Below are 58,347 nucleotides of genomic sequence, written 5' to 3' on the forward strand. Positions count from 1 at the left end.
TCTGGAAGCACCATGCTTTCCAATTACTATATGTGGAAGCAACACGATCTGACAGGTTCTTGTTTGCAGAAATCTTAACAGGTGACATCCAACCCAGTGATGGGAAGGATCTGGACTAGATCACAGAAAGTCAAAATATTTTATATTTTTACTGTACACTAGCAAATCCAGGCACTTAACGCTATCAGTATTTTTATTCTCAACTGTTCTAGAACTATGGATGAACGCTTATCTTTATTAAAATCAAAAACAAACTTTCCATAGACCTCAGTAGAATAGGACATCATCTTACATTCTAACGGTACTGTATTTTAATGAATCCAGGAGTTTTAAATGTTTGGCAAAGTGCATACTTTAAGAGAACCATTCAGATATTTATAATAGCTTGACTGAACTTCAGAATCAACATATGATAAATTCTCTACAAGATAAAGGCACAATATTTACAGGTGCTCTTACCACTGCAGCTTTAAATAGGATAAACTAAGTAACCACTATCATATTTTAAATTAAACTGTTGAGAATTATAGTAATAATCTTTCATAAAAAAGTAGATATGCTTGTGCATTTAGTACTCTTGATTCTGGAACCATCTGAACGTGGGCATCACTAACATACACCCATTGTCCTCCTGATGCTCCCATGGCTTCTTTTAAACCTGAAATGCAAAAGCAAAAGAAGTTGTTTCTTCTCTTTCACATCATCATCAAATACAGTGATATTTCAAAAAGCAAGAGAAGCTTCTAACCCACAAGGATAACTCACAACTTATACTGGACTGCATCTCTGTAGTTTGAAATTTACATGTCAAAGAGTACCATAAGAGAAACTGGTGGAAGACAGTGCTTACAGATGTACACTGCCATCACTTTTTTCATATTTTTTCCATAAGACATGTCAAGTACAGCTTGTGGAGTTCTAACAGTAAGTTATACTAGCACACAACCAGTTCTGACACAGAAAAAAAAATCATTTTTCAAACGCTGACCAGTGTGAAATTAAGAACACAAAAAGATCTAATCTGTTCTAATAATCATTGCAAGGGAAGTGTAAAACTGACGGTTCCATTTCAAGAATGATACAAAAAACTGTCCTTCTGGGAAATGAGCTTCAAATGCACAGTGGTACTACACAGGATGGACAGGATACTGCTTGATTCTCACTCCCCCAATGAAGGGAAATGGTAAATATATTTACCTTGGTCTAACAGCTCAACATTCTTGCCTCCACATATCATTCACTAACAGATTCTATCCTAGAATTTTATTTCATTCTGCATATCCAAAACATATTAATAAGAACAAGTGTGCTGTTCTAAAAATACCAGCAGAAACCCTACAGCAAACCCTGTACCCTCCATGAAAAAGTTCCTTGCTGTTCCCATTAAACCAGAGTATTCCAGATTTTTAAGCATTAAAAAATTTCCTGTCCTGAGGTATGTAAAATGTTCAAATACACAGAAAATTCAATTTAAATTGCCATGGGTTCAGCCTGTTGTACTAGAACATTTTCAAATACCAACTATGCCAAATAATTATATTTTAGCAGGCACAATTATTCATCTGGACATATTATTTTGACTAGGAAAGGGAAGAGACTTTTCCATCAATTCTCTGTTTAACAACTGAACCAAAATTCCATTATCACTCAGGTCTGTGTGGGGTTAATACAGAAGTAAGTCATGTACTGTGTGTAACAGGAAAAAAAGAGAACTTATTTATGTGGCCCTAAAAATAACAGAATATTCTGAGGTAAAACAATTATTTGCCATAAAGCCCCTTCCAGATAAGGAGCTGTAGGCAGTGGTTGTTTTTGGTTTTACTCACAAAGAAAGGAGCCTCTGTTTGTACATACCTAGAACATTTTTAGCCGTAGAAATATGCTCTAGTAGTTTCTTGGAGGGTGTCCTGACTTTCACATACGCTGCATAATGACCACCTCTCATTGACCCACTGTGCTCCACTATTCCGTAAAGACTATATAGCACTCTTGTACCATCCGTAACATTCTGCATTCCCAGAAACACAGAAAACAAAGAATAATTATTTCATGATTAATTTTCCAGATAACTAGCTATCAACAGTATCACTTTAAAAGAAGCAGACAGACATCTACAGCATTTCCAGTGGTGAAATACATCTATTAAAAATACTCAATAGTCTGTTAATTGAATTTAGTTACCATGGAAGCAGCAATATTTGTCCTTAATGCTGTTAGATACACTTAACAACGTGAGGGCACCATAGCCTAACTAATACTAGTTAACATCCGTGATATTCTTGATATGAATGGCATTTCAGTTAGTTACAATTCTTATCTTGGGATACTCCTTGAAAACATTCACATTCATTCTAGTAAAGGAAGGAATCATCATCGTCATCATCACCAATCCAGTTTAACTTGTGCTCAGGACAACAACTGCTGAAGTACAATAAAGATTTGAAATGTATACCTTGCAAGATGCAGCACAAAATGGTGCTAAGTCTAAAATCAGTGGGAAATCCACATGCCTATTTACTTTCCGTAGACTCAAACCAGCCTTCAAAAGAAAAGAAAAGACTGTAAAATAAATATTTTTACTAGGAAGCTAAGGTATTACTATACTATTAAAATAAACCAAAACCAAGAATAAGATTGTAACCGATTTAAACATTCTTTGTTGTGTTTTCAATACAGTGCCTGCTATGCATAAGCATGATGGACATGTAAGAGGTTTCCCTGGATACATGTGAATGGCTAAATGCACTCTGAAGGTATTAGACAGTCAAAAAACCATAATCATGTTTCAAATAGTGGTTCTACCAGTTCTCGATTAAAAAAAAGCAAATTTCAGTATGCACGATGACACTTAAAGAACTGCTCATAGACCAGTGAGGCAGAGGAATATACAAGAGTTTTGGCCTTTTACCTGGTGGAATCTTTTCAAGTGGAGAATAAGAATAGCAGGAACTGAAGAAATCAGCAGCTGTTTCCGAGCATTTGTGTAGACACCTTCCATTTTCTTTTCTGTATTTATGAATATCAAAATAATTTGTAAAGTGAAGGCAGTCATACAGAATTTAAGTATTTTTAAACATCTGACAGAGTAGATCTATGTTGCAATTATTTTTTACATGTTATATAAAATGCAAGGGAAATTTTGTGGGGTAACAGAAGAATATTTTCTTATTTTTCTAGTTTTTAATAAACATAATCTGCCAAATCTGAGCGTTATTTTAGCTCGTCCTGTGTAAATCAGATCAAAAGTTGGAAGCAGGAACACTATCTAGGTCAGCTTGCACACTGAGATACCTACATTGTCTGTTACTATAGCACCCAACTTTCCTGTTAAAACCATTTCACCTGAAATAAATGGATGATCACTGGAACAAGAAATGGAAGGCACAGGTCCAGGTCTCTTTATGCTCATGTCCTAACCACTAAGACAGAGATTCATTTTCCATTCCTCAGTTCTTTCTGAATGACTACATACTTTGTGCTTATTTAAAATAAAGATCTGAGGGGAGGTGTCTACTTCAGGATGCCTTATAACCTGCTGGTTTGAGCACACAGGAGTGGGATATGTAGACTACAGTCCCCCTTACAGTGCAGAGGGAATTGAACCCAGAGCTCTTACCAAAAGTAGCTCAGTGGTTAGCTATACAGTAAAAGGAAACATGCCACCAGCATTTTTTTTTCACTGAAAAAATTAATTTACTAGTTTATGCATGTCCAAAGGAAAATATTTCATTTGAGGTAGAAAGGAACATTTAATGTAAAAGTAGGTGACTACTTTGATCTTTTGTTTTAGAAGAAAAAAAATATTGATTAGTTGTGAACTGATTTTCCTTTTCCATTTTTCACTGTCCCCATGAAACCAAAATATTATTTATATAGCACTTACCCTCAGTCCAATAGTGATAAATTAACGATGATAAAATTCTATTTGAAATTTTCTGAATTTACTCATGCTTAAATTGTTATGTCTCTAGATATCTAGAAGTGGACAGCAAATGGGCAACTTTTTGTTACTGAGACCTCTCTTTATATTTTATTTACAAATAATCAGAAGAGCTTAACTTTTTTACCCTTCTGAACTACTACACATCAAAAAATTTACAGTTCTTTTTAAAGGTTTATTTTTCATTATATTTAAATTGGTTTTCTTACGCAGTGAACACTAATGGTCTGCTTGGGCTATTACAAACATCAAGGAAAACACTGTCACAAGAAGGTAGTTCTCTCATCTCCATTCTTACAAATATTTGTAAGGTTTTTTTCCCCTCTTCATTTCAAGTGACTTTTTTTGCCCCTCTTACATACTTAATTACAGTACTTCCTTGAGTATGTAAGTTGTTCGAGCTGAATATTACAGCATTTCTTTCAAAGCTGCTAGGATTGTAAAGAACAGGAACAGCCGCAAAGATCAATATCGAGTGATGTGCCTATTCAGTTTATGATCATCTTTATATTACTTATCTTGGATAAAATAAAAGAAAATATGCAAAGTAAATTCTCAGTTACATCTACGATTATGTCCTAATATAAAATTTAGTCTCGTTGCCCTCACAGGATGAAGTTTTAAGGTTGTTACAAGCCAAGTTCTGCTTGGGGAGACATTTTCCGTTTAGCCACAAGGGGGAGGCCCATGCTGGCGCAAGGAAACGGCAGCGAGCACACAGGTTTGGAGGGACAATTCTGTAAAGGGTCCAGACACATACAAGCGTTTTACCTGTGGAGTTGGTTTTCTTCTGATACTTTTGTTTCCTTTCTGTGCAGCTCTCACATAAAAGCTTGTTGTTCCCCATTAGGAGCTCTACAGAGGTGAACTGGTAAAGGCAGGACTGAACAGAACATTCCTTTGAGCTTGTTGTGTAGCTTTGGGAAAGTGTCTGGAAAGCATTTTGAGGGTTTTGGGACAGCAAGGATTTGTCTACTGAGAACATGGAATTATTTGATAAACCTATCGCTGGATCTCCACGGCTCGATTTTTTATCTTCATTTAGAGTATCACAGAAGCTGAGTTTGGATATGGCACTGGAAATCATCTCTTCATTACTGTCACTTGGTTTGTTGTGTGGCATTTTAACATTTATGTGGTTGACATGCAAACCAGACATGTTGCTGGACGGGCTGAAAGCTGTTTGCTTGGAAGCACTTTCACTTTCTGAGGCTTCACTGTCTGCATCAAAGCTGCTTTCAGAGCGGCTGGCTTCCTTCTCACTGCCATCCGTCTGACTTCCATTTACAGCCGAGTCAGCAGTTGCGTCTTTGGGGTACAGGACGCCAGAGCTACCTTCCAGCTCAGGCTTTTTGGTTTTTTTCTGCATGATAACAGGACTTCTTTCTTCTTCATTCAGGGAAGCTTTTCTGGCAAGCCGTCTCTCGTGGTTCAGTTGATTCTGTAAATTACGGCATTATTATTTCAGTGATATACGGGAGAAACAGAAAACAGATCTGTGATCTAATGTAGCTTTTGGAACATGACAAATTCAAAGCAAATTAAACCTATTATTTTATATTTGCCCATCTCTCACATGTTTAATCTAGTTGATTTCCTTAAGATCTTTTTAAACCAATTTAGGATTACAAACCTATACCCCAGTCAGCTAAGAGCATTATACTTACTGTGAGAGCAGTACTTCCCCCAACTAATTACATTCACTTTGTGACAGCTGTGGATGGCACATGTGAAGTGGTATTCACTTAATCTAGCTTAAGCTTCTAAAAGGCTCTCATGTTTAAGCTAGTCCCCTAGCCTCCCATCAGAGGCCTTAGCTGATGTGCAGCTCCAGAAGAAAATTCAACTCGCCTTGTAGGCACTTGTCTTAGAATTAAATAAAGCATCCCTAATAGTATCTTTACTAATTTGTATATTATCTGAAGTTGATTTTTTTTTAAATCAAGACTCCAAAAAGAAAAAAAAAAAAACAACTTTGCTGCCACAAAAAACTAGTGCTGTAGATTAAAAAACCCCACAAAGCTCCATAATTTTAGGTAATTTATAAACATTCATGATTATTTTCTTTCTTTCATCTGTTTCTCTTTCCAGAGAAGTATCTCTTTCCAAAAGAAATAACCAACCTTCCTTCCCCTTTGCTTTTTTCTTTATTTGAGTTGGATCAAAATTCCAGTGATGCCAGTAGGAATCCTTCCATTCACCTCAACCATTTGAGTCTTAGTCTCCTATAAAAATCAGTGTCTGCACCTTCTTTTCACCCTTTCCTTTGTTTCTACAACAGATCCTTTTCCTACTTCTATCTCATTCTCTTCCTTTATCAGTCTTTTATATGATTATGCTTCACAAGTATTTAAGTGTGTTAAGACCTAATTCAGGAGAGTTTTTATGATCCCCAACTGGGCACAGACCCTTTCAGTAGGACTTCAGTAGGACCAGGTAGAAGAATCTAAAATTGACATGACCTCATAACCTGTAGTCTAGGCCCATTCCTAAACTAAGGTTCATAATTCCCTGTGAGCATCAGGAGCCCTGCACTTGCATCTTCTGATTTCTGGCATTAATAAAGTAACTTTAAACAAAGTGACACATAGCACGAGTTAAGCTCACATCAGTGTTTTTACAGAACAAACTACAGAAACTATCTTTCACAGGTTGCTTCTATAACAGGGAATCTAAGTGGAGGGAAATACCCTTCTGCACACCTGATCATGTGCCTAAGCTGCAGCAAGTATAACTTTAGACAGGGCTTTGGTTTAGTATTTCTTCCAGACTAACTTTAGGTAGCTTCTCATTTGGTAGAGAGGGTTTCTGAACTGGTTTTCTTTTGGATCCCACTCCAGGTTATGGGTACCAAAACGCTAGGCACTACAGGTAACTGCCTAACTTCCATGTACTGAACTTTGTTCAAGTTTATCCCTTAAATATATACCATAGACTCAATTCATGGGGAATCCTCAAGCACATACTCAGTTTTAAACTTTAAGCAAGAACTTAAGTCCAAATGAAGTCCATGTGAAAGACAAAAAGTACTACTGAATATTTTCTTCAACAGGGTTTAAACTTACACTAAATATATGACTTCATAATTCAAGTCCTTAAACTTTTAAGCAAGTGAACAATTTGGCAAAGAAAGAATAAAATCCCAATAAAAATTAGAAACCCCAAATGCTATTTTCCATTAGGACCATTTCTTGTCTCAGTTAAGCTTGTTTGCCTTATAAATAAAGAAGAGGGAGAAGAACTTGCCTGAAATTACTGCTAGTGTTATTATGTAAACAGCACTCAAAAAATTCTTAAAATTGTGAAGCTCCCCATTTCAGGAGAAAAGCCTAACAAGGAGTGTTCAGGTACTCTGTTACCTACAGAACCACCCACAGGACGCCCCCCATTTACACAAGCAAACTCACAAACTGATGAACTGAAGTCACAGAACATTGACAAACACTGACTGAATTCAACAATTACTTGTCTTGGATTATAAGTTTTACTGCAGAACAGATGTATTACACTGAAAATAGTTCTTTTTAAAAAAGACTAAAATAATGATAAATACATGACTGAAAAGATGGAGGGGGAGTGGAGAATCAAAACCTCACCAATAAGACAGACATACTTGACAGATCACTTTATCCTTATTGAAAGCAGAGTTGTTGCTTCCTTTGTATTAGTCTGGCTAGTCTAGTTTATTGAATTGATACTATATTTTATTTTCTTAAATTTTGAAAACATTTCAGTAATTATGTTTGCATGTATCAACACTATTATTCACACTGTTTTGGATTTTTCCATGTCTCTTCTAGTATAGATTCTAACTGGCCGCATAACCCTGTATGGACAATAAAGATTATTTTTAAAAATAAATTAATGACAGTAAGAGCCTTTGTCATGTTTCACTGACAGCAATATATGTGCACAAAAGTTACTACATATTTCTTTTAATCTGTAAACACTAATACGTAATCAGTTCTGTTAGGCTGGCGTATATGCAGAACCCTTTTGCTACCACCAGAAAGAACTGTATTAGGAGATGGGCTGAACCCCCAGCCCTCGGGCTGCTGAAGGCCAAGTGGGTCACAGAAACCACCGTCTCAGTCTCCAAGAGTCTCTGCTGGCTGCCCTGTTTTTGTTGTACCCAATGCCAACTAATCCCTTGGACGGCACTAATGCAGACTTGCCTGCTCTCTTGGCCAGCATTACAGTTCCTTGTGATTGCAACCAGAAACAAAACTAGGAGGACAACAAAAGAAAAGCAGTCAACAAAACCAAAAGCAACATGAATTGAAACTAAGTTGCAGATTTTTTTTTGTCTTGCAAACGAAACTCTGTAACTGAAACTAAATGGTTCCAAATGACTATCATTTATCACACTTCTAATAATGACCTAAATATTTTAAAACAAGCCTATGTCAGCTACATGTATACAAAAAACCCCATTGATAGGTGTCAGAATTCCACCCCTGTAGCCCTAGAAACCTCAAAATAAACTCAAGATAATTGGTCAGTGCAGGTATTTAAGTTCTTACCTTATCTTTTGTTAAAGGATGTTTCTTGACAATTTTGGGTTGATTATTCAGTGTAGTCATAGAAGAACAGTTATATTGACCAAGATCTGCCTCTTGTACACTTTTACCTTTACCTGTTCTTCCCAAAGGCACAGGTTTTGCAACCTAAGAAATTAAGACAGGCAATTAGGAAAGGAAATATGCCAATTTTGTATACCTTTGCAACCTCCAGAAAAGATGAACATAGGTGGGTTTCTTCCTTTACTTTAGAAAATAGTAACCTACATGAATGCAATTAACCCCTGAATCATGGTTTAAAGCTACTTTGTAGTTTTACTTGTCATAAACACACTGTCAACATCTTTGAAGGATCAACTGAGAGCCACAAGAAACAGGAATGATACAAAATTCCTGCACAGAATACATACCAAATAACCTATTCTAGTATTGCATAAGCACACACTTAGCTGTGCGAGATGTGAATTTATCAAAGGGGACATAGCTTCCCGTAAGTCAGTCTCTGGTGCACCTCGTGACATGATGAAGGAGCTGCTGCACATCCACCATCACATTAATGGCAGCAGCATATCTAGACTATAAAGCAAAGCAACAACCATAAAGTAATACACATCCTCAAGCAAGTGCAGCAACTGCTAAAAGCCAGCAGCGCTCTCTCTCAAACAGAACCCATGAAGTTCCCATGTTACACGTGAGCCAGGAAGCACAGGTGCTCAGATACTCAAAATGCTTTTAAAGCTTTAACTCCCACAGACATCTGCACTCAATGCACCAAGAAAGACAAAGAATTTATTATGAGCAAAACTGATGTTTGGGGACAAGTACATTTTAGACAGGACTAAATATTACATTAAATACTCTCCCTTAAATATACATGAATATATGCAGGATGGGGGAAGAACCACTCGCAACTCTACTCTCAAATGAAAACCCCAAGTCCCACAAAACCAGAGTATATGCCTTCAAAGGGACGCAGTTCCTCTGCAGCTAACAGTGGCATTCTGTGAAATGCCAAAAACACCAGAACAAATATATTCCAAGTCTGTCCATTTTCACATCATCTCATCCCATAGGTACACTTCAGCCCAAGGGACTCAGGTTCTCTAGATACAAACCAACAGGCTACAATCTGTCTGGACATTCAAAAACCAAAGTTTATAAATCATTATTTTCATATAAGTCTATAATAAATCTACTACTAAATTAAGCCAATCTCACACCTACATATACTGTAAATTACTATGGTCATTTGTTCCAAGTTTGGACTAATTTAAAAATATAAGCACTTATGGCATTGTATGTCTATATATATAAATAAAATCATATAATGAACAGACATATGACAGTACCTGTATTTATGGACAAGCATACATTTTTAGGCTTGAAATGAAAACTGTGTATATATACATTAACATGTTCATAAAGGTATGTAAAAACAATCTACCAGAAGCAATAGTTATTTATCACATATTCTGTTTCTTACCCTCTCCTCTATTATAGGAAGTGAAAGATCAATGAAAGGTTCTTTTACTGTTGAAATCTTGAAGAAAAAGAGAAAATGCATATTAAATGCAAAGAACATTATATGCGTTTAGCATACAGCTTCCTTTTTTAAATCAGTTATCAGAAACTAGACAAAAAGCTAATTAGTTGCAATATGTATCAAACTACAATGAAGAACTTCCCACAAACTTTTTTTAAAAAATTTATTTTAAGTTAGCTCTGACTTTCTTTCTAACACTGCACAAAATTTCAGCATACAGACATAAAGGGCAAGGCCATTGATCTGGGCACAAACTGGACCTAGAAGCAGTGTGGTGCTGAGTTTCTCTGAGCTCCAGAGTCATGTGGACCTTCTAGACAGTACAATTTTGCAGAAAGCTAACTTTCAGAGTTTCCTGATCCTGGACACTTCTGTGCAGGCGTTTGACCTCATACACTGTTAAGCAGCAAGGACTAGTTAATGACAGTTAGATGACAGATTCTAACCTGATGCTCTCAGAAAAGATTAAGTCAGGCTTACTGGTTGTAGCCAAAAGCTTTATTAGAATTTTTCACACCATAACATACACTAGTAATTGTTAAAATAAATTCAATTACTGGGGAAAAGGGGACTGAAAAAACTCGAACCTTCTTTTCTGTACCAGTTTTATTTTGCCATCTATAAGCCATGTAAAATCTAAGATGAAACTGGAAATATCTGGCAAAGTATACCTAAAAACATTCTCTCTCAACACTCTCCATCTGCCTTTATGACTACAACATCTCATTCAAGCCTGTTCCTGAAGCTCTCTCCCCTGCCATTCTCAAATTGCTTCCAAAACTGACTTATCTTACCTCTGGATAGACTGTGAAAAACAAATAAAAAATAAATACGTTAAAAAAAAGAAATCATGTTGTACATGTGAGTTACTGAACACAGTCATGCCCTCCATTACTGTCATCGTTGCCCTTCTCATATTTGTGACCCTACCTTCCACCTCCAACATTTGATATGGACTGTAGGGTTATTTTTACCTGTTGTGCAAGGGACTCAGCACGGTTTAGGTTCCAGTAAAGCACGAAATGACATTAAAACTATTGTAACTATGATGACTGACGGCCCAATGAGCGATGTTCAAACAGAGGTTCCTCTTAAAGAGTGAGTTTGAATGAACAAACATTAGTCAAGAAATCTTTGCCAATGCAGGCAAAGGAAAGCGACTACTAAAGTTTTCCTCAAAGGGCTACAGCTATCAAATTGATGAGTCTTGTGTGAGCAGAATATAATAATCCAGCAAAAATAAATGAGACATGCAAAATACATACAACCTCTCTTTTTTATATAGGCAAAGTTCTTCACTGATACTAGTAGCACATGGAAGTGTAATCTGCACATCACACACAGGGAAGTTTACCTGGCACTGGAGGACTGTGCTTAATTATTCAGACTGATTGACTTACTTAATCTCTATAATATGAAATATAATGTTTAGTCTAAAACACAAATGTAACATTCAGTTAGAGACGTCATGCAAATAAGATTTTTCTCTTCCAAAGTTAAAGAAAATTACAAGGATCATGGAAAGCATTTATGATGAAATGTCAGTAATATTAATTATGAAAGGAATATGCTGTTCATTAGAGTTATTACATTAATTATCAAAAATAAGGAAAAAAAGTAATTTTAGCATTTCCCCACTCATACTAATTCATGGTAAATAATTCCCAGTTTTCAGGTATATCCCAGAATATCAGGCAGGAGGATTTACATTTTAAGATAGTAGGTGTTTTAAAAATATCAAATAAAATTGGGATGTAACACAGATGGTTACAGAATTTGGAACCTCCAGCCTTCAGTTAGACCTAAAATCAGGCCCAGTACTTGAATCCTTTTTAAATCTTCTTAGGTTTGAGAGGATAATGCTTTAAAGGAATAAATCATTTTAAATGAGAAACTTTCAATAAAGTCTTGTTTTTACAAACAAACAAACAAGTATAAAATTGGCAATACAATTTTATACTTTCAAGACAATGTAATCAAACCAGTATGTGATCTATTCCACATCAAACCAAATTCCAGAATACCTACATTTTCACATTCCTCACACATGACAGTGCTAGTCAATTCACCAACAAAGATCCTATCTATGAAGTTCATCTTCACACCCTCTCTTCCATATGCTGAAAAAACATTGCCTTTTTTAAATGTGAAAAGTAACAGATCCAATACCACACTATTACAATAAAATTCTTTCTAAGATATATTATGAAAGCACAGTTTTAAAATATATTCAAAATGCTTTGAACACAATACAATAATACATCATATACTGTATTAACATTTAAAAATATTTTAGGGAGACGGTTCCCTTTCATCCTTCCCTTCCCCACCTACTGTAAAAGAATAATACTGTCTCTCAAGAAACAGCCTTTTAAATAAAGTCTCAGTTTTCTTCTGAACACATAATATTGCGTTGTCTTGACACAGACACTAGGGTAGTAGACAGGTCGTCACCCTTTCTAAATGGTGACAAACTCTAAAAAATAAGACAAAAGCCTGTTCTAATACATCTCTACGTCTTAACTGTTGCAGATTTGGGAAGGGTGACTTTCAAAACAGCTTAATCATTATTAAGACTTTAATGAAAACAAAATCCCCCAAATTAGAACTCTTGTATAAACATGCACATAAAAAAATTAATTAAACTCTCATCCTGAAAAAACATGCCTTCTTTTGAAACAGCTTCCTATCTTGGCTTTGTAATCATATTTAAAGTGCTGGCAGTATCAGTCAATTGACAGAAATCAGTTTCATTTATGAAAAGCAGCCTCTCTGAATGATACAGTAACTGTGGCTATACAACAAACCTGAAGATGCATCAAGCTATTTCAGAAAATAAAACTGAGTTATATCTATCATTAAAAGAGGCATTATTAATACAGTGGGAGCCTTTTTCCTTGGATACAAAGATGCATGTCCGCAGATACTAAATTCTCTATACTTTAGATACACACTAGGTGGCACTAGAATACAACATAATAAAAGTCTTGTAACTAGAGTACTTCGGGTCTGTTGTTTGCAATAGTTTTGAAGAAAATGATACTTAAAAACTCGTGCATTTTTAAAAGTTTTCAATAAAACGTTGCATACCTTTGACTCTTCTTCTGGTTTCTTCGTCTGCTGTCTTAGTGGTTGGATTATTAAATGCTTTTAAGATACCAGTTTGTATACGCTATAATTTGGAAAAAAAAAAAAAGGGCAAGTATTTAAGTGTAAACATGCTAAAAACTATTAATATATGATTAGATTTTATTACTCTTATTTCGATAAAATAAGCATAATTTAATATTTTAAAACTACTGTTGTTATTCACTAACAGTGTCAAAACTACATGAGCTTAACTTGATAAAAAAATTTCCTCCCCTTAAAAAAGGAGCCATTGTAGAGCACTCAATAGGTTATTGAAAAACTACGAGACTTTCAGTGAACAAATACTATCCATTTCTTCCACTGTTAGGGGAAAAAAAATATACTGAAGAATGGACTATTACTGATTGACTAGGACACAAAATACTTGAAGGCAGCTAAGTATCTTTTAATAGCCAGACTTCAATGAGTGTGTTTGGACAATATTTTTATTACTTCTGTTCATTTTCTAACACTCACTGCACATTTCAGAGTTATCATAGAAAACCTCACAGAAAGCTTTGTATCTCTCCTGAACACAAAGATGTCATCAACATTTGCTCAAAAATCCTAAAGACTTCAATTTTGAAAGAAGAATCAGAAAGAAGCAAATTCATACAGGGGAGCTGTAGCTGCACCTCAAGACAGAGGGTGCTCCCTCTGCTATTTCTCAGCTGCCCTGGGATAAGGAGATGCTGTAATTCCTGAGAGGTGCACCCCAGCCACAGAACTGCACAGGCTGGTACAAAAGGCAGCTCAGCCCCACCTCCAACACAATGCGGAGGGGGAAGCAGGAGGGTGACTCGGGTCCCCTGACAGAGAACACTGCAGCGTGCATGACCCGTGCTTCCCTTTTTCCTGGAAAATGGACTTGCTCTCTAATCCATAAACTCTAATGACATGTACAAGACTCCCGTGTCAGTGCACAAATGACATTTATAATTAAATGTGTCACTGAAGTCACACTTAGAGCAAGGTACCACTCTAGAGACAAATGGTGATACCAAACGTTGTGCAAGTAACTCAAGCCCTATGTCCTAACAGGAAAAGAATAATAAATAGCTCTTTTTTGCGGGCAGCAAAGTACACTTTCAAGCCATATATTACAAAAGCACAGGATGACAGACAGCATGGGAGGCTTGGCTTCTAGTTCAGGCACCCATCAGACCAAGTCATACTCCTACCTTACGAGTATGTGACCTGGCTTGTGAATTAACTCCCGCTGCCCTGAGCTCCGCTTTGTTCATCTTAAAGCCAACAATATACTAAAAGGGCTAATCAATAGGTAATTCATGAAGTTGAGAACCATAAATGGGTTTAGGGCCATAAGCAACCCTTTTGTTGAGATTAGCTCGTTGAACCATTTATTTAGGTCAAAGAAAGACATAGTGTTTGAATGGGCAGGGTGCTTTGGACAATGGCAGCAGACATTAATCAATTAGCAGCAGGGTTCAGCCACTTCAGACCTGGTGTGAAACCATCTCCAGCCTACATTACTAGAAACAGCAGCCGCTATATCATCTTTATTGTAGAATCAACAAGCTTTTATCTTAAAAATCCACTTGTGTACATATGTGCTTTCTGACTTTTTTTTAACAGGGACAGGTGTCACTGGTGTCAGATACGAGATACGCAATCACAGAGAAGAGGCAGAAATGTAATGTGACTTTTTGTTAGTTCCTATAACTAGTTCCATGTTATGTATCATACATATTTCTCATCAAAACTCTTAGGGTTTAAAAACAATTAATCCCAGCAGGGATAGGGAAGCAGGGTCAGCACGACCAGCTCTCTCACAGGTGGATGGCAAAGCAGCAGCCTGCTCTTTCAGAGAGCTGTTCCTTCTTCCAAGAGTAAAGTTTAAAGCAGTGTGAAAAAGAAAGGTTAGTGGCTGTAACCCCTGCTACAGGGTTCTGGTGGCAGACACACTGCTGCAGGCTGTCCCCAGCCGGAGCCTGGGAGCGTGGTGGGGAAGCTGTGGGGGCACCTGCTGGGCTCCCGTGGCAGGTAGAGCTGCTCTAGCCTGCGGCTGGACAGCGCTCGGCACCAGCCTGAAGGTTGCTGTTTATCACACTATCTACAGACCCGAAACAAGGGATCATTTAAAAAAAAAAAAAAAAAAAAAAAAAAAAAAAGAGAGAGAAAGCTTTTACTAGTACTGTCCGTGGCGGAGCAGCCTGAGGTGATAAAGACGTGCTTGCAGAGAGACACCATTAGGGCAGCAGAGGGATGTAATTGCAGGGCAGGGTGGGAGCAACCTCTCCCTGCCTGGCGATGGGGCAGCAGAAATACTCTACTGCCCAAAAGGTCGTTTAAAATTCTTACCATCTTCCATTACTCTTTTGTGGTAGCTGCTGTAGCTGTCACTGCTCTCTAATAATAAACGACTCAAAAGGCAAATACAAATGCAGGTTATCATAATGGCAGCACATTCACTGGCGAAACAGGAGACTGACTTGAGGGGAAAGCACAATCACCTACTGGAGAAGCCTAGTCACTGTAATATCCTGGTTTTGGTGAATCCTCATTTGTGAAGCAAATACAGCTTCCATCTTTTATTACATGAAAATCAACAACGAAAAAGTTTCCCTCTACTGCAAAAACATGACAACTCTTTTCTAACTGAAGTCAGCTGCTTCTGTCGTGTGACATGTTTGACACATAATTTTGTAAGTGTGACAATGTCAAGGTTTAGCTGTTTCGCCCTGTAGTTCAGTTCTGTTTATGATGAAGCATACTGCTGACAAGACCAATATATATTAATATTGTGGTAGGATGAGGATTTGTTCAGCTCTACTCTAGTGCCAGGAACTGGGCTCAGACACAACTTCATAGCTTATCTGCAAGATAATTCAGCTTAGGATCATGACATTTGTCATATCACTAAACAAGAGGGAAGAGGAAGTATAGTGGTCAGTAGGAGATTTAAGGCCCTCCTATTGAGAAGACTTAGAAAAGGCTATTTACCAAAATATCATCTGAAAAGAAGGGTCAAAGACTAAGTCAGGCAGATGAAATCTGGTATGGTCAAAACAGCTGAAGCAAGCGAACACATGCTTTCTTGCATTCCACAATGCAGGAGGCAGAAATAACAAAGGAAAAGAAACCAAACAAAACCACACTGGGTTAATTTAATAAATTGCTTATATATTTAGCATACTTAGATGCAGATTTTAAATAATGAAAAAGAGCACCTTATTTATAAAACAAACAGTTCTTCACACTTACTTCACTCTCACTCTTCTTCATTAAGTACTACACTCATTAAGTTCATCTTTAAAACATTGGGAACACAAAGAACATTGAAGCAATGACTTGTAGTTCACCATACAGTCCTTTAAAAACATGCACAAAGATGTTACCTTTGTTTCTTCAATTCTCATCGCATCCAACAGATAGTGCAGGAGCTCCTGGCTGTCCTGCTGCTGGAAACCCTTAAATCGAGGAGCCCTACCAAAGAAGCAGTAAGGAATTTAAATCTACTTTGGGAGGTTCTTATGGAGACAATGTCTGTATCAGACTCTTTCTGGATGCCAGGGGTACAAATCAATACAATCCCCACTGGACCTCCCAGGGCTTTAGGAAGCTCCCGGTGTGGCAGCAATTACACCAACAAGGCTGCACTTTAACCTGGGTAGTATTTTGACCTTATTGGGTATGGCTTGACTAAAATACAGCTTTGCCAGTAGAGTGTCATCCATCCTAGCAGCACTTTGCTGACAGACTACACCAGTATTTCTGTATCACCAAATAGTCCCAGTGTCATAGAGGAGAGGGAAAGAAGATTTTCAAAGTGTTTAACCTCCACTCTGCTACCCCACCCTCCTCTCTACCAAAAAGAAATATTAAATGTGCATAAACCACATTTGTATACAGGAAACATATATAGGTTTATATAGAAGAAACCAGAAACAGCACTATAATCTGAACTGAAAAAAAGATGATCTTGAAAGGGGAGGGAAGTCCCAAAGTGGTGCAAACAAACAAGAACTGCAGGTTAGAATCCAAATGAGAATTTCTTAACTTCTTAAACAGAAGTATATATAAGCATCAATTCCAAACGGCTCTACAGTCAATCAGTCCAGTGATCTGCAGCTTACTGAGTGAACAATCGAGTAAGACAGTAAACATGCTAAAAATAACTAATATCACATAGTATATGAATTTCAAATGCTATTCAAAAATAGAAAACTGTAATAATATGATATACGTCATTTACACTGTATTCAATCAGATTCTATTAATGTGAAATTTCTTCAATTAATATTACAGATATTGGAAATAAATGCTCTAGACATAGGATATTCATTCTAAGAGTATCACTAATGGGAAAAGCCAGAGTTTGGGGCAGGTTTTCTTGGTAGAAGAGTTAATCACTCTTCCATTATCAGAGAAGAGTTACTCTTATACTTGCTTCACAAAAGCGTTAAAAGGACCTTTTAGCATCATGAATTATCAACTCACACCATATCCACATAAACTTCTGTCCTACAGTCTAACAAACTACAGTATTTCATGTCTGAAATTCATACTAAAACAGCAAACAAAACACAGCTGAGACACAGAGACAATATATTCGATTCCAGATTTCAAAACCTACCAGGTTTGAAAAGGCAGGTAATAAATTAGCTACATGTCGTCTGTTCCATGCCCCCCCACACCCCCCCCCAAGCTGCTTACAGGAATTGTGTACCCAACTGGTTTTGCAAGCAAAAAAATCTTAAGATGACAGAGACTTGACATTTCACAAGTCTTCTGCACTAGTTCAAAGGAACCTTCCTGATCCACCCATCATATCAGCCAAGTATATCAAGTATTTTGCTCCCGCTACATGTTGCATACAAAAACTTTAAAAATTCCAGCTTTTTTTCAATTTCTGAGTGCACCCAAACATGTTATCTGGACAACGCATGGAAGAACATAAAGTATCCACACAGCTGCTGTGATTTAATGTTGCCACATTTCTTATCACCATTTTTTTACTAATCTGGATAGCCATCATTACAAAGAAAATCCTGATACACTTATCTTTTCTCATGCTTTCCAAGTTTAGAAAATGAGGGATTGTGTGGTCTGTCTCAGAACTTTATAACCCTTGGTGAAATCTTTTAAAATCTCATTTCCATGCAGCATCCGCAAGCACAGGTGCCAGATACACCAGCCCCAAGCCCACCAGAATCGTTCTTGTACAGCAGCCCCCCACAAGAAGCAGCCTCCCTGGCCATCCCCCAATGGCAGCGAGCAGCATCTCGGGCTGAGCACATGAAGCAGCCTGTAGGAGAAAGCCACAAGCAGGAGAAAGCCTGCAACTCTCCAGCTGTTTGTGAAGTGAGTGATAAGCCCTTCTTGTATAACTGTGTGCCACAGCCCTCCTTTTTACACTAAAGTGTAATGAAGAAGCATTTTTTGTTTTGTTTTTGAGATGCACATGAGCTAAAAAGCATTAGAGCTGCAACTGAAAAAGATACTGCTCCTGCATAAATGTCACTACCTTTTGGATGTCTGATATTGGATGACTGAAATTCCCAGACTATAAGCCCACTTTCTAGAATAATATATACTGACTACTCAAGTTAAACAGAGATCTAAATCACCACAGACCGCAACAGCTTCTTTAAAAAAAAAATTCAGGGTACTTCCAAACTTTTAATCTCTAGAAATTAAAAGTCTCAAAGGAAATGGTCTACATGCCTTAGGAAATATGTATCTGCTGACACCCTTGTCCTCTCAGGCTACACCGCCCTTCGAGCTGTCCTCCTCCGTGGCATCTGGCCACCTCACCAGCAGAGACAAGCCAGTTTGTGGGTCAGCCTACAAGCATAGAAGGGACACTGGCACAGGCTGAGTTGTACCATTGTGCTTTGCTATGCAGGACAAACAAAATCCGAAGGCTCCACAGGAAAGGTGATTCTTTTTTAACCTTTCTAGACCACCAGCAGCATCTGTGTGACCCTCATAAGCCAAAAGAGGAAAAACATCTGTTTCAAACTACACTACTATTTACACCAGTGATGTCTGAGCCAACTGCACAGGGGTAACATCGCATCTGCTCAGATGCCATTCAGTAGTCTCACCCACAGCTATTCAAAAACTGTAGATTCCTTTTTTTACTACTCACAGCATCTTAATACACTCAGAATACCATATTTTACAGGCATAGATTACACAGAAATTACAAAATACACTTATGAATATGAGGATAGAGCCTTAAGGTGTTATTCTTACTAAGATAACCAGAGCTAGAAGGCTTCTTATAAACAATTTGGATCTCCAACCCCAAATGAGACTGTGAATTCACTATTAATATATTCTTATTCACATTAACTAACTGGCCAAACCACACCTGTCTTTCCAGGCAAGATACCCTTTAGATCTTTGATGACAGTCTTGGATCAATTAATCTAAAATGGGATTTGAAAGGGTGGTCTTTTTTGCATTTCCAGTAATGCCACCAAATATCAGCTGTGACTCTCACTGCACATTGAGGAGAGCACGTGCAGGCATGCACTCCTTCCAAAGTCTAGCCCAGGAGACAACTGGCTGAGCAAAGCTCAAACAAGAATTTTATCAAACTGGCAGAGTAGCCAGGAAAAACAACCAATTACTTGGTTACTCAATTTTATTAAATGCACGTTAAGCCAGTTTTCATTTTCAGTCTCAGATTTCATGCTCTGGCTAATCAGTACATCGAGCTGTAAATACATCAGTATTTTCTCTAGGCACAACGATCTTACTTGCCCAGCCACACTCTTCAACTGTTCTAGGGTTCCTGAACGTAAAGTTTCTTTTCCTCTCATACACTAAAGCTGCTCAGGTTTGCCTTAGAATTTTGTGCTTGTGGACAGCAGAAACTAAAGGCAATCAGAAAAATACATCACGCATGCAATGTCCCTCAACAGTAAAACAAAATTGCGCAAGATGCCAAGTTAGGGCACAGCAGCTCTGGGCTACAGGCAGGACAGTGACACAAGGGTCTCAGTTTTGAACCGCTCGCTGGAGGCACTTTGGGATGTAACTGGAGAAGGATCTAAGGTGATGAGGCATCTAAGGTCAGTGCCTAAAATTAAGTGGAATATATCTGGACCTGCATATGCAAAACAACATGTTGACATTTACAAATATGACACTTTCACATTTGTACTTCATATCTACTTTTTGACACAAAATTGAAAATATCCCCAGTTAAAAATGATTTCATGATGCTGCTGTACTAAGAGGCTTACTATAAAATCTGGAATCAGCAGAATGGGTGATTTTTTTAAGCATTCCTTTTAAAGACAAAATTTTTTTTGCATGTGCAGTTCAACTTAACATATTAATTTCAAATTTTAAAAAATAATCAATTAATTCAAACCTGAAATAATCCTCTTCAAAATTAAACATTCTGGTTTAATATTATTAAAATGCCATTTTTTTCTTCTCTTAAAATCAGATGGTTTATTTCCAATTAGTTTTATTATAAAAGCCAAATACACTCTGAAAAGCACTGAACCTTTATTTTGGATCCAATAAAAAACTCAATATATATTAAAAAAATAAACAACATGTGTTCCTGCATGCACATATTTATATACATGCACAGTTTCACTTTTCAGTTTGTTAAAACAGTTCTCATTTCTTTCATTGACTGGAGAAGAATCTGAAAGAATCTTTCTTTTTTTTAATCCAGATACCAAAATCAGTTCAATTCTGAGAAACCTAGTAAGTCAGCCACAGTACTTTCATTAGTTTTATTTATTATAAATTTCTTGTTTTCCTGAGATGGTGAGAATCAACGAGTATATTCAGACTATCTCCTCCAATATATGCACATTAATAGTTCCAGTGTATAGCAAGAAAACAAAATATTTCATTTACACAACCTGGATTCTGGTACTAATAGTGATTTTTTTAATTTTTTTTTTTTTTTGCCACAGAAGCGGGGCCACTGCAAGAGACATTATAGTAAAAAGGAAGAAAAATTAATAGTTACTCGACAAAGAGGCAAGCAAAAACTCCATCTTAGTCTTTCAATCTACTAGCACATAGTGCATCCACAAGGACAAGATTATGTAAGCTTCTCTGTGCTTGTACTAAATCCTCTTCTAACCTCACATAAATCTACATGCTTAAATTTTAATGGCAACAAGGATGATGGGAATGTAACAGCTACCACTTTAAAAGTGAAGTGGCAGGGAAAGTGACTTGTAAAGATGGTACATAAAGTCTGAGTCATTTACTTGGATTGATGATGTCATTGTTAACACTGCTTAATTTATAATCTGTCATTCATGTACACAGCATGCTATGTAACATTGTATCTAATTCTAAATATCTGATGTTCTGTGGAAACAGATTTGAGATTACTGCATTTGTTTTCAGGGGGAAAGCATAAAGGAAAACCAAAAAACAACAATAAAGAAAAAGGAGGGAGGAGAGGAATTTCACACCACACAATGCCTTTACTGGAAACTTACTACACTTATAAACTAGAATTAGGGAAAAAAAAAAAAAAAGGAATTAATCCATGCTGATACACAGAAATCTGACAACTAAAAGATGTGTGCTCTTGTCTCCTTGAAAATATGCTTCAAGCAAGATCCTTGGCAAAAGTGGGGGACTTGAAGATGGTTGGTTGAGTTGACCGCTCACAGATGTGCTGACATATGGAAGCCAGTGCCAATGCGATACAACCTGTTGTACAGTGTCAGCAGGATAATGACAGAACAGGTTGAATTCCTGCTAATGGCCATAAGTGGTGAAGGACAACTGTGACATCTACATGCACAGTACTTGTCTAGCCTCTCGTTACTCATCTGGAGAACAGTTATAATTGCTTGACTGTCAGTTAAAGAAATACTTCTCATGATAATCTACTTCCTAGAATGTTTTATTAACAAAAACTACATAACAATTTATAAAAGAAAAAAAAGCATTAATACTTTTAATTCATATCTTATATTCAAGGGAAATTAGGCAAAACTGGGATACAATTACAGTCATTCAATCATATCACACAGAACTGCCATACCTTTACTGTCTCTAATAAAAATTGTCTCCAAAATCATCCTTTCAGCAATTACTGCCTTTGAGCAGAAGATAGGCTAATACCTTGGAACACTTTAGAAACAGTAATAAGTGCTTGGAAACAGAAAACAGAACATACTATTTGATTTTTTCCAGTAGAGCAAAATGCAGAGGAACCCCTTTGACCCTGCAGTACACTACAGTGAACCAAAGCAAAATGTTTACTTAGTGTTAGCCTGAGAAAGGAAATTTTGCTTATCTGCAGAAAAAAGTATGCAAAGTGACAGTTTATAAAAGTTACCACAATTGATAGGACTTACCTTTCCCAGTGACAGTATCAAATACCTATTCTCTGTCATTACAGAATAGCTAGGATGAAAAGTTTTGTTCTTCTTAAAGCAATCGTTCTCATTAGTGATCCCAAGCTATATGCAGCAATATGACAGAAAAGAGAGCAAAATCCTACAGCGTGATTAATCCCCATGATTAATCTCATCTTAAACTTGCCCAACAGACATAAGAGTTCTGCTACCAGAATGTTCTTGACAGAAAAAAACCCAACCAAACATGGGCTTGCCCTAACATATAACTAACACCACCAGCTGTGCCTGTCCTATATTGATGACATGGATAGACAGCACTTAGTTCTCCTTTGGATGTGCTGGCCAATTTCTTTCATCTTTTTCTGTCTCACCCTCCCCTAGTAGAGAAAATGAGGCACCATCACTTTCTTGTGATGCAGCAGATCTCTGGTACCTTGAGCAAAAAGCACTTTTTAGAAATAGCTCTGAATGGACATAATAGCTGACATGCTACAACAGAGCCATTACCCACTGGACCATCAGATGGACAATATGGCTCTTTTTACCAAGTAATGGAAATACCAGTCTGGGGAAATTTCTTCCTACCAGCTGGTAGCCAAGTGAAGGCCTTCCTTTATGCATGAGATCTTGTATCCCTACAAAAAAACTCTTCTCTTTACATGGACATCTAATTCTTCTTTCTTCTTTCAAGTCCTGCTAAGATTTTCAACAGCACTCTGTGACAGCAAGTTCCACAGATTAGCTCTATAAAATATTGAAAAAAAAACTTTCCCCCCCTCAGCTTTAAATCTGTTGCCTTTCAGTTTCACAGACAGCTCCTTGAACTCTTATGAGTGCAATTAAATAAGCATAGCTAATTTATCTTCTATAGATAAACTGTATTTATAGATAAATTGTCTTCTCTTGCTGCCATACCTCCTTTTCATGTCCTCTCCTGCCTAAACTCCCAATATTCAAGCTCCTCTTGATGTGAAGGCTTCATATTTCTGTTACCTCTCTAAAGCTCCAAACCAGCTTTATCTTGTAACGCTCTATTCTGGTTAACATGAACACTGCTACTGAGGATACAGCTCCAATATACCCAATGAAATTATAAATTTTCTCCTTCATTGTATCTACAAGTAATGCTTACATAGCTCACCAGTACCACACACATTGCAAATACTTGTGTTGTCCAAAATGCTGCACAGGTTGTCCTCCCGAGTGAAAGAAGTGAACACAAAACTCAGGAACAAGTGCAGATGAATCCTGCCAATGCACACTACTTACATATGCAATTAATCTACTTAGTACTCCTAAACCTCATCCATCCAGCTTCATTAACTTGTTCCAAAAATCAAGGAAACTGAAATAAAGACATGCAACCTCCTGCTGCTGCACAGAGAAAATTCAGTCTCCTCTGTCAGAGAGCTCCTGAACATGATGCAGCACCATAAGCAAGGCCTGTGGAGGCACAACAGGGACCCAAAATAATTCTTCACAATTGGTCAAGGAAACATCGACCGTGTGTTCTGCTGCTATTATCTTTAAATGGTAAGAGTCAAATGGGAAAAATAAGCAAGTTGGAAATCTTTTCTAAGAGATTTTTCTCTACAGCAGTATTATTTTAAAAGAAAAGGCTCAAAAAGACTTCTAATTAATGAGAAAAACGCTGTTTCTTTCACCCCTTAAATCTTTTACATTACCTCAGTTTTACTTAGCTTTTCTTCTCACAAGTGATAAATGCAGAATGCTCCAAGCATTGTTTAGGTTTCCCTCCAAAACTAATCAATATTCCTAACTGTGCATGACCTCAATTCTCTCAGTCCCACCCCTGTTTGAGTTCTGCTTTCTGCACCTCAGAAGAAAGGATGAATACTCCTTGAGGAGGGAAGACTTATGTATGTTTTGTGACCACCACTAATATCTTTGTTAGGCAAGTCTTTTTTCCTACATGTTAACATGGCAATATAATACCCCTATAAATAAATATTTGGTGGAGGTTTGAAGCAGCTAAATACTGCAACTGCTTTCTGGACTCATCACTTGTGTGCTGCAACATTTAGTTGTTACACAAATCTAAGCTTTCTTCCACCAATAAAATTATTCAATCATAACAAATAGAGGAAATAAAATTTATGTCATCTTAATACATCACTGTTGCATTAGTCACTAAGTCTCCAGATAAGTCAGAAGTCTGCAGTCCTGATATTCAGCATAGTGGAAAACCAACAGAAGGGCCCCGTAGCTATGCTCACAATCTGTCCTTGCAAAACATCTGACAGCTGCAACACTAACAAAATTAACAGTGGATGAATTAGTACCAGACGCTAAACAGTTGCTATAGAAAGATTCATCCATTTCTTTTCTTCTTCTCCCCTTCTTCAACCTGGCTACCCCACCACTTGATAAAATTAACACTCTATCATTTTTTTATTTTGTTATTTAATTTTAAAAAAGCACCACAAACACCCAAGACAATGAACTTCACGCCGTGAACTCCCTAGACTCCTAAAGAAGCAATCTGCAGTTGAAGGACTGTTTCAGTTCTCTTACTGATTTGAGCAGCAAACGTGCATCCACTTGCAGTTTCTCGCTTGGAGGTTTTGGGATCCCACCCGGTGCCATGACAGAGCTGCAGCTGAACAAGGCAGTGCCTGCTCCCTTTCTTTATGAGCTCAGCCCACACCTATCCACATTCTTATGTGCCTTTGCCATCCTTTTCAGCTCTTCCTTCTGTGAATAGGTCTTATTTCACTGAGCATTTTTAATTTTTGAGTAAGGATGCCCAGTTCAAATGTGAACGTTCAAACTCTTGCATACTGCAACACCTGAAGCAGGTGGAGTCCTGAAGTCCTACAATGACATCAAAAAAAGCAACTCTGGACATCAAATCAGAAGTGTTATTTATTCCAGCATTGAACTGGAAATGAGGGCAAGTGTCAGGTGTTAAATTATACAGCTACCTTTACTATAACTTGCATCAACTGATCCAACATTAAAACATGTCACCATTCAGCTAGGAGATTAAAAAACAAGACACCCAAACTCATTAATACTAATTTAATTAAATTTTTTATATATTTTTAGATATACAATCCAATTGCATCATCAGGAAAAAGTAACCATTTTTTAAAGGATTAGCCTTCTGCTACACATGAGAAAAATGTTATTAGGAAATTGCTGTGTTATTTGTGGGCTAGGCAGTCCTGACAATAGATAGATCTAGGTATATAAAGAACAGCAGCATACTGTCACCTGCTGACAGCTTCAGCATTTCAACCATTTGTGTTTCTAAGAAGCCTAGTAAGATCTGGAAGTGACTATTCTATTACGTAAAAAGTCTATATTCTGCATGACCACTCAGTGTGCATGTCCCTATTTTGCAAGCTACAAGCAACTATTCAAAACAATGTTATGGTGAAGACAATTCCTGGGTCACTGAGTCCAACTCTTGGTATCACAGACAAGTACATCCTATACTATCTGTACAATCTGCTTCATAAATTCTTTACTGAAGAAAGGTATTGTCATATACTGTAGACCAGGACTGACACAGCAATGTCTGTGATGGGGAAAGAGAAATAATAAATTAAAAAAACAAAAACAAGGAAACAAGGTTGCAACTGGAGTCAGCAGACTGTTATTTAAAATATATAAAACCAAAACTTATTATTAGAAGTCCTTCCTCATGTCCTTCTCCCCAGTAGTTAACTGTCTCTGACATACAACTCTGAAATAGGAACATTTATTTTAGTGTAGTTCTTCCTTTTACACGTTCATCCTATCATCTCTTTAGGAAAGATGCTGTTTGCACTTTACCCGTTAAGTAAAACCAGTTTGTGCTAATGCACGTGAAGGCCCCAAGTAGTGCATGCCTCTAAGAGTACTTTATTATGACTTCTTGGCAGGATTCAAAAAACACTTTATGGAGAATGTTGCAGCAACACAGACTTCTTCCTACCTGGGACTCCTGCAATCTTGCCATGTTCTCTCTTTCATTTCAGCTTTGCTAAAGAGTAGAAAGCTGACTTGAAAAGATGAAAAAAGGCTTTGTAGAAACAGTGTGTCAGAACACTACATTCATACTGTTTAAGTCAATATACAGTAAATGCATCCAGTTTGCAAAGATGAAGATTTTCAGTTCTCCTACTTCCAGGACTGCAGACTGCTGAATTTGCTGAAATTCTCCCTTTCTTCTGTCTTGATTATGTCACCATCAATAACAAAGTAATGAAAAGACCAAAACCTTTTGTCATACCTGTGCAGTCAGTTACTGCCCTTTAACACCTAATTTCTTGCTAACAGGATGTGGCTATGTGGCTGACACTTACGGTTTTGATATGAGAGTTAGTAAACGATTTCTATCTAAGTTGTGTTCTACAAGTTAAGTAAGTAAGGAGTTAGAAAAAGAAGTAGGGATGAAGGCAAGAGATTGCTGAAGCTGACAGATCCACGGCTAAATAGCAAAAGTCTGCTGCCCACATTAAAATATGTTTCAATTTTAGCTGGTAGTTAAAGTCTGTGCCCATCTTAAAAGATCAAAAAGCAACAACAAAAATATCTGAGATTTAATACTGATGTTTTGTGTAGCCATCACTTGATGACTACACAAACACACACACACAGAGAGGATACAAAGTAGCTATCACCACAAAAATAAAATGCCATCTGAAGTGCACTACATCAGGACTATTTTACAATGAGTTTGCTAAGGTGGGCTTCAAAACATGTTTTACATCATCTTTTCCTTTCTATCCTTAATACTTACAGAGAAAAAACTACTGTTCTTATTTAATCATTTGCTTTCCATTTCTTGGTCAAATTTTGTTCTTATAATCACATTTTTGAGTCAGCCCTGAAACAGGAGGAAGAGTGACAAAACAATATATTTTTCTTCCAGGTCAATAATGCTAAACAGAGGACACTGCTGTTTGACTCAAAATCACTGTAAGGAAACTTTACACATCTTTTACAGCTCAAAAAGAATCAAAAGGAAGTCAAGTACAACAGAAAAAAATTAACATTGTTTCTAAAGTTTAATTTTGAGGATAAAGAAAAAGCAATAATGAATTTCTTTATCAGAATTGTCTCTGCTCCAGTCTAAAAGCTTTTGTTTTCATATCTTAAACCCATGCTTGCACAGTGAGGTTGCCCTGGAATACCATGGTAGGAGGCTGCAACTTTCCCCCTAACTCTCTTGCTGCAGAATGCTTAAAATGCCTTAAAATAATACTGTAGCAAACAAATTAACATGCATTACTAATCTTTTTTAATGTGAGATTCAGCTATATCATCCTCCAGTTACCCTGCCTCTACAGCTTCTTTTACTTGCAAAGTCAATATTTAAATATTTGTATCAGCGTTTAAATAGGTCTTCCACAGGTGTTTTAAAAAGCAAGATTGTTTGCATCATAATTGAAGGCACCTACAAAGCACCACTGTAAACATTTTCCACACCAAGAAACAGGAGTTTCTTTAGGGCTTGTAAGCTCTTTGCAATCTGGAGCCATATGCCATTTCAGTACTGCTTCAAGTCCTTACTTGTTAGGCCCTTTTTAATTTTGAATTGATGCCAAGGTCAGACATCATAGCAGAGGTTTCCCATTTAAAAGCTTGCCCCTTTTTTCAAAATAGCTACATAAACTCTGCAGTATTAGCACAGCTTTATGCTAATATACAACAAAACCTGAAAGGTAATTCTATTTTCTTCCGTTTTACCATGCCCTCTTCTGCCCCTTCAAAGCCCGTTGAAAGTTAGTGGTTATAGACTGGGCTATACACTTCATGAAGAGCCGGTACATCCCCACAGTGCAACAAGGAGCCCTGCAACTTGAAAGCATGAAAAAGACATTTTCTGGACTACCTGGTAAAAATCTAATGGCACCTTAGAAAGAACAACAGACATGGTACATTTAGAAACAGATCACTGGAAAATAAAAATAAATAAAAGATACTGACAGTACATACTTTTGACAAAGCTGGCTGAACAGCACTTTGGGGGAAAGTGGACCTTTTCCAGCCTCCCTCATGCTGTGAAGGAACAAGAACATCGCTGAAGTCAAAGGTCCTGGGCTGGAGAGGTTTACCACCAAAGGATCCTTCAAAGCAAAGGTAAATTGCACATCACATTTCAAAGTTAACGACACCTAAGACTTATTTCAAGTTAATAATATTTAGGACAAACAACAATGTCACTTTCAGTCTTAGAGTGGTTTGGGTTTTTTTAAATGTTGATGTCACCTCCATAACTGAAATAGTTTAAGAGAAAGCTTATTATTTAAGCAGTAATAGTTGCAAACCCAAACAATTCTTGTTGAGCAAATTGATTGGCAGGCAACTGTTTTGGAAACAGGCATGTCAGTGACCCAGCCTGATTTTCACAAAAACAGACTACCTCCTGCATTACCTGCTCTACTCTTACTCCCATGTGCATTGAAATTTAGTTGGAGACACAACGTGGGTGACCTCCTCCATGGGCCAGCATAAGACAGAGCTCAGTGGCACTCAGTCTGCTCAACGTCAGGAAGGGGGAGGCCAGCTTCTCTGACCTGTGAGCCGCACACTGAAATTTCCACACATCCAACAGCCACAGAAACACACCCCTGTTTCTCCAGGAACCAGGCACTGGGAAGGCACCAGCAGTGGTTCACAGCAGAAGCCACCAGCAGATGCCACAGGTCCACAGTGGCAGCAGAGACAGCCCCTCCTGGTGTCAGATTCATCCCTGCCAGCAGGTCCTGTGGCTGGAAGGAGCCAGCCAGCAGCCACTCAAGCCAGCATTAAGAGCAGGAGGCACTCCTGCATTGTTTATGTGTCACAGACCGCCAGCTCTCCCTAACATGCTCTCAGGTTCACACATGACCACAGTGCTTCCTACTAGCTGGCCTGACTCACAAAACCAGATTACGACTTCCAGACAAACACAGAGACTGCCTTGTCCAGAAAGCAGATCCACACAAAACATAGGCACTATGGATACAAACAAATACAAAGTATTTGCACTAGATACACTATCAAAAGGTGGAAAAATACCCTTTACCAAGCCTGAAGCTGGGAGCTTCTACATTACTATTAGACTAGTGCAGCCCTCTAATTCTGTGCTGACATACAAAGACCAGAAAAGAGAGCCTTTGCTCCAAAGATCTAATTTACATCGTAAGCACTGTCATTAAACAAAAAATAAATCTTTCAACGTTATGGCTGTGCAAGTTTTCCATCAAGAATAAGCTAACATACCACTTGCTTTCTAAGCCTCTGGGCACAAACAAGCTCCAGACCTCCACTGTGGCTCATGATAACTTAGCGAAACACATTGCTGCTCAGAACTGCCACCGGAGGAAATACAGACAGCAATGCAGTGAATTTCACACTGTTCTTGCCTGGAGAAGCTATGAACATCACTGACAGCAACATACAAAAATCTCTGTAATTTCAGAGGTATCTGAAACAGAATCCCACCCCTCAATCCTCACTGCCACCAGAAAGCTCCCAGCTAACAGCAGAAAAAGTAAAAAAGAAAAAAACCAAACAACCAAATCCTCTCTAAACTGCTTTCTTTAGCTAGCAGAGAGAAAAGGGTATTATCTTTACTGCCAATAACATATTATGAAAACCTAAGTCTCTTAAGACATGACCAGGAACAGCAACATATTCTTTTGGTAATAACCACAGGAGTCTCTCTCCCATATGCCTGCAATAAGCTTGAGGACAAGAAAATTGGTGCTCGCTGAAATTTTGCTTCTCTCAGTTTAATCCTCTGGCCTGTGAAGCATGTAATAAATTTTACAAGCCTTACTAATGAAGGGCTGGAATAGACTGGAATAAAATATTTCATGAACACTTTCTAAGACAAATACACTATTTCCTGTATCATACATTCATACTGAAGAAATGAAAAGGGAAACAAGTCAGTCACTCTTTCTTAAGGTCAGGCATTGTTTGCTACTTCAGTGTCACAAAATATGAAAGAGATTATTCCTCCTCCTCTAGGGCTGAATAATTAGTTTTGTGAAAGGAGTGAGTTCACAGATATCATAAACTGGCTCAACAATTAAAAAGCAGAAGAAAGGAGAGAGTAAGACCATGTCTTTAACAGAGATGCGATGTCCCATCCTCCAGCTTCTTCCCACATTTCCCCAAATTTGTATTTCTCACTGCATACTTACCAGTTGGGAGTCTGAAGTATGACAGATTTTTAACTTTGTTCCTTTCTCCTTCATCTCACACATCATTTCGTTTAGTACATGAGTCTGTGCCAAGTTCTTAAAGAAAAAAAAAAAATCCAAGACACACACACACTGATCTTTCAACTCTACGTTTTTCTTTAGTCATAAATTCTAGCTTCAAGGATAGACAAAACCAGATACTATAATAACATACAACTGAGGTTTAAATTGGACCACTAGAAGAAACAGGTATCACACTTGTAAGTGCCAAGATCATTGATCTTAGACTGTCTCTAAAATACTATTTAATTCCATTCCTGTAATTCCAAAATAGTTTTCTAGTAATAACTTTGTTATTTTTGTTGAACAACAAGATTTATTAGGTTGTTTTATTTTATGGCAAGACATTAATATCAGAAATCATTTGTTTGTTTTAAACTCTGCAGTCCCTCTCATTGTGCCTCAAGAAGCACAAAGGCTTTGGCACACTGAAAAGCATTACCTCTCTGAATTTGAGAGAGAAACCAACTTCACATATCTCAGCTTTGTTGCTTTATTTTTGGTTAACTTTGACTGCAAATCACTTTTTCTACAATGACTGCAAATCACAATTTCTACAATGCCCTAAGTATGGACAGAGAACAATTTGCAGTAACTCCTTACATATTTACTATTTGTTTGCTGCATTTTGTAACCACCACCATAAACACAAGGTAAAGAATGCCAGTTCAGAACACCTTTGTCGCAGTTTTCTCTCATTTGTTGACTCCTGTCTGCAGACATACAGATGTCTGATCAACTGACAAGCAAGAGGATGGTCCAATATAAAACCTGCTAAACCTGCTGCTTTTTTTGAGGATGTTGGATTAGTTGTACGCTCAACATCAATAAAAGTGTATTAGTATAGCTCATCCTCCTATTCTGGTCAGAAAAAAAACCATAACCAATAAAAGTACTTTTAAAACCTCTACAATAGATGCAGTTACAAATCATCACAAAGCACTAGGCAGACATTTACATTATACATAAAGTACCACTTTTCACACCCACCAATATGGTAAATACTGTGCATTACTCATGGCTGCTTAATGCTGAACTACAAATAAAACCATATGCTAGAGTACAACCCACACACATATGCAGTGTGTAAAACACTTGACATTTTCATTTGTCGCATTACTGTGAAAAATGCTACTGATCCAGGAATTCTTTTCTGTTATTAGAGGAAATACTGCTTGGATAGCAAGGAATAAAAAGAATTTGAAAAGGACCTTCAGAAAGCAGAATGAAGACTGGTAACAGTCAGAACCTTTTCTGCAGCCCACAGTTTATACAGATTAAGTATTTCTGAAATCTATTAAGAGAAGGCTGTATGATCTTTCCATCTTACCTGCATGACAGCATTAAAAAAGCACGTATTTCCTAAATTATTTATTCCTTTAACTGGAACTGATGCACCATTACCAGAACTTTTTCCTTTCAGTATTTCACTTGTTTCACTGTTTTCTTCACGGAGTCGTATGATTTTTGATGAACCTATAATTAAACTACAGATTAACATTACTATATAACTGCATAGTTTAATCATTTCAGTCCTTCCATGGGTTACATTTATAATTTTTAACATACGTGGAAAGATACCTTGATGGTACTCTAAACTGCTTCACATAATCTTTTTTTAAAAAAAAAAGATACATCAGCAGTTACACTGCTGAGGAAAAAAAAAAATCCCCCAACACCCCCAACAACAACATATATTTAACAATAACCATACTGTAAGACTGTAACTTCTTCAATTATCCATGCAATAAATAAAGTAAAATGGGCTCTTAGTTTATTAACAAGAGGACAAGAGGCAGTTAGGATGTATGTTCATTAGACACACCAGAAACACCACACAAAGACTGTTTTTTGGTGCATTTGAAGAGAGGTAACCAAAAATTACCACCTGAATGCTGCAAGTCTTTATCAGTTATTGTGCTCTGTTTGAATTACCTCATATAACTCAGTCAGTGGCTGAATAGGAGCTGTTATCAGTTCCCCTAAACACTGTATTTGCTCCTCAACTCACCTCTCTTTGTCACAGCCTGAGGAATTGCTAAAACAACCCAAATACATACAGTGCGAGTGTTATAATTTCAAACAACAAAAATTTTATAAAACTGCACTGGAATATGCTACCAGTATAACGTCCACATATTTCCCTGGTTTCCTTATTATTTAAATAGATGAGGGACAGCAAAGTTAGTCATTAACTTGTAGCCTAGAGGTAATGGAAAGACTTGAGATAACAATATTTAGCCTCAAATTCTACTAGCAACTTTCATATTGTCATGGTTGCAGGACTAAATATGAGCATTACTGACATCTGCAGTGTCTTAAATATTGATTAACAATGCATGTCAATGTAAGCGAGTTATGGACTTAATAGATGCCAAGAACTGTGATGCTGCAATCTCTGTCTTGACATATGAATTCATATATTTGTTCTAATGAGTTTCACATTGAAGTCTCATTAAAGTGTTCTTGAGAAATAACTAACAGACCTATTTACGTTAATGAAATGCTCATGTCAAAAGGTTCTTTTATGTACACTCCTAGGTAGCTTCTTGTTTAGAAGATGAAAAAATATAATTAAACACAGAAGAAGTCATTAAAACATCTATTGTATCTGGAAACAAGCTTCTGATGCAGTCTGCCATCAAGGCATAATTATTTTTCAAAATTGTATCTGAATTTGTCAAAATGAAGTTAGAGGTGTTTTGCTGTTTAAAAACATTTTAAAATGTTCTTGGTAATACTGCTTACACAGCTTCAAAATACTCTCCACTCGTGTGGAAAATCGACAGTACAAGGGCAAAGCAAGAGAACAAGTTCTCCTTGAAAAAGTGTTTTTGAATGCAATGAATGCAGCTTGGGAGCTGCTCACACCCTGAAACAGTCACTGTTTTATGGGCTACACACAGCAACACCTCATAACTGACATGCTTACAAGGAGCATACTACAGTGTCTGAGACTAATTCACCCACACAGAGCTCCAAAAGCATCACAGGAGGAGGATGGGAGCTTCAAGTGTCTGCAACTCAAAGGCACTGCTCACTCTCAGAAAATTAGTAATCTAAGTGGAGGCTTCTTCCCCTCAGAAGAGTGTGCCATTCAGAGTAGTGCTGGGGAGAAGAGAGGGTTAAAAAAAAAAAAAAAAAAAAGCAGAAAAAAAAGAGCCAAAATTGTGTAAATAATTTGCGTATTAGTATACCACAGTTGTTGCATTTATCCATCGGCATTCAAAAACATCTGGGACAGCATCTTAAAGTAAACAATGTTCACAAGGCCATCTGGACAAAACTGCAGGCAAAAATTAAAGCATAAGCATATGGAAAAGCAGATTTTTCTCTTCCCTTTAGCAGTACAGGATGACAAATGTCAAACCTAGATCTGTCCACGCTTCACTGTGCTATGCTTTGCAGCACCACCTGGCTCTCCTTGCACAGCCACCAAATATGGACAGCACTGCCACAGCGGACCATATCTGCAGGGCAAACTCGATAAAAGCATTTCACTTCATGGTTAAATGGCAGCTTCACACAAGTAACAAGGTTCCATTTACTGAACCTTACATATAAATTATTTAAGGGAGGGAAAACAAAAGGCAAAGCATCCAGCTTTGTGATAAGAGCTGGATGAACATACAATTATAAAACACAATAAATGAGTACCAGACATCCGACTGCCACAAAGCTGGATAATTAGCATAGGGATAAGGAGAAGTAGTAGTAAATTAAGAAAAGGCCTGTATGTTGTTACTGAAGTCTAGGAAACTCCTTTCATTCAGAAGGTTTTAATTACTGCCACTTGATTTTTTAATAATTTTACAAAGACAATCCATGTGACATTTTACCAGGTTTTTTTGTAGCTGTGAAGAAGTTTTGACAGAAAAACGTTGCTTTGCCATTGCAAGCATTATCTGCTGCCTCATTTATTCCATGCAGATATTTTTAAGGACATACACAGACCCAGAGGAGGGACGGCAGTTTTTAATTTAACTCTGCTCAGTGTCCCCAGCTCAGTGATAAATGACAGACAGGCCTGAAGCTGAATGTTTAGTTGACATGTGAAGAGTTGGTCAGTCTTAACAGAAGATGCTGGTAATGACTGTGATAGCTAATACTTCTACAGATTGGAGCTGGAGGGTCCTTCTGCAAGATTAACCCAAGGCTACAAACAGTTATTAATCAAAAGGCTAATATGTAATTTTTTTAAAGTGAATTTGCACTGAACTGTTTCACGGACTCTTGCCGACTCAATCTTGCAACACTGTAATGTTTTAACAGGCGTGCTTTTGGATATGAAAAGTGACTTTTAAGTCAGTATAGACACAACAAGGACCCCAGCAGAAGGGTTCCATTGAAATGGCTGTCATCTGCTACTGCCCACAAGGGTCTATGGCTCCTGGCCAAACATGATAAAAGAAGTAGTCTAAGCCATCCTTGCACATGCAGTAACACCTGTTATAAAGGACCTTGTAAATGTTAATGAAAGGTGAAAAGCACAAAAGTAAGTAAATTCATAGATTGATTTCTGTCCGTAATTCACTACTACGTCTTTTAGAGAGTTGACATAGTGACCCTCAACCTCTCTGCCCTTCTCAGGCACTGTGGACATCAGCCTCAGCCAGGCCTGTCCCTCCACAGCAGGGACAGCGTATCTGACTGACTGTTTTGAGGCTCACACATTCAGACTATGCCTCTGTCAGACTCCTTCTGCCGTTCTGTTCTAGAGCTGGCCTTTCTAACCCAGACACACAGGGAAAATTCTCACCCAGGTTGTGCCTTGACCACAACAACCTCCTTTTCCCTTGACAAAGCCTATATGGCTGCAGAGACACCCTACCAGAGCACTCTGCCAAGACCCACTGCCCAGCTCTCCATCTAACTCGTCACACCCACTGACCATCTCTTCCTAGGCACCAGGTCAGCTTCTGCCTCTGGTCTCACCATGACACCCACCTCCAGTGCTCACTCCTTCAGCTCTCAGACAGCTGCATTTGTGCGAAGGCACAGCCTTCGTGCCCGACAAAGCTTCCCAACATCACCCTGTTCTCCCCCACGCTAGCAAACCCCCTTCCCACCAGACCCACAGGAAAGAGGACAGCAGTCTGAAATTGCTCCTCTGCTATACCTCTTGCAGCAATGCATCCTTTTCTTGACACTCTGTTCTTCAGCTTTTTTTTTTTTTTTTTACCTACTTTTGCTCACCTGTAGTCTTGTCTCATAAGCTCTCTGGAGGCAGGGAACATTGTTTTATCCCACAGCTGCACAGCACTGGCCTCATGGGTATGTGACTGAGATTCATAAACTCAACGTTAACACACAGAGTCATTCGGTCCATGAATCATGACAAGTCCACGGGCCAGGTGTACAAACACACACAGTGCTGACATATCCACTTGCAAAAGACATTCAGAAAACTTATTGCAGGTTCTCTATCAATTTGTTTGGCCAGTATTTCAAACATTGGCAGTGCACATGGACTTCTGTACTGCCCTTGCTGAAACTGAGCTGTGCCTGGGGGTGCAGATGGTATGCAAGCAAAAAGCTAAATGACATCCAATTTTTCTTTCAGCCAGGGGAGTAAGCATTTTTGCTCATCTTTTCAATGCAACTTTTTTTTTAATTAAAAATGAGGGTTCCAGGAATATGGTCTTTTATTCCAAGGTCAAGCCTTTTCTATTGAATACAACTCTGGTACTTCAGCTGAAGGTCTTCACAGTAAAAGCAAGGTTAATAGATTGCCTTTCTTTTACCAAGTTCTCATCATGCTGTATTATGAAATGCTACTAAATTGTCTGGCACTCCTTTTTTATTTAAAAAATTTAAATTTTTTTTCAACACTGTACAACAATGAGAATTAGAAAAACAGCATGGTTCTCTTCTGAAATGGTCACTAGCTTTACATTTTAAAAGCCCAGTTTCCCTTGCAGTGTTATAATCCTACCAAATTAAAGATTATAAACTGCAATTTTATTTCTCTGATTCTGCCAGAATGTTATAAACTAAAAAACCTGTCTGCACAGTGTGAAAGCAAGCTATTCAAACACCAGGTTTGATTCTCTACACTCAGATGACTTGTGCTACACCTCGCAAGCAAGTATGTGGACAGGAAAGGGAAGAATCCATTGATAAAAATGACAGAATGTCTATTTTTTTTGCCAATGATTCAGTTTTCATTTCTTTGCAATGTTTATCATTAACAGCAGCTCCTAGGAAGTAAGTAAACTTGAAAGAAAATTTATGACCAAGAACAGAAATGTCTTTTTGCCGAAGTGTACCTTAGATTTGGCGAATCAACATATTCTGTTTTATTTGGCTAGTTAATTTTCTTTATAAGTATATGGAATGGATTTATATCACTTCAAAACTGCATGGAGTGAAAATCAGTTATGAAAGAAGAGTTATTGTTTTCATTATGATCCTTTATCAACTGCTAATATCCACAGACAAATGCAAATCTGAAAAGGTATTCATCATATCATTTGTTTTTCCATAAAAGTTAACACCTATTTGTACTGTAAAACTATAGATTTTTAATCTTTGTTTTATATGAGTTATATCCATTAAAATAGAAATCAAGTTTCTAACTTTCACCTATTGGCAAATCTGGACAGCTGAACTTACTAGCAAAATCTCATTCCTCTGATTGACCTTCCCAACAATAAATTTAACTACAAAAGTTGAGAATAAACATTCTTCCTTCCCATTCTATTGCCACACAAACCAATTTATTTAACTGCTCTATAGAAAAACCTGAGTATGCAGTCTTATGTCTCCACCGACATCTAATTTGGCTTTTGTAAAGGAAAATACACATAATATTCATTTTTAAGACTGCAAACCCATTTATTTTCTCCAGCAAATGAGCAGATACACAGAGCGCAATGTCTCAGCATGGTTTCTGTGTACTACATGTGCATTATGTCCATGTGAAGCTCACAAGTGTGCCACATGGACAATACTGCACCTGCCTTTCTGTGAAAATCATCATGGCCTGCTAACCTTTTCCACAAAACAAATTTCTGGGTGGCACACCCTAGAAAGCAATCTTGCTTTATTCTTCCATCTTGTGCTCAACATGACCTCTTAACCAAACAGACTCCTCTAAAAAAAAAAAAAAAGGGAGGGGGAAGAAAAAAAAAAAAAAAGGCAGGCATTGCTGGGTACAACAAACCATAGGATCAGATGCGAAAATCACACAGCTGCAAGCATTCTTTTGGGAACCCAGCACTGGGATTTATCTCAATCGCTTAATGTAATTACAAAAGTCAGTCATGTAGTAGTAATGTAATTTGCACATTTTTACAGCTGAAGTGAAGTTGAATCTTTATGAGAGGCCAAGTGAAAAGCAGGGATCCTGCTGCCACACTATTCCACCACATTAGTACCAAATGACAAGCATTTTGCTTTTGTTTATTTTCCAAGATGCATTAATTAGGAAACCTATGTAACCCTCCCTTACATGTTTAAGCTGATTATTTTATCTTCAAATGACTCCTGCACTTTCAAGAAAAAAACCTAGCAGCCCTCATCTAAGGATATAAGCAGCCCATGAATTACATATATCCATGTTCATACAGCATTTCTGCAAAAATTTCCACACAATGCTATTTGAATTTTAATTATGCACCATGCCAACCAGTTGTTACAACAGAAAGAAATCCAGACCTAAGATGAATTGTTGTTACAGTGCCACATTCTGATATGAAAATTAGGTGTCTTCACTTTATCTGCTTTTTTAGGAAGAAACAGAAAAGCAATGGGAAAAAAGCACAAGATTGATTTTTAAGTGAGAAATATGAATTGTTAAGTATTGTCAGTTTTACACTACTTGTTCCTCACAAGTCATTTTTCATTTATTTAAAATTAGTTTATGTTTTTAATGGCTGAAAATATAAAAAATTAAGCCAACTAATATTTTAAAGGGTGACAGTTACACTGAAAATATCACTATCACTGTAACTTGAAATAAAATGCTACACTTAAAAGAACCCAAGAGATAAGTTATCAATAGTAGAGTTAATTTTCACTGTTATACTTTATATCCTTTGTGATCTGGACAACAGCATGAATTACATTTCGATTTCAGATTTTGTTTTCGAAAAAATCCTTAAAGGCAGTCTCATTTAAAGAAAATTTTTAAATCTTACTTAAGTTACTTTTCTTCAGGGGAAGTACCAAGTGTGTCAGCCCAAGTATCTGACATGAAACAGAAAAGGCATTGCTGTTATATTCATCCAAGTGAAACAAGAATGCCAACTCTGCCTGGGAATTCCCTCTCATACATACCACTTACTTATCAACACACAGCTGTATCCCAGCCTCTTCCAGCAAGGAGCCTGGCCCAAGGCAACATACCATGCCAGGCAAACAGCTTTTTCCTCTTTTTCTTGCCACTTAAGAAAACACAACAAATCATCTTTAGGCCCAGAACGGGATCCAAACTGCTCAGCCCAGCCATACTCCACCACCTGGAGAGCGTCGCAGACTTCCACCTTTAAAACGTTACTGGAAGCACACACACGTGCTTTTTGTGTGAATACTTGGGCCTCAGCCCTCTCCCGGCGTGGAGCAGGAGACACGACTACCCTGCAGGAGCAACCTCCACTAGCTAAGACTTCTTGCTGCTGAGGCAGCCACCCGGCAAGGCTTGTGCATGACCTCCTTAGCTTTGAAGGACACCAGGTGTGACTGTTCACACACTCTAAACCAGGCATGCGCATGAATCTGAAGGATGAAGCGTAACCCTGCAAGCTGGTAACACGCGGCACAAGACACTGGGAAAGCAGACTCCACAACTTGCCACTAATTTAAAACTGTCCTGCGCCTCCCACCGCCTTGCAGGAGAACCCTCGCGCTGCCCACAGCACCGCTCGCACCTTTTACATCACTGCTGCTGAGCCTCCTTTTACACGGCACCAAAGCAAGCAGGGCCAACTCAACGCACTGCTACCACAAAATGAACAACACACTGAAGCTGGATGATAGCTAGTTTTTCATTTCTATGCCTGGTTTCAGAAACTGAAGGAAAAACTCGTTAAAATTAAACAGGAAAAATAAAGAAGGGGGGGGGAAGAAAGTGTTTATTCCCTAAACAGAAACAATACATTTTTGTTTCCAGTTAAGTTTTATTCCACAGTTTTGTTTCCTGCATGAGTCTCCAGTTATAGCTGCCAAATATTTAAAAGCAATATATACATTTTCAAAACAGAGTATCAAAATGAAACACAAATACAAACACAGTAGAAATATATTCTGCCCTGCTCTGCTATAAACATCTGATTTTTAAGAAATCCTGGGCCTAATTTAAGCTTAAATTAGTTTTGAATTTTGATTGCTTTATTTAAGACATTTCACAGAAAACTTCTAAGCACCACACTCACAGAATCTAAACCATGAAGCACACAGTCATATGACTCTGAAAGTCTTATCCAGCAGTACAAAACCAGAATAAAACTGGTTCCATTAACTGAAACAAACACTACAGCATTTTAATCTGCAAGCAAGCTGCAATACCAATTTATTACCACACATAAAGTTGTAACTGATGCTGTGAATGAAATCACATACTGTATTTTCATTGCTGCCAGTGAAAAGACACAAAAAGTAGCAATTTATCAATTTAACAAACAACTTGTGAATAGATCAAAATATAAAATATGTATTTCTGAGTGGCCCTTCATTTTTCCCCCCCCTCAAAAAAAAATATGTATCACTGCTCAAAACCAGTAGGATTTATGGACATGCAGCTAGAGGAATACATAGTCCAATTCAGAATGGCAATTCTTCTCCTTCATTACTTCTAACCAGGTGACTGTTTCTGGTAAAACCTACAGCCATTTGTTTTAGAAGTTTACTTAAGCTGGTTTTTTGTGAAGAAAATCTGGAATTCAATGCACTCACTCAGCCACAAGCCAGAAATGATGCCAATTTTGTTACAGTAGGGATGAATAACATCAACATTATCAAAAGCTGATAGCCACAAGTACAAAGTTCTATCTATAATTACATACATTCAGAATAATAGTAGGCTCCTAACTTAAGAAAATAAATTAATACTATTTTCTATTAATAGAAATGAGCATTCTATCCATGAAAACCCCATGACATCAATGAACAGAAAGCATTACATCCAACAACAGAGTACTAGAAAATCTGCTTAAACAAATTTAATTAACCATGGAAAACAAATTTAAACCAGAAAAATTTTAAGATGTGACAAATCCAGACTAGGAAAATTCAATTCATTAATGATTCTATATGGCATCTTATTTAAGGTAATGTCTTCTCTACAATAAACTAGTATTTCTTCATTAAAGACAAAATCTGGGAAAACCATCCTATGGTGCCCAAAATATTCTTAAAACACAACCATACTGTAAGAAAAAAATTAAATTACTTTTATGAAAACCACTACCACAGGCATTATTTGCACAAGAAATTGTGCAATTTCCAATTGCATTATACTTGTACCATACAAGATTTTCATTTATGTTTAACATGCCTCAAAATCTGAAATACTCATTTTTGCGGACAGTACGTTACAGATAGCTCCAGATAAAACTATTAATATAAACTTACTTGGTTCAGCCCTGGAACCATGTTTTTGAAGAAAGTCAACTATCTGAGCCAAAACCTTTTTGTTGCAATGTGTTGACAGCTCTTCATCACATTCATAACACCTAAAAAAAAAAGAAGAAACAAACTGGAATTCAGGATATCTGGATGCACCTCTAGCTCTAACAAACCCCTCAAACAAACTTACACAAATTACTTAAGCTCCAAGTTTCAATTTTTCATATTAAAAAGAGGAATAAAATTTAATTCTGTCATCCCATATATGCTCTTCTATACATCATCCCCAATTCACTGTGATACTTACAGATTTAAATAATCTCAATTTATAGTCCTGCAAATAATCATATAGAAAGGAAGGACAAGCAGCAAGGACAAACTCCCATAACCAGACAGCTCTCTACAGAATACAGTGCACTCAAATGTCTATCTTACTTATTTGTGACCCCTCTGAGATTCTTAAGGACAAACTAATTTTCTCTCCAGAAAGCTTGCCTTTCCTCTATATAAAGTATTAATTTTATCTGTCAGAATAATTTCAGAAGACAGTGCTTTAAGTTATGAGTAGTCCTTATGTAGAACCACACAGGAGCACCTGTATACTTATTCTTACCATATGATCCATGTGCTGAGGTTGATAACAATGCAATGAGGTTCTGTGCGTGCTGTTTGGAAGTGTTTCAGAGAATGCTGGCCTTCCGAGTTCTTACTACATCCCTAACAAAGGAAACAAATATCAACACAGTAAGGGAAAAACAGGAAGTGGGAAAAGACTACATTATTAGTAAATAAACTACAAAAACTTCACTTTCCAAAATTAGACAGAAATCTATAGTGCCCTAAATACTCATTTAGCATTCTCAAGGATTGAAAGGGTTTAACACTCTTAATAACCCAGTATTATAAAGATATCAATTAACTTTTTTTTTTTTTAATTAACACATTTTCTTTTTACTACTAAAGGAAAATCAATGACAATACAAAACCAAGATCTCATCTTTTCTACCAGAAAAATCAGTTAAATGCATAGAAAATTATTGTTTGTTTTAACTTAATAGAAATAATTTCTAACTTTTGAGTAAATATTGAGGAAGTATCAATAGACAGAAAATTATGCTATTCACAAAAGTAAGAATTCTCTAAAAAAACATGTGAATGAAATGACTATGTAGTGTATTTGCTCCACAGAATATCAAGGAGAAGAAAAGCACAGGTAGCTTTCCGGGCTCAAGAATGCCAAATGCATTCCAGACACCAAATACAAAAGGTATATAAATTCTTTTGTACTAAAAAGCTACTCAGAACACACCATTTATGTACAGCAACACTGAGATAAAGCATCTGCAATTTTTCAAGTATCTACAGAGTGGGACTTAGAAGATGCAGGATTGGTTTCTGAATGAGGCATGAGTTTTGAAGGCTATTAACAGCATAAACATGAAAAAGCATACAGCGTTAACTCCTTTTAAAAGCCTTCCTTAATTACAAATTTTCAGACACGAGACATATGAGTCTGCCTCAGATCTAGATAATTATCTTCTGAAGCCCGCGAATAACATGTTTCTTTGCAAAATTAAATCTGTTCAGATAATGCTGGTAGAAGCCAGCTTCTGTCCTTACTATAGGAAGACCTACAGAAAGTCTAAGAAAATTGTTCAGGCAACTATTAGCTGAACCAAGCGTGACATTGCCTGTAAACTGTATTTTTCTGTATCAGACTTTACTTCACTCACAGGGCAGAAACTTGGGCAAGCCCTTGGGGTCAGGACCTGCCATTTTAAACTCTGAGGCCATGATGTGACATTATAACTGATCCAATCTAATGGCTAGATGCCACAAAAAGCAGCATCCTCACTCTGGCACAGTTCTTTTTCCCTGGTTTCAATCAAATCTAGCAACTGAGTGCCCACTGTAAGCTGGTTCAGCAATATACATCATTTTTTCAATTTACATTGTTTTTTCATTCATTTGTATTTGTAGGATCTTCTGCCAGATGAGCCAGCTGAACAAATGCATTTTACAACCACAGAGTTCCTGAAGCCAATTCTCTGTAAGCAGCAAAGGCATGTAGATGAAGAACAGAGGAAAAAGGTAGGACCCTCACTTAATACTTGTGATGCCAGACCGTACCACAACACATAAAGTTAACCCAAAACACAGCCAAAAACAAGACAAGAACGTAAGGCCGAATCCCACACCACTGCAGAAGCTGAAGAATGGACTCTCACAACTAAGCCATTACATCACACCCTTTCACTGAAGGTAACAAGATGTCACACAGACAAGGATCCACACCAGTCGTATCTTTTAGAAAATCAGGACCCATTCACCTCCCTAAATTTCCAGCATATGCTTACCTGAGAGCCACATTTGAGACACAGCCATATGTCCGAAGGTGCCACAGGCTCACCATCACTCATCCGCCTCTCCTTCAGACATTCTGCACATATCGACCAGACACTCTGAGCTACTGCTCTCTTCACATGATGCACATCCACTGCTTGGCTCACGTGCTGGCAGGTTAAGCCTAGAGAAAACAACACACACTCACTTTCATCCATTAAAAATAATAGCTATGAAAGGGAGCATGTGTACACTAAAAGAGCAGAGTCTTCAACAAATTCAGCATTAAGAATAAAAAGTAGCAGAGAACCAAAATAGGAAAAATCAGCCAGCTGCTCCCCATATACTGAATTTTATGAAGGATCTATTTCAGTCTTTCTGTAACAAAAATCCTTCTCAAGTCAGTAAATGCCACCACTTAAAAACAGATAAACTACTTCATACAGAAGTACAAGAACTACTTTTGCACAAAATTCATTTCCATGTTTTTTGGTTTGGTTTTTTTGTCAACAGTAAAATACTTCTGGTTTCAGCTGGGATAGAGGTAACTGACATTTTTTTCCTCCCTTCTTAGGAAGAATAGTGCTATGGTTTGGATTCAGTACGGGATTTAAGATGAGAAAAATGTTGATAATATACTGTTGTTTTTAGTTGTTGCAAAGACATCAAGGACTTTTCAACTAGTGCACAGGTACACAAGAAACTATGGGGGTGCATAGCCAAAGCAACGGACTCAAACTGGGCAACGGAATATTCCATGTCTACTAACATCATACTCAGCGTATAGATAAGGGTTACTTGGGAAACCCCACTCGGGTTTTGGGGAAGGTGGTTTCAGGATTCTGTGGATCACTAGCTGGGAACAGGCTGGCCATCAGTCAGCAGGTCGTGAGCAATCACGTTGTGCATTACCCATTTGTATTTTCTATTATTACTATTCTCATTAATATTTTAGTTTTATTTTATTTCAATTAGTAAGTTGTTTTTATCACAACCTATGAGTCTCCTTACCCTTACCCCTCCATGTCTCTCCCCCATTCCACAGGAGTGGGGGAGGTGAGCGAGCGGCTGCATGCTATTTGGCTGCCAGCCGGGTTTAAACCACAACAATACTACCTAAATCTATTTCTGCATATAACAACACAGGCAGTTGACCTCCTTTGCAATCTGTAAAGAAAGATTTTCAAACACCCATGCATCCCTACTACAACTGCCCATTCTGAACGTAGAGTATCAATCCCTATTCTTATCTGTCATATTTTTTGCACAAATTCCACTGCAGTATGAAGAATAACCTGGGTTTGAAGGAAACTGAAAGCCATCTTGTCCAAATCTTCATTCAAAGCAGGGCCAAATACAAATTTAGATCTGGTTACTGATGGCTTTGTTCAGCTGAGTGTTGAATATCTTCAAGAACAGAGGTTTCAACAACTCACTAAAAAGTCAGTTTTCTGCCTGACCATCCTCAAGATGAAAATAAATTTCCTCATACAGTCAAATTTCCTTGCCCTAACTTCTGTCTGTTGCCTTTAGTCCTCTCATTGTGGACCTCCCAGAAGAGCCTCGCTCTGCCTTCTCTATAACCACCTGTCAGGCAGTGAAAGAAACAAACTGTATTTTCACTCCTTTGACTAAACAAAACCATTGCCTTCAGCCCATCTTCACACATCATGTTCTTAGTCTCCTTAACAGGGAGCTCAACTTGCTGAACTCACTCAGACAAGTCAGTGTCCTTGTAACAGGGAGCCACAACCGAACACAGTACTCCAGATGAAGTCTCGTAAGTGCTAAAAAGATGGAAATAATCACGTACCTCCCCCTACACTCTAGATAATACAGTCCAGCATACACAGTAGGCACAAGCCACACAGCTTGATTTTATTCAGCACGTGTGGTAGGACCCCCAGGACCTTTTCTGCAAAGCTGCTTTCAAGTCCTTGATTCCCACCCTGTAATTGCATGTGGTTATTTAGGCCCAGGTGCCAAACTCTCCACTTGCATTAGTTGAACACCATGAAGTTCCTGCCAGCCCATTTCTCCAGCCAGTCTAGGTGACTCTGAACAGCAGATCTACCCTTCAGCGTTACCAGCTGCTCTCCCCAATTTGTAGTCAGGAAGATGACAGTATCACCCAGCTCTCTCAGCACCTTCAGATGCATCCCATAGGATCCCATGGACTTGTGCATGTTCAGTTTGCTTAACAGCTCTCAATCTTGTTAAACTCTGGACAATGTTTAAATCCCAGAGTCTGCCACTAGGCTCAGGAACCAGGGAGGACCAAGTGCAGAGCTTACATGTGAAGACAGAGGCAAAGGAAAGACTGAGTTCCTCAGCCTTTTCCCATGTCCCTAGGTCCCCTGCCCCCTCAAGCAACAGGTTTTCACATGCCATTTTACTGGCACAGTATCCATACAAATCTACCTTACCCTTTACATCCCTCATTGGATTTAACTCTGAGGCTGGCTTAAATAATGCCATTCCTGCACACTCAGGGTACCTCCAAGGGCAGCTCGAACCTGCCTCCACCCTCTTTGCCCTTCCTTTTGCCTCCGCACTCAGCTGGAAGCTCCCCAGTTCAGCCAAACAGCCTCCTGCCACATGTGCTAGACCTTCTACACCACCTGAAAGGCCATTCTCCTACTTTGAAAAGGTTGTCGTTGAAGATCAATCAACTCTCCAGCCCTTCAGGGCAGTCATGTAATGTAATGACTGATCAGGTCATAAACACCTAACTGGGGATATTTCTGTTACAAATTCAAACAAGAAAAGTATTTCATGGTAATGGTACCACTGATTTGTGGTTTTCATCAGTCAACACCAAAGTTATTAGATCTGAACCTTACGGCCAAACAATCACCTAATGTATTTACCTGAAATATCATCTGAAGAGTCCTCATCCTGTGGCCTGTTAGGCCTTTTGCTTCTCTTCGGTTTCTCGGGGTTGGCTCTTGATGGATCTTTCACCCGCATCTGTTACTTACTAGGAAGAAACAACAGGGGTTGCTGTATTGCCCAAATACTTCATCAAATGTAGTGAGTTTGAACTCTAAAAGCATGAGATCAAATCACACATTCAAACCTCACAAACACAGTCTTCATGTCAGCTGTTGTGCAACAAGGAGTATGAATGTTTCAGGAATGAACTCTTAGGAATGCCACAAGATCAGTTTGTTACATTACATGACATTATAAATTGTAGCTGTAGCTAGGGAGGAAACACACTTCCAGGCACCAGTGTTTGAGATATCAAGATTTTCTTTATTTTTGTTGTTGTAAACTACTACAGAGCTCCAGCCATACTTTACCATTAAAACTTCATCAAAATAGAAGCTTCTCTTCTTTAATATATCTCCCTTTGGAAATGTTTTAGTCACCATCTACCCTTGTATATTCCCTAAAAGCTTCTGAGCAATTTCAAACACTTCAATAAATACAAAAGTATTCCAAACTTCATGAAAGTGTCCTCTCCTATGAGTGAGGACAGACTGGAGTGTGAGCTGACCCCTCTACTAAACATCAAAGAATCCATACAGATGAAGTCTTTCTTAGGAAATTTCGGTCATTAGTCAAGAAGTCCTATGAAGAACAGAATTAAAGTATAAATATTTGCCACTAAACTTTAAAAAAAATCCTCAGAGATTTCAGCACACCTGTCATTTAATCAAACTCCAAATGTGAAATCACTGAAGGAGTGTAGCTATGCATCACACAAACAGTTTCTGAAGCTTAGTATACAGGTTGTCTTTTAACAATGTGCTTCATAAAAACAAATTTGTTTTCACATATAAAGCATATGAATGTAAGATAGTCTAATATTCATACATTGTAAACCTGTGAGCCATTCTGTTTAGAAAAAAAAAGACACCTTGTAGGGTAACATTTGAGTTAATAATGTCACCTGAGCCACCAGTACCAAACATTTTCAACTGTGCTACCTCATTTATGTAGGGGAAACCTCTAAAATGTCCTAGATTTGAGAATAACAGAAGATATATTCTTGCTACAAATCAAGTAGATAAGATTGCCAAAGTTTAAAAAGTTTGTCTAAGTTTTTTAATCTTCTCTGTATATGCATTTAGACTTTTGTATTACTGAAGCTCCGAGGGACATGGGAATTGACCTGTATATTGAACTCCATATTCCCTCTCCTTTCTTATCCATTAAGCCAATCAGCAGAACAGTCATCAATATTGATACTAGAGCACCACCATCACTGATATCTGAACAGCCTTCTCTGAAGTGAAGCAGGCAGTCTGGACCTCAGAGCTCCTGTTCCAGGTTCCTACAGACCTGGACAGACATCTCTGCATCTGTCACACATGCTGTTAGTGCTGGAAGTTTTCTGAATAAATGTATCAATTAGAGATTTACTGTGGACAAGTCAAATTTCTGTAGAGTATGAAAGAAACCTTTACTCTTTGCTTCCTTGCATCGACAGCTTCATGTCTCCTCAACCTTTCAAAATGCACTTCATTTTTTGCAAAATGCTATATTTACATAGCAATCAGTTTATACTATATTAAATACCATGCATGACATTCTTAAATTACAGATGTTAAAATTTCCTGTACTTAAGGGTATATAAAGCTTGAAATGCTTAGACACGCAAGTGAACAATGCCACTAAATTGAGCTTTGCTGATTTTGTAGGTTTGCAATTCTTGTTCATACAGTAAGAAAGATCTGAATATTCCAGCTCTTGACTATTTATATTCAACAAATGTTAGCATGCCTGATCTACATCAACAGCCATGGATCACGGCGTCCCTAGAACAGGAGAAAGTGCTTCAGACCCAAACAACTTCAACTGTACTGCCTTGGCACCTTATCATATATCCAAGCTTCATGTGAAAATACCCATCACCACTTGTCGCACTGCTGCTTAACTAAGCACAAGATTCATCGAGACATTCATCAAACAGTAAGGCCAATACAACTACTGTTAGAAAACCCATGATTTTACACTAAATTATGTAAAGAGTCAATAGCAAAGACAGCAAAAATGTCCTCCCTAAAGGAATGTAGTGGTGTTTAGGTTATTCAACACTGACATCAACAATCTATGAGTTCATTTCAGCATCACAATTTTTATCTCTTTGGGCAGATTACGTAAGACTGCCCAAATCACAGATTTCGCCCAAATGAAAGTCATGTTCATACCAGTACATTTGGAGAGCTTGGATAACTTAATGAAAGAACAATTATGGGCCCAACCAGCTGAAATACAAGCAAGTCTTTACCACCTGTGAAATCCTGTGGCCCATGGACCGGGTGATATAATCTGGATCAGGGCACGCACAGCCCACCGCTGAACCCACTCTCTAGGGTCCTTCAGGACACATGGAAAAGACAGTGTCAGCTGGTACCTGCAACCACTGAAAACGTGGCATTTCTAGCCCATGGCATTAGAAATGAACACTGACATAAGAAGTTGGCAGTACAAACAGGCATCCATCAGACGATGTTTACTGACCTGGGAGCTCTTGAAAAGCACAGCATATCAAGGACCTAGCCAGCCAGGGTTTGTGCCTGATTTTGAAAAGCATGTAAGTGGGATGAAAAGGTAAAAGCAATGAGCTACTCAGCTTGCATCTACGACGCAAGTAGCACAGTACATTTGCAGTACTATTTGCCATTTTACAGTATATTTGGGGACAGAAAACATAAGTAGAAGATCTCATTTAACAACTGAAACCACAACATTTCAAAATACACCAGGAATTTTATTATTATATTTGAGATAAACAAGGAAGAAACCTAAGGTGCTTCAGAAACTACTTCTCAGAAATACTTCAGTTTATGGGAAATAAAAGATGGAGATTTTATTGGAACAGAGTCCCTGAACAAACACAGACTCAAGAAAACATAAAATACAGCTAAGAAAAAAGCAAGAGAGAAATTCGGGAGTTTTCTGTTGGCCATGGACACAAAATATTCAGAACAAGCGGGCAGAGAAGAAACAAACAATTTACACAAAATGAACTCAATGCACTGAAGATTAAAAATTATGGCAATATTCCCATGATTTGCCTCTTTCCAACCCATTCTCCTTTTTTTTTTTTTTTTTTTTTTAATACGTTCAATGAGTAATTTGTAACTACAGCCATCAACTGTGGAGTGTCCTAAAAGAGACAGACTCTCCCTCTTTCCCTATGCAGAAAGAAGATTGCATGAATCCTTGCTTCAAAGTTTCTTTTTGTGATGGAAAAACAAATACTGTAAGTTTTTCATTTAGTATACACCAAATCAAGTCACAGTGCAAATGATACTTAACTAACGAATCTGATAAATAAAAATACCCCAGTTTTTGTGGTAGAAAAAACTGAATTCAGAGGGTATGTTAGCTCCACCCTGATCTCTATTTGACATACAGTAAAAATTTTAAGTGGAAATTATGCAGTTTCACAGGGAAAAAGCTAAAAATAGAAGGAGCTAAATCTCCTCCTTTTAAGCAATCATTTTATACAAACCTATGAACCAGTCCTTGCCAAACGTGTTCAGATTCTTGGAGCTTAGCATACAAGAGCGAAGTATAATCATCATCACTTGCTATTTTCAGTTTATTTTTTACTGATTAAAAGACTCCTAATGCCAGTCTGCCTACAAAAAGCCGATTAAGATCAAAAGCTCCTTGCTACAACTGCTCCTTTCCACCTTTTTAGAAAGAACAAGCCACTTCAAAAGCAGCAAAATGATCTGCCTACCTAATTTTAAAAGCTTCAAATTTGCCAAAGTGCCAACAATCAACATGCTAAATTTAAGTTAAATCTAAGGTATGCCTAGATTATTTTAAATGTAAGGCATGCCTGAAATAGTCTGTATTTAACAGCATTAATACTTTTATATTTAGAAATGTACCCTCTATAAAGTATGTATTTAGAAACTAAAAAGAGCTGGCTGTAGTTCCTAAAATAAATGTTATTTTTTAAAATTTTATACTTTACCAGAAGTCAGTAGAGCTAGGACCAATAAAAGATACAAGGCTAGTGTGAACTAGATTTCACTTTTCTTTTGGGGGAAAAAAAACCAATAAAACCCAAAACCAAACAGGTCATTCCTCTTCAAACCGTCTTTACGCAAGAGAGGTGAAGAAGCAAACTATGTCTTTGCTGTCTAAACTCCCCAAGACCTATTCCTGTCTTACCATCTTGGACTCCTTACTTGGAAGATGAGTCTATCCTCCTACAAAGTCTACAGCTCACTTGCTAAAATTTGAAATGTGCCACCTTAGTGAGTCTTCCCATGCTGTACCTTCACTATGATGCTAATAAGAAACCCAAACCAGATCATCAGCATGTTAGAAAAATAACCTGCTGTGCTGACTACTACCATGACACTGCTTCCATCTGCCATCATCCACATTTTCCACCCTCCTACAATTACGGTGCCAGCTCTTTCAGGCAAGTGCCACATTTTTGGTTTTATCTCTGTAATACCTATTACATTTTTTCTGATTATTGATTAACTCTAAGGATTATAGTTCCATTACTGAAATGCAAAAAACAAGATAAAAATGGTGTAGTAATCACCAGCTCATCTAAGTAGACTTACCCTGTGAAAAACAGCCAAATGAATATACAGATAGTCTCCAGGTACTATTCTGGATACAGGTAAGGCTCTCCCAGTAGGGCTGCCTGTTAACTGTGAAACCAGTACTGTTAAATATTTCATCAGTGAGCACCTGAATTCAAAGAAGCTGAGTTAAATACATTTACCTCAATCCCTCAAACCATCTGAGGTATCCTAAATTTCAGCTGTCTCACCACTTGTAGTGAAACTTTCAAGTTAGAATTATGTCATTTTATGTTGCAAATGCAAAAAAAACCCCTGCATCACACTGAAAAGGCATAACACACACTGAATACAGTGAAAAATTAGCACTTTCATGTAACTTAACAGAACTGTCCAGCTGTCAACAGCAGCCTAGCACCAAGGAAAGTAAGGAGCTGAGGAACAGCCCAGATGTGCAGATGAAGTCCAAAGGCCAAGATGGTCCATAGCACACCTGTGAAAGGGCTTTATGAGCGTCCACGTAACTGTCAGAGTACAGAAAGAAAAGCCTTTGTAGGGGTCAGTAACGTCAGATCCTCTGCAGAATTGCTACATGTTTTGATGTAAGCTGCAAGTTGATATATTTTGGACGTCTCTTCCAAGCGTTACCTGTGGCATTTTGGCTTGCTCGTCACTAGATCAAATGTCACCCAATCAGAGCAAGAACCGCATCCATCACAGTTAGCAACCGGGCAGCGTCACCCATCAGCAGGCCAGGAGGCTCAGCGCTCTGACAGCCACCGAAACCTTTGTGGCAAACAAGCCCCCGTTGCCTGCTAGAGCAGTAAAAGGACCAGAACTGCTGACTGGTAGTGGCAGCAACACTTCTTCCCCTGGAAAATGTCATCTGAAATTCTGAACGTGTCATCTCTGAGACTTCCTAGCCCAAAGGCACATCACACATCCTACACCATCACTGGAGCTCAAACGCCAATCCTGACATTATATTACAGTCCTAAGAGGGTGAGACACTGATGTACTTCTTGCGCAAGGAGCGAGACAGAACCCTTGGACCACCAGATACAGCTTTCCAAGTGACAGGTAAAATCCCTAGCATTTCTCACTTTTATTAACCCTTTTTATCCAGCCGCCCATGCAAAACATGGTCTGTCAATGTTCCTGTTTGCACCCTGCACAATCTCCCTCGCATTTCCTGCTGAAACCCACTTACCACAGAAAAATTACTTCTAAGAATGCACAGAAACCAGAAGCGTCCAGAAACAAGTATGAAAAGACTCTGTAACTGGGTTTATGACTAAAGTAAATTAAAGGATTGAGTGGGTAAAAGAAGTAGTATTTCGATGCCATATTTTTACTAGTATCTTATAGCAAAGGTTTTATGGAAAATTTCAGGGATACCCATGAATATCCAACCTCATAAAGCAAACTGCAACTTTTGCTTATGTTCTCTATCCCACCTTAAATGTATTTTAAAAAATATGAACACACCAAGAGGGAAAAACACTTGGATAGGTGCATTTATGGTCTAATACGGATTTTCTTAAAATTCACTCTTCAAAAAGCAAAACACTAAGTACCACAAAGAGCGCCATGACTTATAATGATGTTGGCCCTCAAATGAAAACTTTGTATGTGAAAAGGCAGTCAGATGACAGAGCTGAAAGACTTTGCACTCACATGATATGAACACTAACTTAACAGTGCCATCACCACAGAAACTCTGAGGGTGTAACAACTGAAACAGCTGGAGAATTACCAGTGAACTCAGAGTATATTGCCAGGATAACCACGTGGATAAAAACTGGGAACCAAGTGGTTGAAGATGTCATAAGAGAACATAAAGGGGAATATGAGCAAAGGATGAACTTCAGAGAAATGCTAATTCTGTGAAGTCTAAAAAAAAAAAATAGGAACCATGGTTGCAGCACAGCGTGTGAGATAGCAGGCTGAAGCCCACACAAGAGAACACGTTAAGCTGAGACTCATGCTGTACCCCTGCCTAAAGGGCTGAGTCGGAGCAGATGAAGGAAAACAACGGCTGCATGTAACTTCCCATCTACACTGGAAGGGTGTTGTGGGAGTTAACTAATTATATCATAACTATAAAGGACTACGGAAAACTAGTTAGAGTTGTTTGAAAGTCAAAGCCTTGCCACTGAGAGCAAAAAATTTCATTCCATTTTCTTCCTCCACACAAACTGCCCTAGTTTGTTTTGATGACATGTCTAAAGTGGAACAACTTGTCCTTGATCTATGGTTGATGCTCACAGCAGAACCCATGAGACACTAGCTGCATTTCTGTAAATCTTGCAGAAACAAAACTACATAGCACCAGTTTTTCAATATTTCATGAAGAAATATGAAAAATATTTACAACCCTAGTAAACTGCACAGCAACTTCACAAAGGCATAGTCTGCTATCAATCTGGCACATGTTCATACCACTACTATGCTTTCATTTAAAAAGCTAGAGAATGAAAGCGGAAAGAATCTTTTAAACACAGTTCTGCTTTATATGTTTGTATGAGAGGATTATTTAATGGCATTGGGAAGTACTCGTAGCTGAGGATGACATGCAACAAGAATACAGCGCTACACCTGGAATTATTGCCATCTGCTTCTATGTTCTTGACGTCTTACTTTATTCTTCTGCTTCTGTGTTTCATATGCTGTCATGCATATTCTGTTTATACGTGCAGGTAGTAACGTATCTGTAGCAAGGGCAGGATGAAGTCCTAAAGTAAAGAACATCAACAGCAAAAGACCAAATGAAGTCCTAAAAAAAATATCCAGGAAACAGAGAATCAAAACATTAACTCAAGTACAACATGCAGAGTTGCAGTTAGGGGTCTAAAATACCACGTCTCCAGTTAATCGAGAGGACCGTCACGAGGGTGTGATCTAATTCTCAGGCATGTACCAGTCTGCATTCGCTGAAAAGGAAACTTCAGGTAGCAGAGCGGCAGCGCTGCGGCCACACGTCCTGCCTGCCAGACCACTAACACTTGTCGTGGGGAGCCCGCAGCCCGCCTTCACACGGCCTCGCCGCAGTGGCCGCAGGCCGGTGGTGGCATCACCAGCCCGGCGTGTGCCACGCTGTCACAGCGGGGCAGAAACAACTGCGCCAGCCTCATGACACAGAACCGCAAGACCCTTTTATAACCGTATTCACTTGCGAACTTGCCTAACGCAAAGTGAACGGAGCTTATGTTTCAACTCGACCAAAGGCGATGCTACCGACTGTCTCTAATTTAACGGACCGAGAAACTTACCGCAGGTCACGGAGTCAGCCCGGTGCTGCAGTTTTCACGTCACAGTATCGTTAACCTATCTGAGACCGACAGCGGACGGTCGGCACCTGCAGCTCGTCGCCGGCTACTCGAAGCGAGCCCACCCTAGCCGCACTCCACCACCACCACCAGCAGTTCGCGAAACGGCGGGAGGAGGCCCGGGCAGGGCTGCCCCGGCCGCCCCCAGCAGCAGGCACCCGGCCCGGGCCCACGGCGGGGCAGTGCCGCCCCCCGCCCGCCCCCGGCAGCGGTTAGGGCGGCCCGCCCGGCCCGGGCCCACGGCGGGGCAGTGCCCCCCCGCCTCCGCCCGCCCACAGCCCGGCACAACCGTCGCACCCCCTCCCCGCGCCCCGCCCGGCCGCACCTCCGCGGCGCCCCCCGGGACGCGGCTCCGCGGGACGCGGCTCCGCAGGCCGCGGGCCCGGCCGCCGCCATGGCGGGGCAGATCGGCCCGGCCCGGCCCTCCCGCCGCGGCCGCCGCTCGTCGTCGCCGAGGGTCCGCGCACCCCCCCCCCCCCGGCTCCACAGGAGAAACCCGCCGCGGCCACGGCGCCCCCCGAGCTGGGCCGGCGGCCTCCCCCCGCCCCAGGCACCCCGCACTCACGGAGCGGCAGCGGGCGGCAGGCGGGCACGGCGCGGCGGCAGGAAGCGGCGGAGGAAGCTGGGCCGCAGCCAGGGCCGCGCCGCTCCGCTCCGCCCGGCGCGGCCCGCCCCCGGCCTCGCCGCCCAGTGCTCCCCGCCCCAGGCCGGACGGTTCCCCGCGGGCCCCGGGGCGGCGGTAGCGGGGGTGCGGCCGGGGGCGGGTAGCGTGGAGGGCGGGTGGTGCCGGTTCGGGGGGAAGATGCGTCTAGCGGTTTAGGAAGGGCGGTGGGAAGCGGCGCGGCCCGGGGCTGCCGGCTGGGCGGGAGCGCGCCTCGGCCCGCTGAGGGGCGACGGGTAGCGGCAGGTCTGGCTGCGGGGCACCTTAGAAACTCAAGGCAAAGAAAGGAAGGGGGTGCAAAGGAGGAGAGACATGATGGGGTTACCTTCGCGTCTGAATTTGGCGGGGTGTTGCTGAAAGACCTGAAGATACCGCACTGGATTTGTGCGTGTGGGGAGCAGGCTAACAGGTTTGCCTGTGCACAAGGGTGCGGGTAGTCGTACCCAGAGGTTATGCAGAGGGGCCTGGGCCCTGCGTCGTTTTCAAAGAAGCCACCGTGGGAGAGACTGGAGGGAGATCGGAATCAGAGGTGTCCGGGGACAGGCGAGTGAAAGCTGTCGAGCACACGAGGGAGGAGCTGCTAGAAACGGATTGAAATTTAGCTCGGCATGTGGCTAGACAGCAAGGGGGGCTTTAGGTGGACAGAGGGCTAATCTAAATTAAGGACTGAGAGATAGTTTTATTGGAATGAGGTTATCCAGTGATAAGGCACAGAGGAAAAAAGGGGGAAAGGGTGAAGTTGCTGTGGCGCCTCTCAAAAACCACGGGTGGTGGATCTGTAGTGGATATGCTGACAAACAGGCTGAAAAAATAGTTAGAGAAGCATGTAAAAATCACTGGACCAAGCAAAAACAAGATGTCAGAAAGAGTATTGTTGAACGAGGTTGACAGATTAAGCGGGATTTGATTTAGGTAGGAGGAATTCTTTAGGCACTTCAGTGACAGCAATGACAACTGAGCACAAAGATCTGCAGGCAGACTGCAGACCATGTAACAGAGGAGCCCAGACATGGATTGTGAACACCGTGATCATGGGGTCTATACATGAAAGAGAGAGAAAGAATATAGGACAATAATCTGGAATAAACTGGATCAAGAAGTGGGTCCTTCCTCCTCTGCACAGGAGAGATTAGAGAACTGCAAGGAGCAATAGCTAGATTAAAAAGTTTAAAAAAAAAAAGGAAGGAAAAGAAAGTGACGTGAAGGGGAATACTTTCATTTAGCACAGGAGAGGAGAACAGAAATATCTGAAAGAGGTGGAACATCAGGGCACTGGCAGAAGGGAAATGCAAGCAAAGGAGGTGGAAAAGATGAGGTGAGAAAATGTTTCCCAAAAGAAACGGTTTGAATTCTGTGCAGAGAATGAGGACAGCAGGCTTTATGCATAGGTTCCTGTTGTGTAGGGGAAAATGGGGTATAAATTAGAATTGCATGTTAGGAAAACAGATTTGTCACAGAAATCAGACAGGTCCCCATCTTTCCTCGAGAAGCACTCAACAAGGCAAAAGCAGAGCCGAAGAAAGCCAGTGTCAAGATTGAATAGTGTCTGAGGTTTAGTAATGAGAGAAAATGATCAGTTAAGGGCTAAGAAGAAACACACATGAAGAGCATCAGCAATCAGAGGCATGAAAGAAAGAAAAGTGAAACCAGAGAGGGAAGGCCAAAAGCAAATAGTAAATCATGGTAAAGAATACTATGGAAAGGCTGAAAAGTCTGGGAAAAGAAAAACGATAGAAAAAGAAGATGCGGTAACAAAAATAATCAGAAAGGCGGTAAGACTTGATTAAAGCCTAGGTCTGTGAACCATTTTTTTGATCAGTGAAGGCTTCAGTCAAATAAGATGAGGATAAAGAGTGTGCAAGGGTAAATGCAGCTGGGTAGTCAGCTGGGAAATTGTGCCACTGGGAATGAGTGTTGGAGGCTGTGCAGAAATGGAGAGAGAGGGAAAGGAAGAAGAGATGAAATGGAGAGAATCCCAAGAAGTGAAATGAAGAAAGCTGCTGAAGAGGGGTTGAGTGAGTGCCGGATGACAGTGCCATGAAGGCGAGAGTAGAACTGAATGTGCTGCTTCCCACCCTTTTACCAGCTGGGGGAGTTTACCTAGCTTCATCTCCTCTGACTTCAAACTCTCAGGCTCTCACAAGAGGGACAGTAGATCATTCCTATTTCTGCAGGCAAGCATGTTTTCTCTTTGTGTGTATATATGTATGACCCAGGGTCAAATTAAAACCATAAATTAATTTATAAAAATGCAATGGCATGTGAATATGCATTCCATATGACAAGTATCCTGACACTCCACATTGCACGCCTTACAGTGATATATGCAATAAATGGAGAGTAACTGTGGTCATTATTTTACTACAGATAAAATATACAGTAAATCACCCTTCAAAAGAGAATTTCTAGAAGTAGTGTATTCTAACCGTACCTTTTTGAAAATGGAAAATGCATAAAACTTTGACTCATATATAGATATACTGCTTCAAACAGACAATTTGCAAATGCCTGTCAAGGAGGCCATATGGAGAGGCTGGCAGAAGGGCAGCTAGTGAACCAGTTATGTGTGCCAAGTTCAATTTGTCACACTTTACGGTACTGAGAAATATTTTGTTCTCGTTTTGAGAAGGAAAACTCTCATTAGCAAAGATTCAACAAAATACTCCTCAAAATGCATCTTTTACGAAAAGATACGGCACGCCTGCCTGTAAAGACTGGAACTGCTGGAATGTAATATATCTACAAAGGTATGCAGCAATATGGAGTACTGATTTAAAATGCATTCAGGAAAGGAACCCTCATTTCTCCACTTAAAACATGTCTTGGCCATCAGTCCTTGGGGCAGGAAGACTGACAGCTTTCAAAACCAAACTGTATCAAAATTAGGGATGCGGTTATTACCCTCGGACCACAGCTCCTGTGGCTGTGGAGAGACGGTGGCAAGGGTGAAAGTGGTGCAGGCCAGTGCTAAAATCACCTTTTCTCCTCGGGTGTAACACTGAGGAGGTTTTTTTGGAATTGCTTTTGAGTGGATTTGGCATCAAAATTCCTCATTCCTGTTCAGTCTCCCAGCCTTGGGTACCTTAATGCTTCTCAACAGCTTGGCTCGGTTGTGGAAATTACCCTGCCCAGGCAAAACAGCAGGTGCTGTGTGTGGCAGCGGGCAGCTCGCCTACAGCTTGGCCGCCCGGGCCGCTCGGCGTTTTATAGCTCTGGTGAAATCCAGCCTTCCCTGAACCAGGGGGTTGCCCTCGCGGGCCCCACGCAATGCT

General features: G+C 39.1%; 1 protein-coding gene across 2 annotated transcripts; it reads right to left on the reverse strand.

Annotated features, from left to right (window-relative positions):
• Positions 1 to 215: 215 nt before the first annotated feature.
• Positions 216 to 55,096, reverse strand: USP45 (ubiquitin specific peptidase 45). Of its 2 annotated transcripts, XM_074896085.1 has the most exons (18): positions 54,980 to 55,096; positions 46,445 to 46,554; positions 43,589 to 43,758; positions 41,845 to 41,948; positions 41,238 to 41,338; positions 31,996 to 32,141; positions 30,606 to 30,701; positions 28,408 to 28,538; positions 16,492 to 16,579; positions 13,094 to 13,175; positions 12,032 to 12,123; positions 9,944 to 10,000; positions 8,464 to 8,607; positions 4,712 to 5,381; positions 2,909 to 3,006; positions 2,453 to 2,539; positions 1,855 to 2,008; positions 216 to 658 (listed from the first exon to the last, which is right to left on the reverse strand). In XM_074896085.1, the coding sequence occupies exons 2-18, from the start codon at positions 46,542 to 46,544 to the stop codon at positions 525 to 527; spliced, it is 2,454 nt and encodes an 817-aa protein (XP_074752186.1). In that variant the 5' UTR covers positions 46,545 to 46,554; positions 54,980 to 55,096; the 3' UTR covers positions 216 to 524. The 2 variants fall into 2 exon arrangements, with proteins under 2 accessions (XP_074752186.1, XP_074752187.1); XM_074896086.1 differs by lacking the exons at positions 216 to 658; positions 1,855 to 2,008; positions 2,453 to 2,539; ... (1 more) ...; positions 4,712 to 5,381; positions 12,032 to 12,123 and having other exon boundaries at positions 8,493 to 8,607.
• Between the last annotated feature and the right edge of the window lie 3,251 nt (positions 55,097 to 58,347).

The sequence above is a fragment of the Athene noctua genome, chromosome 1 (genome assembly GCF_965140245.1).
Source record: "Athene noctua chromosome 1, bAthNoc1.hap1.1, whole genome shotgun sequence".
Taxonomy (NCBI): Eukaryota; Metazoa; Chordata; class Aves; order Strigiformes; family Strigidae; genus Athene; species Athene noctua.

Bases quoted from the DNA above. Each gene is read 5' to 3' on its own strand.
- USP45 (XM_074896085.1), bottom strand. From the start codon at position 46,544: ATGCGGGTGAAAGATCCATCAAGAGCCAACCCCGAGAAACCGAAGAGA. The intron at 13,176-16,491 runs GTAACATCTTTG...TCCAAATTATAG, and splicing joins TGAGAATTGAAGAAACAAAG to CGTATACAAACTGGTATCTT. The intron at 2,009-2,452 runs GTATACATTTCA...CTGGGAATGCAG, and splicing joins TTTGTGCTGCATCTTGCAAG to AATGTTACGGATGGTACAAG.